Consider the following 72089-nt stretch of genomic DNA (forward strand, 5'->3'; position numbering starts at 1 on the left):
TGCTGTGTTTTGAAAAAAAGCTACTTCTGTTGTGCTGTGAGAATAAGCAGCTGTGAAATAAAGCAGCAGAGTGTTTGGTAAACTTTTTTGTAAAAGTGCTTTTGAAAAAAAAAAGCAGTATTAGAGTGTTTGGTAAACTTTTATGTAAAACAGATGTGAAAAAAAGCCGGTTTTTCAAAGCTAGGTTTTGTAGCTTCTTGTTTTTGGCTTTTTTTCATCCAAAACTGTGAAAAAAAGCTGAAGCTGAGTGTTTACCAAACACAAAAACAGCTCCCAGCTTTTTTTGATAGCAGCTTTTTTCAGAATCACCTCAGTACCAAACCAGGTCTTCATCTTCTGGTGGCAGATTTGCTATTATTAATGGTGAAAATTTGAAATTTTGGATTGGTGGTGGGCCCAACTACTCCTAACCAACTTTCAGCAAATTGCCTCGGTTTTTTCTTATATGGGAGATAAATTTTTGTTTGTTTTTCATTTCAATGCTTCAATTCTTGGCTATGATTTTTTATGCATTGGACATGGACATGTGAAGAGGAGAAGTTTGTCTACACAGTATGAATACATCATCACGCTTATGTTTGCAACAAAATGGTAAATATATGTATATATTTTTATAAATATTGTCGTTAAATTTCATAAACAATGTATAAAGTTTCATAAACAATGTTGTAAGTTTTCATAAACAGTGTAGTAAGTTCATAAACAGTGTCTTAAGTTTTATAAATAGTGGAGAAAGTTTCATAAATAGTTTGTGTGAGGATTTGCATAGCTCCGCACGTCAGATTTATTTTTTATTTTTTTTTTTAATATCATAATTATGTCATTTTCATTAAAATTTAAGTTCTTTTGTCCTTTTTATTAAACTTTAAGGGTTTTTCATTAAAATTTAAGTCTTTTTAATTAAATAAAGTTATATCATGGTGTTTTTGTGACATCCCACATCACCCAGGGGAGTGGATTATGTAAGCCTTATATGTATATTCTTATCTCTACCTAGCATGAGGCCTTTTGGGAGCTCACTGGCTTCGGGTTCCATCGGAACACCGAAGTTAAGCGGGTTCGCGCGAGAGCAATCCCATTATGGGTGACCCACTGGGAAGTTCTCGTGTGAGTTCCCAAAAACAAAACCGTGAGAGCGTGGTCAGGGCCCAAAGGGAACAATATCGTGTTATAGTGGAGTCGAGTCTGGGATGTGGTGGGGCCCCAAGCCAGGATGTGACAATTTTTATTGAAATAAACTTAGTTCAAGCCCTTTTCATGAATGTTCCCTAATATCTAACCCTAGAGAATCTTCTAAAGATATCCCAAATATACTAGGATTTACACAATCACAATCCTAATCTAATGGGACTGCAACATTATTGTATTATTATTCTATATAAATTTAAAAAAAAAATTAATTTTGAGTTATTTTTATAGTATACTATAGGCAAAGAGTGAGATTAAAAAATTATAAAACATCAAAAATAAAAATATCAAGTAATTTAAAAATACTAGACACGTTAAAAAGAATATAATAATTAATTTACAAGTGCAAAAACTATGAAAAAAAATGCAAACGCTCATGACCGCATCCTCTACGCTTTGAGGATGGGTACATTGTCGTTTGAATTTTTAAAGCCATACAAACCCTCATGAATAGTATTTTTAAGGGAGTTCAAAATAAACCAATATCATTTTCCTTTGTGATTAATGAAAATTGAAGGGTTTTATTGTCAAAAACATGCAAGGTTTCCTCAACCTTGAAACCCAACACCTTTGTGTACACCCACACAAACCCTATCTTCCTCTTTCTTTTGCAAATGGCAATTTTTCTTTGAGAAATTCCTAATTTGTTGTGCCAGTGTACGGTTTGAAAATGGGAATCCAAGTTCAAATGGAATTTAATTTGAACTTTTAAGTTTTGTGAAATGGGATTTGTGATTGTGGAATTGTACGATTGCAAGTGGTCTAATATCCTAATTGATAAGGTGTTGAATTTCCACACATACGTTCGAAAATTTCATTTTTCTAAATTATTATAGTAACTCACACCCTTTCTTTAATAATCATAATTTAAAAATAAATAAATAAATAAATTGCACAACTTGCATGCTCTGTGCCTTAATGGTGGTGATGCAAACGGTTGTATGACTTGAATGCTCTGCCTTAATGGCAGTTAAAGAATTTGTACTAGTTCAAAGTTACCATTTGATGAAAGTGGTTGGTCCTCCACCTTAATGGCGGTGAGATTTATACGGTACATCTTAATATTTGTGAATTGGCTAAGGGATTGGTTTAGGCTCTGTTAGGGGTAATTATGGAAAAAACAATTTTATTGCGGTTGGGCTTCACTTCGGCCCATGTTTTTAATGTTTGTAGGGCTATTTTATGAATAGTTTTGTTTTATGATTAAATATCAAGTCCTTTTGATTAAATAAAACTTTATGATGGTTTTTGGTTAAAAAAAAGTTGGTTCAAACTTTTTTTATTAAAGCTCCCTATTAATTAACTAGGATAGTTGATATTCAAACATACAACAAAAAAAGTGATAGGAGCATTTTTATGCGACTTAATTGGCTTGTTCTCATGCATTTATGTTGTTTTTCCTTAGTTAGTTTAGTGTTTAAAGTCATTTTCGTGCAATTTCAGGTTTTAGTGTCAAAGTATGCAAAAAGAAGCAATTTGGAGCATTCTAGAGCATTTTTGGGCCAAGATTGGATAGTGCAAGCATGGAGGCATGAGGATGGACGAATTTGAAGGCTTGAATTCAGTTAGGGAGCTGCAAGGGGGCCTAAAAACCTTATTTCTAGAAGGCTTTATCTATTCACACATGGTGCCTAATTTCTGTATTGGAAGAACAAGCCGTCCTAGCTTGTCTCCTAGCCGTCCTAGTTTGTCTCCTAACCGTCCTAGCTTGTCACTAGCCGTCCTAGCTTGTCTCCTAGCCGTCCTAGCTTGTCACTAGCCGTCCTAGCTTGTCTCCTAGCCGTCCTAGCTTGTCACTAGCCGTTCTAGCTTGTCTCCTAGCCGTCCTATCTTGTCTCCTACCTTGTCCAAGCTACACACATATATCCTTTAAGTGTTTCATGTATAGAATTTCTGGTACGAAAAACCTTTTGGTTTCAACTAAGTTCAAAACCTTTCCTAGCCCTATAAATAAGGCTTTGCAGCAAGGCACTTGGGGGATCACTCATTCACCCAATTTTCGTCCATTCATCTAGCCACACCACTCTACACATCCTAAAATCCTAGAAACACAATTCCAGCCAAACACTACACCTTGCCGTGCCTATCCTCCATCCAATTCCATAATCCCTTATCCTAAAACACATCCCAACCATCCCATCCACCTTTGTGCCGTAGCAAGGAGAAAGAAGGAAAGACTCTTGGATGCTCAAGCTTCGTCGTTGGTGCATTCTAGGTGTAATTCGTTTTATGATTTCAATGTTTAATTTATTTTCCTTTCATTTTGCTATGAACATGAGTGGCTAAACCCCTATTCGTTAGGGGTGATTTCGAAGCCATAACTATGTGTGCAAGTTGATTTGATAAATTCCAGTTATGAGTTCTTGAATCGTGAATGCAATTGGCTTAACTGTGCGAGTAATAACGTATTTGTGTTTGTTAATTAGGGGTCGACACTTAATTGGCTTGCATGAATATGATGCTAGAATATAAGTTTGTTTCACATAATTGTCACACACTTATATTCACAAGTAGTGAAGGTTGCTAGTCACAATCGCGTTAAGTTCAATTCCTAGCATAAGTGTCATGATGTCATAGTCACAAGTGCTTTGTCAATGCTTATAGTTTTCATTGAACGTAATGATCTTTGATTGTATCTTTATTATGATGTCATGTAAGGAACTTTTGAAGAATACTTTGGGTTGTCGTATGATGTCATCCAATTCAATAACACAAGGAAAACTTGAGAATTAACTAAGTGATGTCACGGTTAATTTGGGGCATTGTCATTCATAATTCTATGAAGGAATAACTGGAAATCGAGTCATTTGCATACTTGTCATGTGTGCAGAAAGAACCCCTAACTAGTCCATCATCCATTAAAAACCCCAAAAACGTTTCAAAATCAGTTTTACTTTGCAATCTGTTTTCTCAACTTTAATTTCGTCCAAATCAAATCCCCCTTTACTTTGAAGTCTCAATTTAGTTAGAAATTGTTTTGGTTCATGTTTTTAAGTGTTTTGAGTCAAGTTTTCAACCAATTTCGTCCAAATTAGTGTAGGTGCTCAAAACTGCCCAGAAAGTGGTTTTTAGGCAGTTTTGAGTCTTCTAGTTGCTGTTTTGAGTTTTTGTTTTGTTTTAGTGTTTTAACTTTGGTTTTTCATTCTTTGAGTCCAAATTAGTGTTTTTAACTTTGTTTTGGAGTTCTTAGGTCAGTTTTCAAGAGTTTAGCAATCCCTCCTAATCCCCGGTTTTGAACGATCCCTACTTACATACTTTGCTACAATTGTCAGAAGAGGGTTTAATTTGTGTGCTTAATATATATTGCATCAAATTTTTGGCGCCGTTGCCGGGGATTAGCAACTTTGCTAATCCCTTGGTTCTTTTCTTTTTGGTTTAGTTGTTTTCGTTTTAGTTTCTAACTTAGTGTTGTTTTCTTTGTTTGTTGTTACTTTTGATATTTGATTTAGTTCTCTTTCTTTGATTTTAGTTACTAGAGAAGTAAGATATGGATTTTGTTAGCATTCAAGCTCAATTGGCAAATCTTACTTCTCAATTGTCGCCGTATGCCGAAACGACCACAATGCAGAGTGTCCCTACATTTGGTGCTTCATATAGGCAAGGATTTCAAGCCAATCAATGTCCACAAAGAGATTGGAGGGATCATTCAAACTCTATGTGGTGGGAAGCTCAACAAGTTCAACGTGAAGCATATTGGCAGCCATATGAGGAGTTCTATTCAAGACCTATGCAGCCACCACAACTTCATATGCAATATGCTCAATTAAATTCAAGTTCGTCAATAGATTATAATCAAATTCTTAATGAATTAAATTCTTTGGTGCAGGGGTCACAAAATCAAGCCAAGGAGGCTCAACAAGAAGCATATTGGCAACCATATGAGGAGTTCTATACAACACCTATGCAGCCACCACAACCTCCCCCACAACAATTCCAATCAAGTTCAAGTATGTCCATGGATAATGATAAAAAATTTCAATTACTAACCTCTTTGACGCAGGACGAACAAAATCAAGACAAGAAGTTGGGTAAATTGGAGGAGCAAATTGGGCAGATTATGGAGTTCATGAAACAAATTCAAGAGCAAAGTGAACTCTCCAACTCAACTATTGAAAACTCGAAGGAAGATTTTGAAATCCATAATGCTATCACTTTGGGAAGTGCTATGGAGATTGGAGCTGACCTAAAAATGCCCAAACATAGCCTAGAAGTGGATGAGGAGCTGCTAATTGAGGAGGAGGAAGAAGACATGCACACGGCAAGGGTAGAACAACCCTTGCCACAGCCCCCTAAAACCTCTAAACCACCCACCACAAGTAAGGACGTCCCAATTCCATGTTATTCTGATGTTATTCCACCCAATGTCCCTTTTCCTAGCAGGTTTTTGATTCCCAACCAAGAAGAGAGTAAAAAGGACATCGTGGAAGCCTTCCCAAAGGAGCAAAATGCTATTCCAATTCTTGGTGCAACACAGCAAGTTTTAGATGGTGTTGAATTCTTCAAAGGACTTTGTACACCAAGAAGAATGATTCAAGAGAAGGTAGTGGCTGGAGAAGATGTAGAAGGCATCAAAGAGGACATATTTGAAACCACAAAACCCAAAGAAGTTGAATTTGATGACATTGGACAAGTCATAACCATCACATGCAATCTGGCCAAGTCCAATATCCCTGAAACTTTCAAAGGAGTGGTGTTTGTCATTGAGTTCTTGTCGGACAAAACAAGTAAGTCATCTTCTCCAAATTCCATTACATTTTATACTAACTTGCTGATTTTGATGAATCAGGCACCTACACTAGAATTCAAACCAATGCCGGTTCACTTCAAGTATCACCTTCCATTCAAGGATCAATTCCATGCCGTGGGACCTAGGGAAGTTTGAATGGAAGCATCGTCCGGCTGCAAGACGTTAAAGCAAGCGCTTCGTGGGAGGCAACCCAAGCATTCAAATAAGGAAATCTAGGAATTGCTCTAACAACCAGATTTGAGTTTCTAAACCCTTCTCTTTGCTGCACTTATTTTTACCATCTTTGCCATGTTTAGTTCATTGTTATTTGATTGTTTTCTGTGAGTTTATGCTTGAAACATTGAGGACAATGTTTGATTTAAGTGTAAGGGGGGTAACTAAGTGTTTTTTATGCAAATTCGTGGGATTTTATCACCCTTAACTTAGAGACTTGTTCCTTGCTGTTTTTAAGTGTTTTTAAGCAGTTTTGGTGTATTTTAGTGTGTTTTGAAGTAAAAATCCGAAAATCACATAAAAATTTGAAAAATGGCTTTGAAAAACCCAAAAAGAGTCGTTTTTTTGTGTGTTTGTTTGTGTTTTAGGTACCTTCCAACACAATGTTGAGGATTTGGTTTGTAATTTCATGGCTGTTAAAGAGAGTTATTAAAATGGATGAATTTGATTTACTCTTTGTTTATGCTTGGTTATGGTTATAACTTATGAATTCACGTGTAATCAAAAGAAAAATTAGTTTTTGTAACATGCTTGAAGGAAGAAACTCACACTAACGCTACAACCCTGAGAGACTTGAGCTTATAATGTTCTTTGGAGAGTTAATAATCTGTGCATTTGTTGTCTTCTAAAGTCGTTGCATGATCTCATTATTCTTTGCTTGGTTACTACTTAGAAGGCATTTCATCATTTAGTTCCAAATACTAGAACTCATGCCCATTTCGTTCAAAGCATAAAATTGATTAGCATAACACATAACAAGATGAAGTTGTTAGTGAACCAAGAGCCAAATAGCCGTACCCCACGTTCATTTGTTTTGTAGGTTTAAGCCCCGTTGAGCCTTGTTTAGCCTATGTTCTTTGTTAACCCACGTTATCCTTACCTAGCCTAGAATAGGACCATCTATGCCTTTGTTCTTAAAGCATAGTGAACATGACTTAGAATGAATTCCTTTTGATTATTCTTGTGCAGAAAAACAAGTGTGGGGGAAGGGATTTATGTGTGGGAATTTGTGCCAAGAACAAGAATTGGGCACGAGAAAAGAGAAAAGAATGAAAAAGAGGTCAAAATAAGTGAGAAAGAACTCACAAGTGTTGGTTGTTGAAGAAAGGGTCCAAAGAGTTAAATTAGACCCTAAGTATTGTGTATTTCATCCCCTTGTGTGTCTAAGTGATTTTCTGCACGCAAAAGTGAATTCTAAGTGTCAAGTTCATTACTTGTTTGCTATCGCTTTAAGAACTTTTGTTTATCCTTAACCTTTCTTTGTTAGCCAATACCCCTTAGCCCCGTTACAATCCTTAACTTCTATCTTGAGTGTTATGTATTTCAATATGTGGAGTTTGGGATTGGTTTGAGCATATGGTGTCCCTGGTTCTCGCATCTAAGTAGTAGCATTCCATTCATGAGATCATATCTATAAATGCTTAATTATTCCAGAAAAATGCTTCTTTTGTTATAACATGTGTGAGTGTTCGTTTTCATGTTTACATCAATCTTCTCACATATAACTAGTATAGGGTGTGTAGTTAGAAAATCTGAGTGAAAATAGAGTGCAAATCTATTAAGGATTGAGGGAATTCTCTAAGGCATGTTACTACATTCAAAACATTGTTTTAATTGGTTAATTGTGAACTAGTAAGTAGTGACTATGATTAAGCATGTGCTTAAGTGTTAAATTGACTCAAATCTGTGGGAATGATAATCTTTAACATGTCATGTGCATTGGAAATCCCTGAGGCAAACGTTGGAAGGTTTAGATTATGTTTGTTTGTTTTGTCTTGTTTTATTTCTTTGTTTTGCTCGAGGACTAGCAAAAGCTAAGTGTGGGGGAATTTGATAGGAGCATTTTTATGCGACTTAATTGGCTTGTTCTCATGCATTTATGTTGTTTTTCCTTAGTTAGTTTAGTGTTTAAAGTCATTTTCGTGCAATTTCAGGTTTTAGTGTCAAAGTATGCAAAAAGAAGCAATTTGGAGCATTCTAGAGCATTTTTGGGCCAAGATTGGATAGTGCAAGCATGGAGGCATGAGGATGGACGAATTTGAAGGCTTGAATTCAGTTAGGGAGCTGCAAGGGGGCCTAAAAACCTTATTTCTAGAAGGCTTTATCTATTCACACATGGTGCCTAATTTCTGTATTGGAAGAACAAGCCGTCCTAGCTTGTCTCCTAGCCGTCCTAGCTTGTCACTAGCCGTCCTAGCTTGTCTCCTAGCCGTCCTAGCTTGTCACTAGCCGTCCTACCTTGTCTCCTAGCCGTCCTAGCTTGTCACTAGCCGTCCTAGCTTGTCACTAGCCGTCCTAGCTTGTCTCCTAGCCGTCCTAGCTTGTCACTAGCCGTCCTAGCTTGTCTCCTAGCCGTCCTATCTTGTCTCCTACCTTGTCCAAGCTACACACATATATCCTTTAAGTGTTTCATGTATAGAATTTCTGGTACGAAAAACCTTTTGGTTTCAACTAAGTTCAAAACCTTTCCTAGCCCTATAAATAAGGCTTTGCAGCAAGGCACTTGGGGGATCACTCATTCACCCAATTTTCGTCCATTCATCTAGCCACACCACTCTACACATCCTAAAATCCTAGAAACACAATTCCAGCCAAACACTACACCTTGCCGTGCCTATCCTCCATCCAATTCCATAATCCCTTATCCTAAAACACATCCCAACCATCCCATCCACCTTTGTGCCGTAGCAAGGAGAAAGAAGGAAAGACTCTTGGATGCTCAAGCTTCGTCGTTGGTGCATTCTAGGTGTAATTCGTTTTATGATTTCAATGTTTAATTTATTTTCCTTTCATTTTGCTATGAACATGAGTGGCTAAACCCCTATTCGTTAGGGGTGATTTCGAAGCCATAACTATGTGTGCAAGTTGATTTGATAAATTCCAGTTATGAGTTCTTGAATCGTGAATGCAATTGGCTTAACTGTGCGAGTAATAACGTATTTGTGTTTGTTAATTAGGGGTCGACACTTAATTGGCTTGCATGAATATGATGCTAGAATATAAGTTTGTTTCACATAATTGTCACACACTTATATTCACAAGTAGTGAAGGTTGCTAGTCACAATCGCGTTAAGTTCAATTCCTAGCATAAGTGTCATGATGTCATAGTCACAAGTGCTTTGTCAATGCTTATAGTTTTCATTGAACGTAATGATCTTTGATTGTATCTTTATTATGATGTCATGTAAGGAACTTTTGAAGAATACTTTGGGTTGTCGTATGATGTCATCCAATTCAATAACACAAGGAAAACTTGAGAATTAACTAAGTGATGTCACGGTTAATTTGGGGCATTGTCATTCATAATTCTATGAAGGAATAACTGGAAATCGAGTCATTTGCATACTTGTCATGTGTGCAGAAAGAACCCCTAACTAGTCCATCATCCATTAAAAACCCCAAAAACGTTTCAAAATCAGTTTTACTTTGCAATCTGTTTTCTCAACTTTAATTTCGTCCAAATCAAATCCCCCTTTACTTTGAAGTCTCAATTTAGTTAGAAATTGTTTTGGTTCATGTTTTTAAGTGTTTTGAGTCAAGTTTTCAACCAATTTCGTCCAAATTAGTGTAGGTGCTCAAAACTGCCCAGAAAGTGGTTTTTAGGCAGTTTTGAGTCTTCTAGTTGCTGTTTTGAGTTTTTGTTTTGTTTTAGTGTTTTAACTTTGGTTTTTCATTCTTTGAGTCCAAATTAGTGTTTTTAACTTTGTTTTGGAGTTCTTAGGTCAGTTTTCAAGAGTTTAGCAATCCCTCCTAATCCCCGGTTTTGAACGATCCCTACTTACATACTTTGCTACAATTGTCAGAAGAGGGTTTAATTTGTGTGCTTAATATATATCGCATCAAAAAGGTAAGATACCTAAATCACTAATTCACTATGCATGCTTTGTTTTAGAACGCAATATAATTTAAACTGTAAGATGAACGATGAACATATACTTGAATCAACGTATAAGAGCCTAAAGATGCAATGATGTTGATTCAACAGGCTTAGATATAAAACGAACTCTAGTTGAAGAATCTAAATGAAAAATGATGTGATATCCAAGTGGTAAATGCAATAATGTTTATATATATCTCAACAGATCTTTTTTGTAGGTTAAATGACTTGCTGAGTATCCTCCTTTGGACTTTCTTAACTAGGGAAATTGTGTAGCTAGTGTTGCTTGGATGATTAGTCCTTAAACGTCTACTTTTCGGCTTAACTACATAAAAGGAAAGTACGTAAAAATCTTAATTAGGGAAATTGTGAAGCTATAGTTGCTTGGATGATTAGTTATTAACTTGTTACAAGTACTTTGTTACATAATGCACACCATTACATGTGCTGCCAAAGACGTGATTTTTTCAAATCAAAACTAAAGCTTTTTATTGATGATTAAGCAATACAATACAAAACAGCCCAGATGATATCCGGTAGCTGACCAAACAAGAAGAAAATAAGAACTGAAATAAACTAACAACTTGGTCAACTGATGTGCCACGACCTTATTGCATCGTATGTCTTATTGTAAACACTAGCAGATATATATGCCTTGTAGTAAGGCAGCATATACATGCCTCAATCATGGGTAGAAGACAACCTTGTAGTTAGTTCCACCAGGACATGTAAATGTACTGGTTTGGTCATCCTTAGGATAACTATAAGCATCCGGGCATCGAATCTTAAAAAACTTAGAAAACTCTGTAGGGCCACAATTTCCAGAATTGCAACAATATTGATCAGTCTTGAACACAGTGCAAGGATTGTTGCACCCTCCTGGAGCCTTTAGTTGGCTAGGGCACTGCCCATTAATATCATCTGTGCACCTAATCCCCTTAGTGCACCCACCAGACGTGGGACTAAAGTCCATAGGTACATTAAACCCATCAACAAGAGAGATGTCAAAGAAATCCAAGTTGTTAAATTGATTAAGGGCATATTCAGCTAGGGTGTTTGGTGGTTGACCATAGCCTTGGCATTGGAGGACACCCCCACAATCACCAGTTTGGCATTTGCCACGTCCTGCTCCATCGAAGTTGCATCCTGTCCGGCCTCAAATGCGAGCCCCTTTGGTACTGGCACTCACATCTAAAGCCCAGGATTGGCCTTTGCCGAGCTGGCGGCCACCACCTGGCACAGCAGCTGCCCATACAGTGTAGGCACAGTTGTTTTGGATGTCAAATCGAGCTGCATTGGTTGATGCAAAGAAGAGAATGGCACATAGGATGGAGAAAACTGAGAGGCTTTTATGAAGGCTCATTGTGAGAGCTAAGCGATACCAAAATTTGTAGATTGGTTTTTTGTATGGTTGTGTTTTGAATTCTAAGGTGGGTCATGAAGTTATATAGAGTGCATTAGTAGTACTTATGTTCGACATTAAATGATGTCAGTTTATTAGCTCAACATTTCCGCCTAGGCCCACTGCTCCAAGTTTCCACAAGAAAAAAGTGAGAGACTTTTCCAATAAATGATAAATATCTCCAATTTCCTCCTTCCATACTATATCTTTTCAGCATTACTTTTTATTGAATAAATAAAGAAGAAGTTACGTATAAAAATTTATAAAAATGTGTACAAAAAAAAAGGGTGAATTTGTGCTCACTATTTCACAAGTGGTGGTAATCATTTCTATCATACTTATTGTTATTGGATGAGTTTTAATATTTAGACCTATATCTATTTATTACATAAATTTCGAAATTTATATTCATGTAATGGTAAAATTGTGACCATAACCATCACTTAAGGGTGGTGCGAAAAATAATTCCTTCGTTTTGGTAAACAAAATCAGTGAAACACGAGTACTTAAGTGTGCAATAGTTGCTTAGATGAAAATGCTTCTACAGTAATGAGGAATGACTAGAAACAGATTTTTCCAAAATCAAAGCGTAAAATGTAGACAAACCTACCCAGTTTGTAAACAGTTGGAATATTTACGCCTATTCTTTACATATTACAGAGAATTTAATTAAATTATTAATTATAGGGTTGTAAGTTCAAAGTATTAGTTTGAATTACAATATTTTTATATGAAGGTGTTTGGGAATCAGGTTTTCCTAGTTGTTGAAGACGGTACCGATTAGAACTGGTAGTTTCTTAACTTTCAGCCATCGCTGAGAATCCAGTCACCCTCTTCTTAGTTAGTTCTAGACTTGGAGTAATGGGATTTAGTTATACATATACAATATTGAGTGGTGCGGATCTCTCAATTGGTGAGCTCCGGCCACAAAGGTCTGGAGTGGATCTCCTTCCACCTAGGCAGACAACATTGGTGATGGTTACTACGGGAAAAGGATCCTCGCCAAATCTTTTTCTTAAGGATCCAGTAATCGTGTTCATTTATCGTACATAGTACGGTCAGAAATCATTTAAAATTTAAAATTTAAAATTTAAATTTAAATAATACATAACGAAAGCTGACCACATGATATACGAACACGATTACTAGATCCCTAAGATCCCTAGAAAAAAAATCTGACGAGAATCATTTTCCCTACCACCGTACCACGATGGATAGCCACAGAAAAGTCTCAACGACCAGAAATTAACTCTAAGCATCAAACTAGCCACACAATATTATTTCACTTCACATGGATACAGATTTGATCTACTCCACCAGTATTGCTAGGCCTTATAATACTACCCAGTCAAAGCCTAATTTGGTCCAAAGTGATCTATCAATGCCATAGGAAAAAGTCTGTCGGTAGAACTTTGGCATATAGCGTAATCAAATGGTATAATTCTGTGGTAGATGCTTTGGCATATAGCCTATTTAAATGGTATAATTCTATGGTAGAAGAAGATGATTGGTAATGTTTTTGGTTTTTAGCAAAGATTAAGGTTTGTGTGGGTGTAGATATTTCCTTTTTTGTTTTTTCACATAATTCAAAATTAAAATGGAAGAGGAAGATAGGGTTTGTGTGGGTGTACACATACCCCTCTTTAGTTCTTACCAAAATTACGGTTTGAGCAGGTGTAGATAATTTTAATTAGAGAAATTTTTTGAAATGTCATATGAACTTGTACGAATTTTTTAATTTATCATATAAACTAAAATTTTAAGTAATTTGTCATACCAACATTTTGAAATCATTAATTTGTCATCTCTCTCTAACTCTGTTAAGTTTTCCATCTAATATAAGTCATGTGCCTCACACATGACTTGTGTTTAGAGTTATTTCGGTCATTTTAAAACCTTACTTCCATTTTATTAAGTTTCTTCTAGATATTCCAAATATGTAATGATACACAAGTGAAAGTTTGCATTTTAGCATGTCCCGAACACATAATTTCATACGAGCTCTTTAAATGAGAAATAAGTTGACGGTTTGTGCCATAAATTAAGTTGTAGATGCATATGCGCTAAAGAAAAGTAAAAAGTTTAAGTGCTTGTACTAAAGAAAAGAAACAAACTTGTAAAAATATGTTAAAATGACCTAAATAGCTCCGAACACAAGTCATGTGAGAGACACAACTACTTCCCTTTATTTATCCTCCATCTTCTTCATCTTCTGGTGGCATATTTGCTATTATTAATGGTGAAAAATTGAAATTTTGGATTGGTGGTGGGCCCAACTACTCCTAACCAACTATTAGCAAATTGCCTCTGTTTTTTATTATATGGGAGACAAATTTTTGTTTGTTTTTCATTTCAGTGCTTCAATTCTTGGCCATGATTTTTTATGCATTGGACATGGACATGTGGAGAGGAGAAATTTGTCTACACAGTACGAATACATCATCACGCTTATGTTTGCGACAAAATGATAAATATATGTGTATATTTTTATAAACAGTGTCGTTAAATTTCATAAACAATGTATAAAGTTTCATAAATAGTGTTGTAAGTTTTCATAAATAGTGTCTTAAGTTTCATAAATAGTGGAGAAAGTTTCATAAGCAGTTTAAGGATTTGCATGGATCCGCACGTTAGATTTATTTTTTAATTTTTTTTAATATTATAATTTTGTCATTTTCATTAAAATTTAAGTTCTTTTGTCCTTTTTATTAAAATTTAAGTCTTTTTAATTAAATAAAGTTATAGCATGGTTTTTTTGTGACATCCCACATCACCCAGGAGAGTGGATCCTGTAAGCCTTATATGTATATTCTCATTTTTACCTAGCACGAGGCCTTTTGGGAGCTCACTGGCTTAGGGTTCCATCGGAACTCCGAAGTTAAGCGGGTTCGAGCGAGAGCAATCCTATGATGGGTGACCCACTGGGAAATTCTCGTGTGAGTTCCCAAAAACAAGACCGTGAAGGTGTGGTCGGGGCCCAAAGCGAGCAATATCGTGCTACAGTGGAGTCGAGCTCTGGATGTGGTGAGGCCCCAAGCCAGGATGTGACAATTTTTATTAAAATAAACTTAGTTCAAGCCTTTTTCATGAATGTTCCCAAATATCTAACCCTAGAGAATCTTCTAATATACTAGGATTTATACAATCATAATCTTAATCTAATAGGACTACAACATTATTGTATTATTATTCTATATAAATTTAAAAAAAATTAATTTTGAGTTATTTTTATAGTATACTATAGGCAAAGAGTGAGATTAAAAAATTATAAAACATCAAAAATAAAAATATCAAGTAATTTAAAAATACTAGACACGTTAAAAAGAATATAATAATTAATTTACAAGTGCAAAAACTGTGAAAAAAAAATGCACAACGCTCGTGATCGCATCCTCTACGCTTTGAGGATGGGTACATCGTCGTTTGAATTTTTAAAGCCATACAAACCCTCATGAATAGTATTTTAAGGGAGTTCAAAATAAACCAATATCATTTTCCTTAGTGATTAATGAAAATTGAAGGGTTTTATTGTCAAAAACATGCAAGGTTTCCTCAACCTTGAAACCCAACACCTTTGATTTTGCATATCTTTAAACATTTGGTATTTTGTAGTAATGTACTAATGTTTTTTCATTAGACTCTTATTTTGGGGTATGTAATACTTAAAAGACAAATGTTGTTTTATGTTTTAAAGTAATATTTATGTGACAAATTATTATGTTTTCAAATTTTTGGGGGTCAAATTATGTTTTTCATTTTTATTATTTATTGATTTACTTAACGGATAATGGGTCGGGTCATCTTACCTGATAATATTAACGGGTCAATTTCGAGTCGGGTCAAATTATCCGTTTACTTTAACGGGTGTTACACGACATGACCCATTTTGATATTGGGTATGTCAAACGACACGAACATTAAAAACATGACACGAATGCCAGGTCTAAGTTTTCCTTACAATTAGAGTCAAGGTCGATTGAGGTTTTATCAGGACTTAGAACTTGCAAACCACTATATTACAGCTTGAACTTGCCGATTCTAGCAACAGCTAATTAAAAGGACACACTTGCAATGCAATATTAATTAGGGAAAACTAATGATAAGGGCTTGAAAACTTTGAATGTTAACCAAAAACTATGTAATAACTTTATTTAATGGTTAGGACAAATCCCAATATTGAATCAGTCCAATTAAAATGGCCCAAACATTGAATTTCCAATTTTACATTTAAATCTTTCAACACTTGGCGCGCCCAATCCCATTTAACAATTCTCTTTGCTTTTAGATCTCTCTGCTATTCTCTGCCTCCATAACCTCAAATCCTTTTATACTCGACGTGCCCACACTCATTCATACGCATGCAGAGTTAAAGAGATGGTATGCTTCTGAAATTTTTCCTCACTTGCTATCAATGGTACGCTTCTGAAATTTTTTCTTGTAAATTTCAATTCTTTCTGGGAATTTGACTTAGGCTTTTTCTTTTGGGTCACTTGGGTTGAGTGGCATGAGTAATTTTGTACCCTTAATTGCTTCTTTCCCTGATTTGGGGGCTTTGTTTATGATTCATACTTTTGTAGAGCTTTAAGAGGAAGTGAGTGAGTGACTAAGTGAGGAGAGGGATAGCTTTGTTATTGGAGAAGGAAGATTACTACTGCTACTAGTTGATGATTTTGCTTGATTTGGTGATGAGAAAATGATGGGTTTTGTGGTGGTGGTGGTGGAGGAGAAGAAGGAAGGTGGGGCTTCTCAATTTTGACTTTTGACCATAGAAAAAAGAGATGAAATGAAGTAGGAAAATTAGGGGAGGAGGAAGGAAAAAGAGATCCCCTTTGGATCTTTATCAATTAATTCCAAATCAGAAAAGGGCTTAACAAGCATGACAGTAACAAAATAATTCATACTATTTCTGAACTGAACCAAAATAATTTACATTATTTCTGAATTGAAAAATAAACACTATTTATGAATCTACAACAAAAATTACACATTATTTGGGAAAATGAATCAAACTCAACACGTTATTTCTAGAACTACAGAGAATAACCCACACTATTTCTGAAATTGAACTAAAATATCACACACTATTTATGGAACTACAACAAAATAACCATAGACTATTTCTGAAGCTATAGCAAAATAACTCACACTATTTTTGAAACTTAACCAAAATAATCCACATTATTTCTGGAACTACAACAAAATAATCCACACTATTTATGAAACTATAACAAAATAACCACACTATTTCTGAAACTTAACCAAAATAATCCACACTAATTCTGGAACTACAGCAAAATAACAACACTATTTCTGAAACTTAACCAAAATAATCCACATTATTTCTGGAACTTAACCAAAATAACTTAGACTATGTCTGGAACTACGGCAAAATAACCACACTATTTTTTAAACTTAACCAAAATAATCCACATTATTTCTGGAACTACAGCAAAATAACCCACACTATTTTTGGAAAAACAACAAAATAACCGCCCTATTTCTGAAACTTAAGCAAAATCACCCACATTATTTCTAAAACTAAACCAAAATAATTCAGACTATTTCTGAAACTACAGTAAAATAACTCACAATACTTATGATCGGTCACTAAAATGATTTGGGGATCAAATTCCATCTTCCTTGTAAAATCGGGCCCAATTATCTCAAATTCCATCTTCCTTAATGGTGGTGATGAAAACGGTTGTATGACTTGAATGCTCTGCCTTAATGGCAGTTAAAGAATTTGTACTAGTTCAAAGTTACTGTTTGATGAAAGCAGTTGGTGCTCCGCCTTAATGGCGGTGAGATTTATATGGTACATCTTAATATTTGTGAATTGGCTAAGGATTGGTTTAGGCTCTATTAGGGGTAATTATAGAAAAAAATAATTTTATTGCGGGTTGGGCTTCACTTCAGCCCATGTTTTTAATGTTTGTATGGCTATTTTATGAATAGTTTTGTTTTTATGATTAAATATCAAGTCCTTTTGATTAAATAAAAGTTTATGATGGTTTTTGGTTAAAAAAAAGTTGGTCCAAACTTTTTTTATTAAAGCTCCCTATTAATTAACTAGGATAGTTGGCATTCAAACATACAACAAAAAAGGTAAAATACCTAAATCACTAATTCACTATGCATGCTTTATTTTAGAACGCAGTATAATTTAAACTGTAAGATGAACGATGAACATATACTTGAATCAACGTATAAGAGCCTAAAGATGAAATGATGTTGAGGCTTAGAGATAAAACAAACTCTAGTTGAAGAATCTAAATGAAAACTGATGTGATATCCAAGTGGTAAATGCGATAATGTTTATATATATCTCAACAGATCTTTTTTGTAGGTTAAATGACTTGCTGAGTATCCTCCTTTGGACTTTCTTAACTAGGGAAATTGTGTAGCTAGTGTTGCTTGGATGATTAGTCCTTAAACGTCTACTTTTCGGCTTAACTACATAAAAGGAAAGTACGTAAAAATATAACTTTCTTAATTAGGGAAATTGTGAAGCTATAGTTGCTTGGATGATTAGTTATTAACTTGTTACAAGTACTTTGGTACATAATGCACACCATTACATGTGCTGCCAAAGTCGTAATTTTATTTAAAGCAAAACGATAGCTTTATATCAATGATTAAGCAATACAATATAAAACAGCCCGGATGATATCCGGTAGCTGGCCAACGGATGTGCCACGACATTATTGCATCACAAACCTATTGTTCGTATACTTTATTGTAAAAACTAGTAGCGAAGGAAACATATATATGCTTCAATCAAGGGCAGAAGACAACCTTGTAGTTAGTTCCAGTAGGACATGTAAATGTACTGGTTGGGTCATCCTTAGGGTAACTATAAGCATCCGGGCACCGACTCTTAAAAAACCTAGAGAAGTCTGTAGGGCCACAAGTTCCAGAATTGCAACAATATTGATCAGTCTTGAACACGGTGCAAGGATTGTTGCACCCTCCTGGAGCCTTCAGTTGGTCAGGGCACTGCCCGTTAATATCAGCCGTGCACCTAATCCCCTTAGTGCACCCACCAGACGTGGGACTAAAGTCCATAGGTACATTAAACCCATCAACAAGAGAAATGTCAAAGAAATCCAAGTTGTTATATTGATTAAGGGCATATTCAGCTAGGGTGTTTGGTGGTTGACCATAGCCTTGGCATTCGAGGACACCCCCACAATCACCTGTTTGGCATTGGCCACGTCCTGCTCCATCGAAGTTGCATCCCGTCCGAGCCCAAATGCGAGCCCCTGTGGTACCGGCACTCACATCTATGGCCCAGGATTGGCCTCCGTCAAGCTGGCGGCCACCACCTGGCACAGCAGCTGCCCATACAGTGTAGGGACAGTTGTTTTGAATGTCAAATCGAGCTGCATTAGCTGATGCAAAGAAAAGAATGGCACATAGGATGGAGAAAAGTAAGAGGCTTTTAAGGGGGCTCATTGTGGGAGCTAAGCGATACCAAAATTTGTAGATTGGTTTTTGTGTTGGTATGTTTTAAATTCTAAGGTGGGTCATGAAGTTAAATAGAGCATTGGTAGCACTTACGTTCCTCACCAAATTCAACATTTCCGCCTAAATTATAGGCGGCCCGATTCTTCTAGTTTCCACAAGGAAAAAAAGTAAGAGAGACTTTTCAAAGAAATGATAAAATATCTCCACTTTTGTCTTCTACGCAATATCGTTTTAGTATTACTTACTTTTTTATTGAATAAATCAAGGAAGAAGTTATGCATAAAAATTAAAAGGAATGAGTAGAAAAAGAGTGCATTTTTGCTCATCATTCATTGAGTGTTGGTAATGGTTCATGTCCTATTTATTACTATTGAATGAGTTCAAATTTTTAGATTTATGCTATCTACTATAAATTTTTAAATTTAAATTCATTCAGTAGTAATAAATAGGTTGATGAACATCACCGTCACTTGATTGTTATAAGCAAAAATATTTCCTTTGTTTTGGTAAAATAAATCAATCGCATACGAGCACTTGATTGTGCAATAGTTTCTTCAATGAAAATGCTACTACATTAATGAGTAATGACGAGAAAAAGATATGTTCAAAATTAACGCATAAAATGTAGCTAAACCTATCCAGTTCATAACAGTTTGAATAAGATAATACTAGGTAGATCAAATTTTTAAACTAAATTTACAAATTAAATGATGTGCCACCAATAGGAAATAAACATGTTAACAAACACTTGATTAATAATCCAATCATCAACAACTAAAACGTTCAGTTTACTAAGTTTGGTTTAAAAATTTGGTCTACCTAGCATTACATGTTGAAATATATACACCTTTTCCTTACAGATTAAAGAGAATTTAGTTAAATTTTAATTACAGGGTTCTAAGTTCACACTATTAGTTTCAGTTACAGTATTCTTATTCGGATATGCTATCCACACACCATTTTTTACTTCTCACACACCTCTTGTTAATTTTTGTCCGTTGATTTTCTTCAATTCATCTTATCCGACGGCCAAAAACAAAATATGTGTGGGAGAAGTAAAAAAGAGTGTGTGAATATCACATCCCTTCTTATTTGATGGTGTTTGGGATCAACTATTGCTAGTTTTAGGAAACTTTTGACGCTCTCACGAAAATCTTAGATTGAAATCTTATTAATTTGAATACTTTGATTAAAAGATAAATATTAAATTTCAGTATTAATTAATAATTTTTAACTTAAAATAATTTCATAGATTGTCACAAAATAACTAATTATTTCATAAAGAAATACACAAACAACTTTGTTTTAGAGGGACAAAATTTGTCCACATATTCACACAGGAGACCCATCAGCTAAATGAATTCACAAAATTTCTGGAAACGCACGCGCCCCATAACCTCTAGAAGGACCACGTGCAGGCCCACGATATTTTAAAAAATAATAATAAAATGCAGTGTACAACATTAAGAAATTTCGGAAGTGAGAGATCTATTGTAACGACCCAAAATTATAGAAAAAATATTCTCGAAGCAAGATTCAGTGGTAGACCAAAAACAATGTCATGGTTAATTAATATTCTATAAATTATAATAAATTTAATTCGATCATTTTATGGATGCATCTAACCTTCTTGTTAGATTACTTACATACTCTCAAATGAGATCAAGCTATTCGTAGTTCACCGTCAATTAAACAATTTTCTAAAATCTTCAGATGGCGATCATTTACGATATTAAACTCAAACAATTGAATCACATCAAACAAATATCAAATATAATTTCAAAACGTCAAAATTAACTTAAAAAGGCAACGTTGAGTTTCTACCTTTCGCAAAAAAAAAAAGAAAAAAAAAGGCAATGTTGGCCTACTGGCCACGAGCCATCTCAGGCGGCGAATTCCGACCAACTTCAAAAATTATCAAATTTTACAAACATGTAGAGCTCAATGAGGGAAACATTTTGCATACCTTGGCCGAAGTCCAATTCGGCTTGGAAACACCTGAAATGGCCATCAATTTGTCAACCATCAAATTGAGTGAGCTTCGATTCATCTAACCCGTCACTCCACCGCCCCCAAACTGGTTTGGGTTTTGTTCCTGGGCCCAAGAGGAGCCTTTTGGTGGTGGTGATTGAAGGGAACACTTCAGAAATGGTGGATCATCAACGAAGGACCATCGCACCCACCGGTGCGGTTCTTTATGAAACTGAGGCCAAATTGACTCGGGTTTTGGATGAAAATGGTAAAGGAAGGGATGCTAGGTCTACTCTAGGTGGTGAGTGGGTTCAATTCGTCAGAAACCCATCATGAAAGGCGTCGTAAATCATGGATGTTGTTGGGTCGGGTAGCGAGTTAAAGGGAAGGAACTCAGTCAGCCAGTTCTTCATTTCTCCCATTTCCCTCCTTTTTCTCCTCTCCCATTGGGCAGCCACTCCCTTCTTCCCTCATTTCTCCTCTCATCTCTCCATCCTAGCCATAGACATGGAACCGAGATCACCACTCCAGCAAATCTAGAGCCTTCCAAATTAATGGTCAAATCACCATTTTACCCTTACCTTTGTCCATTTATATCTCCTTCATTATAACTCCGTTTCACAAACGGTTTTCCCCTACGTGCTCGTGGGATCGAGCTCTATCCAAATATGCCAAGAAATACAATGAAGCATATAAGGATAAAATATGTCCTCGTATAATTATGTTTACCCAACTATGGGCATTTTTGCCTTTTTAACTTATCAAACAAGTATACTCCGTAACATAAATGTGTCATAACCACAAATACGACTACAAAATACTTAATTTAATAATAAAATCCAGGAATAAGATTTCACCTTTCCCCACTTGAATTTCATAACCATAAATCGATTTATTTCCCAATTTCCTCCCCATATTCCTAAACATGAATATCTAATTCATCTATCTAAAATTTTTCAAGGTATTACATTCAACCCCCATTAAAATAAATCTCGTCCCCGAGATTTAAACCACTAAATAATGGAAAGGGATTTATGAAGGCTCATTGTGAGAGCTAAGCGATACCACAATTTGTAGATTGGTTTTTTGTATGGTTGTGTTTTGAATTCTAAGGTGGCTCATGAAGTTATATAGAGTGCATTAGTAATACTTATGTTCGACATCAAATGACGTCAGTTTATTAGCTCAACATTTCCGCCTAGGCCCACTGCTCCAAGTTTCCACAAGAAAAAAGTGAGAGACCTTTCCAATAAATGATAAATATCTCCAATTTCCTCCTTCCATACTATATCTTTTCAGTATTACTTTTTATTGAATAAATCAAAGAAGTTACGTATAAAAATTTATAAAAATGTGTACAAAAAAAAAAAGGGTGAATTTTTGCAAACTATTTCACAAGTGGTGGTAATCATTTCCATCATACTTATTGTTATTGGATGAGTTTTAATATTTAGACCTATATCTATTTATTACATAAATTTCGAAATTTATATTCATGTAATGGTAAAATTGTGACCATAACCATCACTTAAGGGTACGTGGTGCGAAAAATAATTCTTTTGTTTTGGTAAACAAAATCAGTGAAACACGAGTACTTAAGTGTGCAATAGTTGCTTAGATGAAAATGCTTCTACAGTAATGAGGAATGACTAGAAACAGATTTTTCCAAAATCAAAGCGTAAAATGTAGCCAAACTTACCCAGTTTGTAAACAGTTGGAATATATACGCCTATTCTTTACATATTACAGAGAATTTAATTAAATTATTAATTATAGGGTTGTATGTCACAACCCGTCCCAGAATTTTAATTCCGAGGACGTGAAGTTATGAAAATGCCCTTAAACGGGACTAAGGGGCGTAAAATATATTGTAACTTGATGATTTGGGGATTGGGTAGGATCACACCTCCCTCAAATCTCTCTCCTATTTGTGCATCTTGTCTCTCTCTCTCCTCCCTCACAAACCTCTCATTCTCTCTGTAAGTTCTCTCTCTCCTTCGAACTCACACGGACCACCCACAAAACCACCCTAAAACTATACCAACGAAGGATCTAAGACCACCATCGTACTCCTGAGGACCACACGAACACGATGGTACCAATTTCAGGTGAGTTTCACTTCGGAAAACATGGATTTCAATTTCACTGTGCGTGTGCACTGTTCATGCACACGCAAAACTTGATGTTTTCTGGGATTTTGAAGCTTGTAGGAAGCTTGGTGAGGTCTTAAGGAAGCTCGGAGTGCTTCGTTTGAAGGATTTGGACGTCGGGATCACGAACTGTAAGTTTGGCCGAATTTTCGTATTTTTGGAAAAGTTTGATTCCGTTGTTTTTAGGCCCTAAAACTAGTCCAACGTGGTAGATTATGATTAGGGCTTCATTTTGGTATAGATTACGTGAAAAATGGACGTAAGAACAAGGAGAATGACAAGTTCAAAGTTTGGCCGGAGCTTTCGGGGCTTTTTCCGGCGAATCCACGGCGAGTTAGGGGTCAAGGAAGGTATGGATCTGTTCATCTCGTCAATACCTTCATTTTGATATATAGTACGTCGAAAATGGTTAAGAAATGAAGAAGTTATGACACTTTGAAATTTACCCAGAAATTCCGGCAAAACACCCACCGCCGGCGAAACCAGTCTGGCGACGCGAGGAAGAAGACGCGCGCGTGGGCAGCGCGTGAACAGGGCGCGTGGGGGCGCGTGAGAGCTCCAAATTGAGTTCGGAAAATTGTCACGCGTTCGTGACGTCGTGTAGATCACCGTGGTATATTCATACACCCAAATTGAGCAATGTATGAGAAAGTTATGGACGAATGTTTGGTGTATGTGCGTTAAATAACGTCAATTTGGTTACTTTTTGTATAGGTGAAAATTATACAGAGGAAGAATGTAACCAAGCTAGGGGAGGTTCAGGAACCTATGAGACGTCGATGTGATCAGTGAGTGGGCAGTTATTTTTCAGTATATATATATATACGTATGCTTGACGTATTTTAAAAGAAATACGAATTAAATATCCTGTCATATATGCATCATATTTTAATATGTGCATTACCATAATTATGCATACTGTTGCATGGTGCTGAGGAGGCCCAAGTAAGCTACATTTCAAATACATTTGATATACGTATGAAATACGTTTGGGATACGATTGAAATACTATCATCACATGCATTGGTAGTGGCATACATTTATATATGTGTATTTGGTGCTGTGGACGCACAGGTAAGTGCCAGGTAAGTGGTATTCATGTTTGTATTTCAGTAGTAGTTTGAGATGCTTAGAGAGCTCATAATCTGCACCCCCGGTGTTAGTGCTCCCGCCCGGAGAGGGGCAGAGTCCTTCACGTGATGTTCACCCGCACCACACGCTCGCCTTGGATCCAAGTTAGGTGCAAGCCTTGTCGTGCAGACCACATTAGGTGGTTCCGACTCGTAGGTGACCCGCGATTATTCGCACAGTCTTCACGTGATCGTAGCACTAGAGCGTATATATTACACCCAGTCCTGTCGTACAGACCACGTTAGGTGGTTCCGACTCGTGTGCAGATTCAGATATTGAGTTGAGATTGGAGCTCTATCTGCAGCCGTACAGGTCACGTTAGGTGACTCCCGACTGCCAGATTATATGTTATTGATGTGAATTATGCTTGAGCATTTACATTTCATTATGAGTGTCCGACATGGCATATTCTTGAGCATGAATGATATACCCTTGAGCATGTTGGCATATTTATACATACGTATATATGTTTATTTCTCTGGGAAACTATACTTGTTTTACAGCGAGGGGTTAGTATATTTAAAGAGAAAAGAAAGTTCTGAATAAGTTTGTTTTGCTGACCCACTCAACCTTGTTTTGCGCCCCTCCAGGTTCAAGAATTGCAAAGGTGTGGTGACTACGAGGAAATTCAACGGAGTTCTGACAGAATGGACCAAATGAGGACTCACCTTCGGGTGTTTCATCTTAGAAGTTGTATATTTTAAAGCTTCCGAACTGTGTAAATGGTTACGTCACTCTCACGTGACGGCCAGCATGCCCTCCTTCGGGACGGGGTGTGTCAGTTGGTATCAGAGCCTAAGTTTCAATCTTGGACATCTTGAGAAGTTCTAGTGAATTCTGTCAGAACTACACCGCCTCGTAGCAAACCACGTAGTTAGAGGAACTTAGTCTCCCTGATTTAGCTGTTGGGGGAAATTATCATTTTGGTGATTCAATATATTATCTAAAAGGGACATTTTAAGATGGGTTATGAGTTGAATTTGAATCACCTTATGGAAAAATGATGGACCTAAGGGAGCAAAGCGATGGCTTAATCATTTGGAAAAGACGTTTTGGATTATGCAAGTCAAAGGAATCTTCCTTTTGACAGAAGGGTTGAGACGATTACCTGGTTTGAGTTATGAACTTGTATCCTGGTGGAAACAGGAGTATAATTCGTTGTCACCGGAGGAAACAGCCGATTGAGAATTGTTTAAGGACTTGTTTAAAGAAAAGAATTATTCCTTCGGCATCTTATGATGGTAGAAAGCAAGAATTTGCAAATGTGAGACAAGGAAAGCTGACGATCAATGAGTATTATAGAAAGTTCTCAGACTTGCCTCGTCCCATTCAAATATTGCTGCTATTTTGATTGAAGTGTTATATTGTGTTAGGATGGGTGGCATAAGGCAGTGGTATTTTGGGTGACCACTATCCATTGTAATTCTTACCAGGAGTATACAAGATGTTGTTGAGTCTTGAGGACTCTGAGAACATGTTTAGCGAGAGTGAAGAAGAATAAAGGAATGGGAATCAGAGGAATGATGACAAGGATAAAGACCAGTCATCTCGAGAACCTCGAAAGATTCGGAACTTCAAAAGAAGTGAAGCTAATTCTAGTTCTTTTGGCAAAGGTTTTAATGCCATTGACCAGAGGCTAAGTGATAGATGTATTGGTAATCTCAGATCTCAGAGACAAGGTGATTTTGGTAAAGGAAATGTACCTTTGTGCTGTAGGTACAATAATGGACACCTTTGAGAATGTAGGCAAGAAAGCATTGGATGCTTTACAAGTGGATAGATGGGACATAGAACTGCAAATTATGTCCAAAGCCAACAGAAGCCCTAGCAGTCTTCTTTACCACAACTAGCGCCGATCCAGCAAGTTCCTGGATCTATTAATTATGGTCAGTTAGGCCGTGGTGTACATGAGCGAAGTATTTACACTAATAGAGGTTGTGGGAGACGACAACAAGCCAAGGGATGTGTTAACCACACATCACTGCAAGATACTCAGAATTATTCGGATTTGATTAGGAGTACGATAGTTATTCTTAATGACTTAGCTAGAGTCTATTTGGTAATAATGTAGAAATTTTACGTTATTATTGTTATTGCCTAGAAAGTAGTATTTAAACGCGGTTGAGACGTGTGTATGTATTTCCTAATGAGTGGCAAAATAGTAATATTACACCCTCGAGAGTTGTTGCTTACTTATCGAGACAACGATGATTTATCAGTATTGCGGGCTGCAGACCGTAATATTAATAACTTATTCGTGGATTCGTTAAGCAAGTAAACCGGTAGGTTATCCTATGTTAGTATCGTACTTATTTAGAGTGCTCAGTAATAGTAGAGTATGTATTGTTGCCAGCTACTTTTGTTTCATTAGATTGTGGATTTCGATGTTATTCTAAAGCATATTATGTTATATACAGTGATGAGTTGCAGACTACGCGAGGTGGTACTGAATGTGTGCAAGATATACATGATACGATGAATTAATTATGAGCTATATATGCAGCCGAGGGCTGAGTTGATTAGAATGAAAGAGTATGAGCTATGTTTATAGACGAATGTTGAATTGATTATATGTTATTTTCCATCGGTCAGGATGACTAGAGATTACTTTTGTAAGTATGCAAAGTGGAGTGAGGCAGACCGTTATTTATGCTGTGAGAGCAAAGAGATTATTATCAAAAGGCTGCCAAGGATACTTATCTCATGTGGTGCTAAATAATGTCACTTCTAGTAGTGTGGAAGAAGTAGGAGTAGTCAAACATTTACCTGACATTTTCCCTGAGAATTTACCTGGATTGCCACCAGTTAAAGATGTAGAGTTCACTATTGATTTGTCTCCAGGTACAAACCTTATATTATGGAATGTTGCCTTTTGAACTAAGAGAATTGGAAATTGGTTGATAAAGGTTTTTATTCAACCTAGTACATTACGTTGGGGGAACCCCAGTTTATTGGTGAGAAAGAAAATGGACTTTAAAGACTATCCATTGATTATAGACCATGGAATCGGGTAACGATTGAGAACCGTGATCCATGATGGTGTACTGATGTTTAATGAATCAGCTCAGAGGTATTTGTATATTTTCTAAGATTGACTTGAGGTCTGGATATTATTAGTTGAAGATTATCGGTGAGGATGCCCTTATGATAACTTTCAGGATTCGTTAAGGTCATTTCAAGTTTGGTGATGCCATTCGGAGTGACGAATGCATCTACTACTTTATGAATTTGATGAATGAAGTATTCCAATGATATCTAGACCGATTGTTGTTGTTGCTATTGAAATGATTGATAAGACTAGAGCAAAGTATGCTAAACATCTTAAATTGGTATTGCAAAGATCGAGGGAACGTTGGTTGTATGCTAAGTTTAGCAAATGCTAAAGTTAAATGAATCAAGTGGCATTCTAAGATTTGCTATATCTGCTGAAGGTATTCAAGTGAATCCTTAAAAAGCAGCAGGAATTGAGAAATTGGAATAACCACGAGCCGTAATTGGGATTCGGAGTTATCCTAGCTTAACAAGCTATCATGGACGGTTCGTGAAAGATTTTTCAGTCATTGCTTTGTCATTGACGAGATTGTTGAGAAAGAGGTTATGTATGAGTGGGAAGGAAATTGTGAGCAAAGAATTTAACAACTGAAGTATTTCCTCACTCATGCACGTATTTTAGTATTCCCAGAGAATAGTGGTAATCATAAGTTTTTAGTGATGTTTCTTGAATGGTATTGGATGCATGTTGATGCAAATGTTAGGGTGATTACATACGTTTCACGACAAAAGGAACCTCATGAAATGAATTACCCTACTGGTGATTTGGAAGTCATGATTACCATTTTTGCTGTGAAGTTATGAAGACATTATATTTGGTAAGAATGCAAGATTTTTACGAATCCAAAAAGTCTCCAATATCCATTACTTGGAAGGATTTTGATATAAGGCAGCGAAGGTGGATTGAATTGTTTAATGAACATGATTGTACGACCAGGGTGATCGTAAAATTGTTCTAGCTGATGCACTTGGTGAAAAGACGGTGGTAAGAATTAATGTCTGGCACGCTTGCCAAGATTGTCTTCTTGTGGATTGGAAATCAACTGAAGTAAAGTTGAGAATGGAAGTTTGAGAAGAAGTTGTAATTGCTAATTTTCAAGTTAAGTCTTTTTAGTAAGGTCGTACTCAAGACTCAAATGGTTAACGACGAAAATTATGAATTAACCAAGGTAAAGAAAGAAGGGAAAAAGAAAGATTGCTGAGTTCGAGAATAGGATGGTTATGATTGAACTTGAAGTGATAGTTGATCAATGTACTAAGTTAGTACATTTACTCCAGTGTTGAGTAACGATCATAGTGCAACAGTACTTATATGTTTTATGGAGAAGAGATTTGGGTTACGGAACTGCCGAGTTTCTTAAGTATGTTGGTTGCACAGTTTCCAAAGTAACGCCATAAGGACCATGAAATGTGTCGATTTTTGTTGATTTGTGGAATAAATACTTCTGGATAGAGAAGATTCGATCACGAAAGAGTTTTGGTAGGCCCTGAAACTATGGATGAGTCTTCTCAAAGTATTCAGGTGATTAAGTTTAACCTGAGAGTAGCCAGGAATGGCAAAAGAGATTAATAGTTGAACATGTCACTAATCGAGTGTTTAACGTAGATGATCTTATAATTTTGAAGTTTTCACTTTAGAAAAGTATGATTCGGCTGGGAAAGGAAAGCAAATTAAGTCCTAAGTACATCGGACTTTATGTGATCATCGAAGAGTAAGTGAAGTTGTTTGAATTACTTCCAGAGTTATTGTAAGAGCATGATGTGTTTCATGATTCAACATTTTTAGAAATTTCATCACGAAAAGAAATAGTGAGATTTGGAAAGGAGACAAAATAAGTCTTAAACACATCAGACCGTTTTTGACCACTAAAGGAATCGATGAAGTTGCATACAAGTGGTGATGTCTTCAGAATTGGCTAAGGTGCATAATGTATTATATTTCGATGCGTTGTCACTAGGTGGCAGATTCGTCACATGGAGTTCCGGTGCAACTATTGAGGATTAATCCGGATTAGACTGGTTGAGGAACCAAGGACGACTTTGGATTGGAAAAAGAATGTATTGAGAATTAAGACAGTGTAATTGGTAAAGAATTTGTGAAGAAAGCATTCAGTGGAAGAAATTATGTGGGAGAATCGGATGAGAGAGATTTATCCGAAGCTATTGTATGAGTTTAGATGATTAAGTTGGTTGTTGGAATTTCGGGGACGAAATTCTATAAGGAGGGAAGGTTGTCACAACCCGTCCCAGAATTTTAATTCCGAGGACGTGAAGTTATGAAAATGCCCTTAAACGGGACTAAGGGGCGTAAAATATGTTGTAACTTGATGATTTGGGGATTGGGTAGGATCCCACCTCCCTCAAATCTCTCCCCTATTTGTGCATCTTGTCTCTCTCTCTCCTCCCTCACAAACCTCTCATTCTCTCTGTAAGTTCTCTCTCTCTCCTTCGAACTCACACGGACCACCCACAAAACCACCCTAAAACTATACCAACGAAGGATCTAAGACCACCATCGTACTCCTGAGGACCACACGAACACGATGGTACCAATTTCAGGTGAGTTTCACTTCGGAAAACATGGATTTCAATTTCACTGTGCGTGTGCACTGTTCATGCACACGCAAAACTTGATGTTTTCTGGGATTTTGAAGCTTGTAGGAAGCTTGGTGAGGTCTTAAGGAAGCTCGGAGTGCTTCGTTTGAAGGATTTGGACGTCGGGATCACGAACTGTAAGTTTGGCCGAATTTTCGTATTTTTGGAAAAGTTTGATTCCGTTGTTTTTAGGCCCTAAAACTAGTCCAACGTGGTAGATTATGATTAGGGCTTCATTTTGGTATAGATTACGTGAAAAATGGACGTAAGAACAAGGAGAATGACAAGTTCAAAGTTTGGCCGGAGCTTTCGGGGCTTTTCCGGCGAATCCACGGCGAGTTAGGGGTCAAGGAAGGTATGGATCTGTTCATCTCGTCAATACCTTCATTTTGATATATAGTACGTCGAAAATGGTTAAGAAATGAAGAAGTTATGACACTTTGAAATTTACCCAGAAATTCCGGCAAAACACCCACCGCCGGCGAAACCAGTCTGGCGACGCGAGGAAGAAGACGCGCGCGTGGGCAGCGCGTGAACAGGGCGCGTGGGGGCGCGTGAGAGCTCCAAATTGAGTTCGGAAAATTGTCACGCGTTCGTGACGTCGTGTAGATCACCGTGGTATATTCATACACCCAAATTGAGCAATGTATGAGAAAGTTATGGACGAATGTTTGGTGTATGTGCGTTAAATAACGTCAATTTGGTTACTTTTTGTATAGGTGAAAATTATACAGAGGAAGAATGTAACCAAGCTAGGGGAGGTTCAGGAACCTATGAGACGTCGATGTGATCAGTGAGTGGGCAGTTATTTTTCAGTATATATATATATACGTATGCTTGACGTATTTTAAAAGAAATACGAATTAAATATCCTGTCATATATGCATCATATTTTAATATGTGCATTACCATAATTATGCATACTGTTGCATGGTGCTGAGGAGGCCCAAGTAAGCTACATTTCAAATACATTTGATATACGTATGAAATACGTTTGGGATACGATTGAAATACTATCATCACATGCATTGGTAGTGGCATACATTTATATATGTGTATTTGGTGCTGTGGACGCACAGGTAAGTGCCAGGTAAGTGGTATTCATGTTTGTATTTCAGTAGTAGTTTGAGATGCTTAGAGAGCTCATAATCTGCACCCCCGGTGTTAGTGCTCCCGCCCAGAGAGGGGCAGAGTCCTTCACGTGATGTTCACCCGCACCACACGCTCGCCTTGGATCCAAGTTAGGTGCAAGCCTTGTCGTGCAGACCACATTAGGTGGTTCCGACTCGTAGGTGACCCGCGATTATTCGCACAGTCTTCACGTGATCGTAGCACTAGAGCGTATATATTACACCCAGTCCTGTCGTACAGACCACGTTAGGTGGTTCCGACTCGTGTGCAGATTCAGATATTGAGTTGAGATTGGAGCTCTATCTGCAGCCGTACAGGTCACGTTAGGTGACTCCCGACTGCCAGATTATATGTTATTGATGTGAATTATGCTTGAGCATTTACATTTCATTATGAGTTTCCGACATGGCATATTCTTGAGCATGAATGATATACCCTTGAGCATGTTGGCATATTTATACATACGTATATATGTTTATTTCTCTGGGAAACTATACTTGTTTTACAGCGAGGGGTTAGTATATTTAAAGAGAAAAGAAAGTTCTGAATAAGTTTGTTTTGCTGACCCACTCAACCTTGTTTTGCGCCCCTCCAGGTTCAAGAATTGCAAAGGTGTGGTGACTACGAGGAAATTCAACGGAGTTCTGACAGAATGGACCAAATGAGGACTCACCTTCGGGTGTTTCATCTTAGAAGTTGTATATTTTAAAGCTTCCGAACTGTGTAAATGGTTACGTCACTCTCACGTGACTGCCAGCATGCCCTCCTTCGGGACGGGGTGTGTCATTGTAAGTTCAAAGTATTAGTTTGAATTACAATATTTTTATATGAAGGTGTTTGGGAATCAGGTTTTCCTAGTTGTTGAAGACGGTACTGATTAGAACTGGTAGTTTCTTAACTTTCAGCCATCGCTGAGAATCCAGTCACCCTCGTCTTAGTTAGTTCTAGACTTGGAGTAATGGGATTTAGTTATACATACACAATATTGAGTGGTGCGGATTGGCGAGCTCCGGCCACAAAGGTCTGGAGTGGATCTCCTTCCACCTAGGCAGACAACATTGGTGATGGTTACTACCACCGGGAAAAGGATCCTCGCCATATCTTTTTCCTAAGGATCCAGTAATCGTGTTCATTTATCGTACATAGTACGGTCAGAAATCATTTAAAATTTAAAATTTAAAATTCAAATATAAATAATACTTAACGAAAACTGATCACACGATATACGAACACGATTACTAGATCCCTAAGATCCCTAGAAAAAAATCTGACGAGAATCCTTTTCCCTACCACCGTACCACGATGGATAGCCACAGAAAAGTCTCAACGAGCAGAAATTATATTATATATATATACTAAACGCCTAACTTATCAATTAATTCCTTTTGTGTCCTTTTTACTGTTCATTCGCCAGTGTTCTTCCAATGTTACCCTTCAGTTGCTCTTCAAATCTTGCTTTTTTGGTCTTTTACACAGTAAAATGACGGTTTTGGCCCTCTCCGTCCAATAGATGTCTCTCGACTCCTGCCTCAGAAACACAAGTGGCTCTTCACAAGACTTCTTTCTACAGTAATGATTCTATCACCTGGCATGCTTAGCATAGTGACGCGTGTTGAGCGGGACGCGTGTCACTTTACTCATCTCCTCTTTCTCTGCTTTTGCTTCCGCCTTATCGTTGAAAACCAATGCATCTGGTGTCGGTTCGAATATAATTTCAAGCCCAGAAAATGTATGCTTTTCTTGTCTCCAACCGATCTTGAGGAAATGGTATGCTATCGAATCTAATTGACGATTTTTTTGTATGATTGTTTGTTTTTGAGATTGGGATTTGGGATTTGGAATGTTCGGGTTTTGGGATTAATTTGTTTGGTTTTTGTGTGGATACAACTCAGCAACGACAGGTTGATCACATCCTGAGTTTTCCGACTGATTTATTCAATCCTATCGGTTCTGATTTTTTTCCCTCCATAGTTTCTCCAGCACCATCTGCCTTGCTCTCATCACAACTTCTTTCAGTTCCTCAGGTAAAGTTTCCACCTTTTTTTCTTCAGCAAAATAACAAAGGATTCCAAATTTATTGAACAAATTAGTGATTTTCTTGAAAATTTTAATTTTAATTTTTTTAATGGGAATAGGTGGAATGGTAAATGTGAGTTTCTCTTACCGTTCTTCAGAGGGAAGAGCTTGAGAGACAGTGGACTCTTCTGCTATTCCTCCCCAATCACTTTTACCAATCTGCACAACCCAAATTGAGAGACGGTGCTCTTCCCTGAGGTATGAAAAAGCTTCGAATTAATTTGAGTTGTGCAGAGGAAGCGAATAATTATTTGAATTCATTAATTTTGCTGGGGTTGTGCATATTTCCTTTGAATTAATTTAGGTTGTGTTTGAGCATTGTACAGGCATGAACGCGGGTAGAGAGTATGAGGATAAAGGAAAGAGAAGATGCTGTGATCATCCAGCTTTATCGATTTGTTAAGGCACTTTTCGTACTTTTTTTCTGTTTAAAATTATATGCTTTTCGTCTTTTGGAAGTATTTCATTAAGGATTTTCCATGAATTTTTGAGAATTCCATTTTATCCAAGCTATGGGCGTTGAAATGTCAATACCTTTTTATTCAAAATTTTCTTTATTTGAATATTATGTGTTTAGAAGTGTAAATTTGCACAATTGAATTTTAGTAAATTTTTCATACTCTAATTAAAACAAACCAAATTAATTCCCCATTGTGATTTAATATAATTGAATGTTAATAATTTTTCATGCTTTTGTAAAAAATTTCGTCTAAATTTCAGATTTTTGGAGGATCCGTCATTAAACTTATGGGTTTTTTTGATATTTTTATCTGAGATTTAGTATTTTTTTTCTTCTAGATTTTGTAGAGTACTTCGATTAAATTTGTGAGTTTGGTAGTTGTATTTTTTCTGTGCATTTTTAGTGAACTTGGTTGTGGGTTTTGATGTTTGTCTGCAGCAGGGAAAGGGAAGAAGATCGTTGCATGCCCTCCACCAGTTCCAGATTCTCATTGTGCCTGGCCACCTAGCGAACCAAGTGGTATTTCAGAACCTGCAGGAGATGATCAAAGCGAGATGGTATAGTTTTTTGTATTTTTTGCTATTGCTGTATGTAAATGACCAAATCGAATGCCTTTGAGCTCCTTACAAATTCACTTTCCTGACTTATTTTTCTTATGAAACTCTGTCCAACCATATTTTCTTATATGGTTAAAGTTGGTGGCAGAATTCTTAAGGAGATCTTCCACAAGCAGTAAGCTTAACATTAAAGGATCAATCTTCTTCATTATCTTTATCGGAGCAATACATCTTTAATGCATGTGTACATTAAAGGATCATTCTTTTAATTTTCTCTTTTTTCTTTACTGAAAAAATCCCCAATTTGGTTGTTTTTTGTTTGAAAAGAGTAACGGCGTCCAAGGATGATTTGGAGCTCGGAAAAAATCCCTAATTTTCTCTGCTTCTTGAGATCGACATGGCTTCCTCGACTATTTTCACCGAGGTTTCTTGCTTCAAATTGGTATGTTCTATAGCTCCGTTCAAATTCGTATGAAAAAGTAGTGAATTATTTTGTTTGTAGGTTTTTTCAAATGGATTTTTTTGTGTGGGATTTATTTGAATATTTTGGGTTTGTTGGGTTTTGCTGCCTTGACCTTGCTCATGAGTGGTCATGTAAGGTTATTAAAACTTTCTAGATTTTTGGGTTTTGCTGTAATGAATTAAAGATTTGATAAAGACATTATTTATTTTGTGGAATTCCTTTTAAACATTAGAATTTGTTTTGTCTCACATTTGATGATTTGGGTGTTGAGCAGCAATGCTTTGATGATAATCTCTTTATAAAAAGGAGCCATTAGAATATTTGAGGCTAAGCTTAATACTAATCAATGTAGCTTCAAAGTATTTTATTTTCAGTCTTCAAATTAAGACTAAAGATTTAACATCATGCAATATAGTTTCAATTGTTAAAGATAGTAGATTGAGGTTCTTTGAATCATGGTGGTATTGGTTTTTGGCATTGAATTTTAGTTTTGAATGTGACTTTTATGAAAGAGAATAAAACTATCCATTTCCTCATTAATAATTTGTATCAAACTTGCCATTTCATAAGACTCAAACCTCAGAATTGTATGAAAAAGGATAAAACTGTAGCATACCATTTTATTTATGTTTGATTACATTGGTTATTATTACTAATAGTTACGTTTTGTGCATATTGTAGCTTTCATTTTAACTTCCCTAAACTTTCTTCGACTTTCCCTTTCTTACAGGGTTTTATTTAAGACAAAGTTATACATCCTAACGCAAAGGGAGAGAGTAGGCAAATGCTGGCATTGTTGATATTGTAAGTGAGTTTGAAAATAGGATTTCTAATAGTTTGCTAGCCGTAAAGTTATTTCTTCGTCTCCCATAAGGTTCAACTTTTTATATACACATTCACGCTTTCTCCATTTCTCTTTTCAACTACTGAAGCAAAGAGATATTGTATGTCTACTAAATTCAGAAAATCAATAATGTTTTACACAATTCTTTCAAACGGTTAATTGTTGTGCTATATCAAATTAGTCGCAGAGTTGAAGATAGAAAATTTAATCGTGTCAGTAATTCATGGTGTTCAATTTTCATGCTTTGCCATACTTATCCACTTTATTACTTCTTTTGATGTAATCTGAATTATATATTTTTTCATCTTCATTAGGCACTTCTCTTTGGAAAGAAGCATGTTTGGTATTCAATCCACCATTTAAATGGGAAAGAGGAAGTTCCCCGTCACATGGTTAGAGCCGTAGAGGTAAATGATTCTTTTTCTTGGATCAAGTTTTTGGAACTTTACCTTATGTCTAATGGCTTTTGTTGCTGTTTGTTTGCGTTAACTAATATTTTTGAATCCCTGGTAGTATTTTTATATTCTTTTGAAAAGAGAATGTTATTTCATCCTGTGTTTTTTTCTCAAATAAATCCATGCTTTGTTAATTGTTAGCTATTCTTTGCTCACTAAAATAAGCCACCTTAATTAATTAAGGTCTCTTGCTGCTGTTTTTGTGATAATATTACCATCTTTATTTCCTCTTCTGTTTTTTTTTTCATTACAATTTGACTTCATGTTACTTTTTACAATTGGTCCTTACTTGACTGAGCCATAGTAAATTGTCCATAATTCACCTATATACACTCTCGATTTTGATGATTACTCAAATGAAATTTGTGATTAGTTTTATTGAATTGTTTTTATTTAATTTAATCTGTATTTTTTTTTTTTTAAATATGCAGGGGGAGTTGAAAGTCAAGAGGAGGGGGTAAGCACGTATTAAGTTTTTGTATCTCAATCTGATCGTTTGATTTCAAATGCTGATTGTCTTTCTCTTTTCCTTTTCCTTTTGTTTATAAAGAATCAAACTGTTTCAGTTGCAAACAGTGTGGATCAAGTTGTGGTAAAAAGGTCCTCCGCTTATATGATGATTTAATATATGAACAATTTAGATCATCCGTTAATTGACATTTCAATTGAATTTTACTTTCATATAATTTGCTTCACATAATGTAAAAACTATTTTAATGGTTTCAATAGGATGATATAGAACAACTATATTCATTTTCTTGACTTTTTTTTTTGGCAGCTCATGAAATACTTTTCTCGAGCCTTGGACCAATAAGAAAGTAAAGCACAGAAGTTCTATATTACATGTTAGTTTTAATCCATTACTAAATTTTTTTTGTTTTTTTTTTGTTTTTTTTTTTTTTTTCGTTGTTGGAAATATTGGTATTTCTGTTAGTTGTTGATGGGTAGCTTGAATTTTGTTCAAGTCGTAGTAATTTCCGTACAAGTTTACATTTTTGTGTGGAATTTGTGCAACTTTTGGTGTTTGTGTGGTGTTATTTTGATTGGTTGTTGGCCTTTGATTTTGTTATGGTGAAAATGTTTCCCTCTCTTTGCTTGATAAAATCATGTGTTTTGGATTATGGTGCTGATTTTGGTTCTTATCTATGACTGTTGGTGATGTAACATTATAGGCTTTAGGTAGTAGGTTACGTATTCTTAAAAGATAACCGAGTACATCCTAATAGCTGCATCCCTTGGTTTGTGATTATGTTGCTCGATTACTGAGGTTTATTTTTCGGTGCTCTCTGCTTGGTTCTCACATTTGAGTCATCTCATCAAATCATTATATAGATTTCCACTTGAAATTTTAGCTTTGGAATAGTTAGGTGGCGATCTCTGCTTGACTTTGTCGATTGAGTCACATCACCTAATCATTGGAGACTTCTTTTCCTTTGATTGGAAAAATCATTGGAGAGTAGTATTTCCTATTGAAATTAACTTTGGAATGTAGTGCTGCTCTGCATTTGTAAAGGTGAAAACTGACGAGTGCCAAGTATGATTGTGTAAACTTCGATAAGTTTTAGAGTTTTATCATACCACATATCAAATGAGCAATATGTGCCGGCGAATTTATTATGTTAGAAGCTTAAAATTTTCCATTCCAGCCTAATTGAATTTTCTTCTATTTTGAATTCGATATAAATGCATTAAGGCCACTCCAGTTTCATTTGTGTCGTCTAAATTATTATTATTATTGTTACGACTTTCTACATGATTTAGCTATATTCTAATTTCTAGCTTTTAAATTTAATATACTATCGTAACTAAATTTATGTTACGTGTTGGTAGCCCCATTGACATATATAACTCCATTTTGCCTTCTCCATAACAGGCCTTGGACATTGGTAAAGAACAAATGGTTGATTTGCTGAGGAAGTATGAATCACTAGAACTAAATACATGAGCCTTAGAGTGTTGTAATATATTGTACAAACATGTATCATAAAGATGTAAATATGTTTTGATATAGAAGTAAATATATTTTAATATATTTTATATGTTTAACATTGTTTTAGACCCGCAGCATTGCGCGGGCTAAGTTTCTTGTTAACTCTAAGCATCAAACTAGCCACACAATATTATTTCACTTCACGTGGATACAGATTTGGTCTACTCTACCATTATTGCTAGGCCTTATAATACTACCAAGTCAAAGCCTAATTTGGTCCAAAGTGATATATCAATGCCATAGGAAAAAGTTCGTCGGTAGAAATTTGGCATATATCCTAATCAAATGGTATAATTCTATGGTAGATGCTTTGGCATATAGCCTATTCAAATGGTATAATTCTATGGTAGATGCTTTGGCATATAATTCTATGGTAGAAGAAGTTGATTGATAGTGTTTTTAGTTTTTAGCAAAGATTAAGGTTTGTGTGGGTGTAGATATTTCCTTTTTTGTTTTTTCACATAATTCAAAATTAAAATGGAAGAGGAAGATAGGGATTGTGTGGGTGTACACATACCCCTCTTTAGTTCTTACCAAAATTACGGTTTGAGCAATTGTAGATAATTTTAATTAGGGAATTTTTTTGAAATGTCATATGAACCTGTACACATTTTTTAATTTGTCATATAAACTAAAATTTTAAGTAATTTGTCATACCAACATTTTTAAATAATTAATTTGTTATCTCTCTCTCACTCTGTTAAGTTTTCCCTCCAATATAAGTCATGAGTCTCACACATGACTTGTGTTTAGGGTTATTTCGATCATCTTAAAACCTTACTTCCCTTTTATTAAGTTACTTCTGGATATTCCAAATATGTAATGATACACAAGTGGGAGTTCGCATTTTAGCATGTCACGAAGACATAATTTCATACGAGCTCTATAAATGAGAAATAAGTTGATGTTTTGTGTCATAAATTGAGTTATAGATGCATATGCCCTAAAGAAAAGTAAAAAATTTAAGTGCTTGTACTAAAGAAAAGAAAAAAACTTGTGAAAATATTTTAAAATGACCTAAATAGCCCCGAACACAAGTCATGTGAGAGGCACATGACTTTTATTGGATGGAAAACTTAACAGAGTGAGAGTTAGATGACAAATTAATGATTTTGTAAAGTTGGTGCGACAAATTGCTTAAAATTTTAGTTTATATGATAAATTGAAAAATATGAACAAGTTCATATGACATTTCAAAAAAGTTCCCTTTTAATTAGCATCGAACTCGTCGTTCATGAAATTCGAATTTAAAACTTTTTACTTATGAAAAAAAAATCATTAAACTGTAATATTAAATTACAACATTCTTTTTCTTTAGTGCCTTATATATACACAAACTCATTTCGTGGATATACTAGGGTAATATTGCTCTTTGCCCCATGAACTTTCCACAATTAGTCATCAAGTCATTTCATCATATGGAAAACTAAAATGAAAAAAAAGAACAACTACCAACATAAAGACCAAACTCACACAACATACGCACGACGCTGCATTGTACACAAAGCCCTCATATTTTCATTACAGTCAAAACTATTGCGTACATAAAACCTTTAATTAGTACTTATTAACCAATTCCATGTCTCATGAGATCGAGGAAAGAAATAATTTCAAGGGTAGAACACAACGTTGTAGTCAGTCCCACTAGGACAAGTAAACGTACTTGTTGGATCATCCTTAAGGTAACTATAAACATCCCTACACCGATATTTTCAAAATATTGTGAAAATTGTAAATTAAACTTTGTATTTGCAATATACAAGGAACCAGTACATATAGCAGCTTAAGGGAAGGTAAACACACACGCCACCCTTGACCTTTGAATTAAGACTGAACCAAAGGAGATTACTTTAGCCAATAACACTCTTTCTAACCACTTAGTCTAAGATCTAGTGGTATTCCTTTTCATTTATAAGTGAGAGGTTTTAGGTTTGATTCTCGCCAAATACGAATTTGAACCACATTATTGCTAGCTCATTATGAAGTTTAGCTCACCTTCCACCCTTTAGTGTAGATAATGTTGTTTATTCAAAAAAAAAAAAAAAAAAAAAAAAAAAACACTCTTTCTGAAATCAAGGAAGATTATAGCAGAAACAAGGAAAACAAAAAGCTCTAACTTCTAGGGCTAAACAAAAAAGGTTAAGCTGGAATTAAGGGGATGACTTTCAAGATGATTTTACTTCCCTAGATTCATGTCGACTTGGCTGGAATTAAAGGGTTGACTTTCACGCTGATTTTACTTCCCTTGACATTGACTTGTTACTTCCAATACTCCCCTTCAAGCATCAAGGAGATTGATTGATACAAACTTGCTTTGTAAATGCTGAAACTAAGCAGAGGCCAATGCCTTGGTAAAAAGGTCCTCCAGTTAATCATGGTTGCCTGTCCAATGCCTTGGTAAAAAGGTCCTCCAGTTAATCATGGTTGCCTGTAAACACCATTTAAATAACTTTGGACTAAACTTGGGCTCGTACATAATGACAATCCACCTTGATATATTTGGTGCTTTCATGGAAAACTAGGTTGGAGGCAATATGCATCGTGGCTTGGTTATTGCAGATGAGTGACATTGGTGTGCTGTTGGAGATACCCAAATCACAGAGAAGTCCTTTGGGCCATATGAGTTCACATGTTGTTGATGTCATGGCCATTTATTTTGCCTCGGCACTTGATCGAGCAATGATGATGTTTTTTGCTCTTCTAACCGACGAGGTTTCCTCCCACAAACGTGCAGTAGCTTGTGGCTGATTTGTGATTAAAGGGATTGCTTGCCCAATCAACATTCATATAGCATTGAACTTGTGTGGAACCATTATTTTGCATGAAAACTCGACGCCCTATAGAAGCCTTGAGATACTGTAGTATCGTTTAACAACATAGAGATCTTGAGAGCAGGAGAATCCATAAATTGGCTGGCTAAACTCAATATAAGTGATATCGGGCCTGGTAATAGTGAGTTAAATAAGTTTGCTTACTAACCTTTGGTAATAGCTAACATTGGTGAGCAATTCACCTTCCATGTCCATCTTTAATTTGCAATCCAAGGGAGTAGGGGCTAGTTTACAGTTAAGCATCTCTGGTTCTTTCGTTGATTAAAAAAAAAAATCCCTTGTGAGACATTGTCATCTCAATGCAAGAAAATATTTCAAACTTACCAAGGTCTTTTATAGCAAACTGTCGATGAAAACCTTTTTAAGTGAAGCAATCTCATCCATATTATCACTAGTGGTAATAAGATCATCAACATAAATCAAAATCATAAGTTTGCGTGCTGACCCAATTCAAACAAATAGTGAGTAGTGGACATTACTTCTTGTGAAAACCACATTTTCTAAGACGGAAATCAAATTTGCGTACCAAGCATGAGGGGACTGTTTTAAGCCATAAATGCCTTATGCTGTTTACAGCCTACGCCCTTAGTAGAGGCTTGAGGGTCACCTAGAGGTACTTGCACGTAAACCTCTTCTTCAAGCTCTCCTAAAGAAACACATTTTTTTACGCCCATTTGGAACAATGACCAACCATATTAACAGCTGCGGTGAGGAGAACACTCACAATATTCATCTTGACCACTAGAGCAAAGGTTTCTTTATAGTCCATCACAAAAGTTTGAGTAAAACCTTGAGCCACCAATCTGACCTTGTATCTCTCGATAGAGCAATCTAAATTGAACTATTTTTGTAGATCCAATGACTGCATATAGCCTTCTTGCCTTGTGGAAGTGTGACAATACTCCAAGTACTATTTTCATTCAGTGCACATAAATCCTCTGCCACAGCTTGTCGCCATTATTGGTGAAGACTACTTTCTGGAAAGTAGTTCGCTCATAGTGCATTGAGATCGCGCCAAGGAATGCAGCATGAGAGGGAGAGCATTTGTAATAAGCTAGGACATCTCTAAGTGGATGACGAGCTGCAAACGTGACATGGTCGATAAATTTGGCAGCTGGTTGTCGAGTTTGAGGAGGATTGCATCTAATATATGACTGTGGCTGAGGAATTACAGCAATTTCTTGTGGCACATGAGCATGACAATGATAGGCTAAGGAGTATTGTGAGGGTTCCTAGTCGGAGTGGCTGAGTCACAGGATAAGCAAGTTCTACTGGATGTGTGAGGAGCGGTAAGTCACGATTGGAAGCATGACCCTCAAAGTTAGGGTTTTAGCAGTAAAAAGAGATCAACAGGTTTCCCCTGGCATGAATTTGTATCCTACTTGCAGTAAGGAGTGTCTTCCTCAAACTTTACATCTATTGACACAACAATTTTGTTAGTGATCGGATTAAAACACTTGTAACCTCTTTGAGTTGAAGAATAACCCACAAAAAAGCACTTTAAAGCCCCAGGGTCTAACTTATCATGATCTGGAGTTGTATGTGAACAAAAAAACCTACACCCAAACACCTTAAGTGTGACAAGTCAATCGGTCGACCCTTGAAAGTTTAACAAGGGGATTTGAATTCTAACACTCGACTAGGAAGTTGATTAATGAGACATGCCGTGGTCTGAACACCTTGAGACCAAAAACATTTGGGAATGTTTTGCGAATCGTAAGTGCACAAGGTTTCTCGTAAATAAATCTATTTTTAATCTTAGCCATTTAATTTTATTGAGGTGTGCTAACATAACTAGTTTGGTAAAGGATGCCATCTGTGCTCGAGTTTGTGACATGGTGCTAGACATGTATTTGGTGCCATTATCCGATCTTAGTATTTGAATTTTGGAATCAAATTGAGTGATGACATGAGTGTGAAAGTATTTTAACATGTTAACAACTTCACTTTTAAACTTCAATAGATATAACCAAGTGGTTCTCATGAGATCGTCAACAAATGTCGCAAAATATTTATAACCATCAAAAGATTCAAGGATAGGACTCCAAGCATCCAAGTGTACAATTTCAAAAGACTTTCTAGATCTAGAAAAGGAGGGATTAAAAGGTAATCTAGCAAATTTGAAAAATGACACGTCTTGCACTTAACATGTGTTTGACACAAACTAGCTAGGAACCAACTTAGGCTCGGATGGGTGAGCTAAACGTTGATGCCACAAGTGTGGGTCTTGAGGTTGACTTGAACTAACTTGTTGTCCTCATGAGGGTGGGAAATCCTTTGACAAGTAGAGAGGCCATTTAGAAAGAAAGAAAGAAAGAAAAAAAAAAAAAAAAAAAAAAAGACCCCTTGACCAATCGTCCTCTTGGTGTCTATGTCCCGAAAAATCACATTATGAGGTGAGAAAATTGCAAGACAATTTAATGTCTTGGTGATTTTTCCTAGGGATGTGAGTTAAAATGGGAATGAAGCTACAGAAAGTGCTGTGGACTCAACTTGTTTGGTGATTATATGAATTTTCCCACTACCCATGACCGAGACTCCTTTTGTGCATTGGCAAAGGACACTTTGGATGACATGTTTTTAAAATCGCTCTAGTTTTGAATTTGATTTGTCATGTGATCGGTGGCACAAGAATCTATGATCCAACAATCATGTATAAGGCTAGTACTCATAGCAGTTGCGAAGGCTTTGAGAATACCTGGAGTATCTTCATGTGTAACTCCCTTAGCTAGGAATCCAGCAAATTTGCCAAGTAAGGCAGTGCTTCTCAACTCCAACTCTTGTTGCTCCTTCACATTCACCATTCCCTTTTTTCCTTGAAAGGTATGCATCGAATTCAATTAACAACATAGCCGGATTTGAAGTGAAATCCAACAAACTGTCAGTTGAAGTGGAGGCTACATTTTCTGCATAGTTGACCCTATATGGTGAGTTTTGAACAGTCATGAATGCTCCCTTACCATCCTATGCAAGACCCTTTGGTGCCTGGACGCACATCTAAGACCCAAGTTTGGCCTCTGATGAGCTCGCGGCTAGACGGTGTAAGAACAGTTGTTTTAGATGTTGAACCGAGATGCATTGGTTGACAAAAAGAAGAGAGCGCCGGCATATAGGATGGAGAAAACTAAGAGCCTTTTAAGGAGTCTCATTGTGGGAGCTAAGCAACACTAGATTTAATATATTGGTTTTTGGTGTGGTGGTGAATTTTCATGAGGTTATATTTTGTTGTACATTGAACTTACACATGGTCACCAAATGACACCATTTTCTAAGCTTGTTAATTTCCACCTATGGCAATAGAGGACCGATATTTCTTAGAGCCAGTATTTTCCACAAGATAAAGTGAGACAGACTTTTCGACTAAATGGTAAAACTTTGAGGGTTGAATTATTGCCCGCACTGATTTAGAAAACCTAAATGTTGACTGAGAGGGCAGAAGAGAAGTTCTAAGCATCAGACTTGTAACATCTGTCATTGGATTTTTGTGTGGAAAACTTTAAATTAGTGATAATAATTAAGGTTCTTATTCCGCCTTCACAACCAAACAAGGATAGGTAATTTCTTTTTTCTTTTTTTATTCATTGAAGTAGTTTTTTGTTTCGATTTAATTAATAGGAACAAGGCATAACTGAAATTTTGTCAAATGACATGACCAAGTAAGTTTTCTTAAACAACAGTGTGGATTCAACAAAATTGATGTCAAATTGCTTGTTTTCAAAATTATCAGTTGAATACAAAAGTTAAGTTATTAGACTGCATGATAGGGTATACAAATTTAAAAAAAAGAGTTTTAACAAAAAGTCTATGGTACTGTTTACTTTAACGAAAAACCACATTTTTACACTAAAAAGTCAATCCTGGTACTATTCACTTTACCTTTTATTTTGTCCTTATCGTTAAAACTCAAAGTTTTCAAGCCATTTTCATTAGTTTTCCTTTTAAAAAAATGATACAAATAAAAGAAAAACTATGCTCTAACGTGCCTGCAGGCTGTAGGCAATGACTTAGAATCGAATGAAAATGTTGAAAACATTGAAACCTAAACTAGATTGCTTATATATGGTTCATTTTGAAACCTTAGACTTTCATCGTTTGTCAAACCACATTCCAACCTTTTCTTCTCCTACTTCTTGTTTAAGTTTATGTTATGCTTTTTTCGCTTAAAAGATTTCGTAACCAACTCTCCACAAATTTCATTGAGTCATTAGTTAGGATGAGTCTGAAGCGTGTTTTCTTAAGTAATTTTTAATTTAGGTTGTCAATTTTCATATTAACTAAGAATATTAATTTGTCGGAAGGACTTGAACTTGCAAGAACTTGCCGATTCTAGCAACAACTAATTAAGTATACATACACTTGCAATTAATCAAAAAGATAGCATACCTGGCTAATCACTGATTCGCTATGCATGATTTGTTCTAGAACGCATGCAGTTGATTCAAACTATAGGATGAATGATGATCATATACTTGAATCAACATATATAAAAAGAGCCTGAAGATGAATTTATACGATATTGATTGGAAAGTCATATTCATCATGAATGAAAAACGATGTGATATCCAAGTGTTTACTGTGATGATGATCTAGAAGATAAAGATTGTTTATATAAACACATTTGCTTTTTTTTTATTTATATATATATATATATATATATTTTCAAGATGAGTAGTAGGTCAAATCATGACTTGCTGAGATATATATCCTCCATTGGAGTTTCTTAGTTAGAAAAATTATGTAACTATAGTCGCTTAGATGATAGTTATTAAACGTCTACTTTTCCACTTAACTATATATAAAAGGAAAGTATGTAAAAATATAATTAACAATATTTTATGAAGCTATCGTTGCTTATTAACCTGTTACGAGTGCTTTTTGTGACATAATGCATACCATTACATGTCCTGACAAGGCCGTAATTTTTTAAAGCAAAACGATAGCTTTATATTGATGATTAAGCAACACAATATAAATTGCCCGGATGATATCCGGCAGCTGGCCAACCGATGTGCCACGACATTATTGCATCACAAACATATTGTTCGTATACTTTATGGTAAAAACCAGTAGCAAAGGAAACATATATATGCTTCAATCACGGGCCGAAGACTGTTGGAGTTTTGAGCCTCCTTTTGTCCCACATTGGGGAACTCAAAGTTCTCTAGATGTCTTTATATTAGGTTAGTTACCTTTATTAGTGATTGGATATTGAATCATTTGGAATGAGAATTGAGGTGGTCACTAATTGTGTGGATTAAGTTTGTGATGATTGTACCATAATATTAATATAATATTAGTATTAATTAATCAAGACAAGGGCGGCCCTTGGGCCCTAGGAAGTTAAAATTACTCAGAGTTCACTAATTTTCGTACATAGAGTAAACACACAAAACAATTCGCCAAAATTCTATAATCCAGTGCGGATTGTAGGATTAGATAGTTGTATTCTAGTCGGGCAGACGTCATCAAACCATATGCATAAGAGTGTGAGACGGAAATACTGTTTGAAGGACATAGCTTTTGTACTAGTCTCTATCTGTGACTCAATCAAGTTAATATCATTTTAATTCCTGTAATTATTTCTTTTATTTCATTTTGTATTGCAAGTATTTTTTATTAATAAATAATCAATATTTCTGTTATTTTATTTATTTTTTGAATTGTTCTCCAAAAAGGACAACCTTTTAGATCATGGAATATTGATTATTAGGGACAGTAGCTTAGGGGCGAAAATATGGATTCGTCTCTATTAATTTGCATTAGGGGCGGATATATAAATTTGCCTCTAATTAAAGCGATAGGGGCGGAATAAAAATTGTTGCTATTAATTTTAGATATTAGAGGTGAATAAATGGGCCTCTAATATATTTAATGAAATTTAATAATTTTAGTTAGGTATTTACATATTTTTTCCGTTTATTTTGGATGTGTTTAATGGATAAATCAAAAGATATTAACTCCCAAAACCCTAATTCTCCAATACCTATGGACCCACATCCCTTATTTCTCTCATTTCCAACCTTCCACGCGCACAGACCCTCCATCGACTCCTTCCTTTTGAACTCGTGTTCTCTCTCATTTCTTCTCTATTTCTTCTTTATCTTTCTTCATTGTGATTCCAGATATCAAGAAAACTGAGCAACAAAATTTAAGAATGGGGTGAGTGCCCGGATTTGAAGAATTCGAAGTAGAACTGATTGAAAATTTTCAAGAAATTTTAAGGTAAAGGCCTTGTGCTAATCTTCACTTATGGATTTTCTTATACTTTCAACTTGGTGTAAGATTTCTAGGTTGTATTTTTAGAAGATTACCTTATGAACCGGCTCGATTTGGGGTTGGGCTTTCTTTGTTATTTTTTTTTTGTTTTGCTTTTGCAGATTTAATGTACAATTCTTTTGAGAAGGGTGACAATACAGGTTTCTTCTTATTTTTGTGAGTTATGTTTATATTTAAACATTACTTTATCTTATATTGCACTTTTATCTAGGATTTTCAATTGAAGTTTTATTTTGTAGAAATCCATTAACTTTACTTTCATCTCCCTCTACTGTATATGCAGGGATGAAGGAACGATAAAAGACGTATGCATTTGGAGGCTGAAGATTGAGTCTTTTATTATATATATGTTTTGTTATAATTTTATATGTACTACATTCTGGGCGAGATTTGTACTTCTTCCTGTTTCATGTATTCCTTATAAACATTGTAAATCAAAGATTTAACATTAGTAAAGAAATTTATTTCTTTAACTGGTACTAAAATTTTGATTTGAGTAGAACATTGTTTCAATGCATTCAACAAGAATACCTAGAATATGTGTGTGTGTGTACACACACACATAGGGAATTGTTCTTGGCACTCAAAATTTCTCATTTTACACTTCAAACTTTCTATTTGGAAAGAAAAATACAGTTGTGATGAGTATAGAATGAGATTTTTAGAGTGACAATAACACTTCTTATATATATATATATGTGTGTGTGTGTGTGTGTTTGACCAAAAATGTGAGTATATATTAATCAAATTTAGGAGGAAAGTAAAATTAAATAAATTCTACAATAGGGACAGAATTGTCTGCCTAAATTGCTTTAACTGTCAGCATGGCAGGAAAAGTAATAGGGGAGGTAAGTGACGTTATTAGGTGCCGATGGAGCAATAGCAATAGCAGTTTTAGGAGCAAATCTTTTATCCGCCGCTCCTTGATTTTAGGGGCAAAAATTAACAATAATTGCACCTAATAATAGTTACTAGATGCAAATTAAACTGCCTCCAACAATTGCAAATTTTGTAGGGTAGTTATTCGGGCTTGTAGGGTAGTTATTCGGGCAGAAGACAACCTTGTAGTTAGTTCCACTGGGACATGTAAATGTACTGGTTTGGTCATCCTTAGGGTAACTATAAGCATCCGGGCACCGATTCTTAAAAAACCTAGAGAAGTTTGTAGGGCCACAATTTCCAGAATTGCAACAATATTGATTAGTCTTGAACACGGTGCAAGGGTTGTTGCACCCTCCTGGAGCCCTCAGTTGGTCAGGGCACTGCCCGTTAATATCAGCCATGCACCTAATCCCCTTAGTGCACCCACCAGACGTCGGACTAAAATCCATAGGTACATTAAACCCATCAACAAGGGAGATGTCAAAGAAATCCAAGTTGTTAAATTGATTAAGGGCATATTCAGCTTGGGTCTTTGGTGGTTGACCATTGCCTTCGCATTGGAGGACACCCCCACAATCACCCGTTTGGCATTTGCCACGTCCTGCTCCATCGAAGATGCATCCTGTCCGGCCCCAAATGCAAGCCCCTTTGGTACCAGCACTCACATCTAAGGTCCAGGATTGGCCTTTGATGAGCTGGCGGCCACCGCCTGGTAGAGCAGCTGCCCATACAGTGTGGGTACAGTTATTTTGAATGTCAAATCGAACTGCATTGGTTGATGCAAAGAAGAGAATGGCACATAGAATGGAGAAAACTGAGAGGCTTTTAAGGAAGCTCATTGTGGGAGCTATAAGGGATACCAAAATTTGTAGATTGGTTTTAGTGTTGTGTTTTAAATTCTAAGGTGGGTCATGAAGTTATATAGAGCATTGGTAGTACTATGTTCGTCACCAAATTCAACATTTCCGCCTAAATTATAGGCGGCCCAATGCTCCTAGTTTCCACAAGAAAAAAAGTAAGAGAGACTTTTCAGAGAGATGACAAAATATCTCCAGTTTTCTTTTCTACACAATATCTTTTTAATATTACTTACTTTTTTTTATTGATTAAATCAAACAAGAAGTTTTGTACAAGAATTAAGAGAAATGTGCAGAAAAAAAGAGTGTATTTTTACTAACCACTCCTTATTACTATTGGACGAGTTTAAATTTTTAAATTTGTCATATCCATTACACAGATCTGGAAATTTAAATTCATCCAAAGATAATATATAGATTGGTGAACATCACAATCACTTAATGGTTCTGAGCAAAAATATTTCATTTGTTTTGGTAAAATAAATCAATGATATACAAGTACTAAATTGCGCACTAGTTTCTTAAATGAAAATGCTACTAAATTAATGAGTATTGACTAGAAACAGATATTTCCAAAATTAACACGTAAAATGTTGCTAAACCTATCCAGTTCATAAACACTTGGAATAAGGTAATAAGGTAGATCAAATTTGCAAATTAAATAAAATGTCCAAAATTTGTGTAAAACGCACGCTCAGCTCAAAACCTCTAGAAGGACCACATGTAGGCCCACGATGTTTGAAATAATAATAATAAAATGCAGTGTAAAGCAAGAAGAAGTTTTGAAAGTGAAAGGTCTTAGGTTCAGTTGTTGCCAAAGCGAATTTGAATCACATTATTACTAGCCTATTGTGTAGCTAAGCACACCTCCTCTCTCCTTAATGTAGATAATATCGTTGTTCCAAAAAAAAAAAAAAAAAAAAAAAAAAAAACGTTTTGGAACCATACACTCTGACAGTAGCCTAGGAAGCAAACCAACTCTAGGAGATATCCAGATGGGCTATGGATACCGTATAAATTATTTAGGATAGTGCTATTGATCTGCTTTGAATAATTTGATCTGACATCCGAAAATTAAGAGAGGTGTGTGAGAAGTAAATATAAGTGTGTAGATATCACCACTCATTATTTATTATTTGTAGATATAGTTCAGTTCAATACTTTTTGTGAAGCTATTCAATACTTTTTGCATAAATTGTTTGCTACAAATAAAGACTTCATTCAAATTAAAAAACCACTAGTACATCGCGTTCGCTATAGTCCAATAACAAAGCAAAATAAGCTCTTCCCGGAATACAAGAATCCAAAATATGTAAATTTTCTAAATTTTGACCAATCACGTGGCTAAAGCATCAGCTATGAGTTCACTTCCCTGTAAACACAGGAACCATCGGATTTCGGGAAATGAAGCAACGAGCCATTTAATCTCCTCCAATGTGTATCTAATATTCTAAGGAGTATCACACAATTTTTGCATAATCAGTTTAGTACTTCTTGCATAAGCGGTTTACTATTTTTTGTGAAATTATTTAATACTTTTTGCAGAATCAGTTTAGTACTCTATGGATAACCAGTTTAGTACTTTTTGCATAAGCAATTCAATATTTTTTTTGTGAAACTATTTAGTACTTTTTGCATAAATTTTTCAATACTAGTTTAGTACTTTTTGTGAAACAGATTAGTATTATTTGCAAAACTATTTGTTACTTATTGTAGAAATAGTATAGCACTTTTTGCAAAGCCAGTATAGTACTTTTTGCATAACAAATTTAGTACATTTTGCATAACCAATTTAGCATTTTTTGCGAAATTATTTAGTACTTTCTGCAGAAATAGTTCGGACCTTTTGCTGAACCAGTTTAGTACTTTTTGCATAACCAGTTCAGTCCTTTTTGTGAAACTATTTAGAGCTTTTTACATAAATAGTTCAGTATTTTTTGCAGAACCAGCTCAGTATTTTTTGCATAACCAATTCAGTACTTTTTTGCAAAAGTAGTTTAATATTTTTGTATAGGGAATTGTTATTCGTATTCCAAAAATCTCATTTTCCACTTCAAACTTTCTATAATTAGAAAGAAAATTACATTTATGAGGACTGTAGAATAAGATTTTTGGAGTGCAAATAAAAGTTCCCATTGTATAAACAATTAATATATTGTTGCAGTCCTATTAGATTAGGAATCTGATTGTGTAAATCCTAGTTTATCTAGAGATATTTGGAATATTCCCTAGGGTTAGATATTATCGTATTAGAATTGTAATCTTATTAGGGTAATGATGTAACCTTCCCTACTACTATAAATAAAGGCACAATAGGGTGAGATAACACACATCTCACAAATACACATCTCTTTCTCTACTATTGACGCAACCACTCTCTCTCTGTCTTTTATATGATTCAATAAATTAGGCCTACAATAGGTTATCAACACACTCTTGATGCTGCACTAAAGAGAGTTTGATTTTCAATCAAGGAGTATTATGTTTTAATCATTCTTTTTATGATTAATTTATTATTTTATTGAATTGATCTACATGTTATTGATTCAATTTAATTTTTCTGTGTTGAACGTGATATAACGCATTGGAGATGCAATTCCGGTTTTCTGAGAATGATCTTCTACAAATTCAAAGGCTCAGTTGTTTTTTGCCGATCAGGTTCTTTTAAAATAAATTAAGATATTTGAAATGATCGTAAAGCATGAAAACATTCATCATGATGCATGAACCCCCTATAATTATATTTTCCTTTCAATTATATATATTACACATGTGTCCACATATTTTGTTAATATATATATATATATATATATATATATATATATATATATTTGTTCATGCAATATGCAATTATGCTATATGAAATTTGTGAGTCAAAGCATCGAAATTAATTTAGAAGCAAGTAGGGTTCTTAACCCTAGAATTTGAAAAAAAAAAGGGAGAAATTTGGGAATTAATACGGCATAAGCCACGGCTCATTGTCACGCCACCGATGGCATCACCGCCGTCAAGCCCCGTCGCAGGCCTGCAGCCCAGCCACATGGAGCACCTTGGGACGATGTTGTTGGACGTCTGGACCACACGACAATAGCCATTTGGGCTTTGCAGCACATGCATGACACCTAGGCCCTTGGCCTTGGTAGGGTTTTGAAGCGGGCATGTAGCCCTAGCCCACTTCAGCAAGCTTACAGCTCTGCTGGGCTCGCTTCTATGACCTGGGCCCATCACCAGTAAGCCTAATGCTTGCTGGGCTCGTCCCTCTCACCACCTGCAGTAAGCTTGCTTGCTTGCTGACCCATCACCAGCGATCCAAAGCCAACCTTTTGGCTGGGCTTCTCACACCCAAGCCTAAACCGAAGCCAGCTTTTGCTAGGCTTTGCGCGCACCCACACCCAGTCTAGCCCCCGTGCTGAGCCTATGCTTTCTACGCCAATTTTGAGGCCCAAAATCAGCAACTTAGCTGTTGGGCCTTTCAAATACCCCAACTCGTGGCCCATTAAGCCCTTTTAGGGCCTTGCCCTATTGACGGCACCTTAGCCCACCGAGATTGGGCTATAATTTTTTGAACCCAATGCTATTTTTTGGCATTCTTGCTAATGTTAATCTGAATATTATTATTATTATTATTTTTGCTTCTACGATCAAACCTGAATGGTTACAATCTATTGAATTAATTAAAGTGACCATCAGTCTATTATTTTGACAATTAATCCAAAATTATTGGCCTGAAGTCCACTTTTTGGCAATTAATGATTCAATAAATTATTTATTTTCTTTGAACTGTTGACTCCCTTTCGTAGTCTTGAAGCACTCACACTTGAGTTCCTGAAGCAACCCAAATCCACTACACTTAGTTGTATATTGTATTTTGTGTTCTTATAGTTACCTTCTTTTAAGAACTAGATGTTCATAACTAAACTCGAACCTGTAGTTTCGAATTTAGTGCCTTTGAAACCCAAAGTTTTCATAAAACAATACACCCATGAAAAACTGATTTTGTTTTTTCATGTAAACCATGTCTTAGAACCCGAATGTTCTAACTTTGATGCTTATAGATATTTTATTTTCTATAGCACCAATCACAATTTTCTTCCTTCGTTTAATGGATAGTCATAATGTAACAAGTTCGATTTCACTGATTTGGACGTTTCTAACATAAACTACTTTATGTGGGTACAAGACGTGAATCTTCACTTGACTATCAAGAAGCTGAGAAACCATTGTAGCTAACAATAGCATAGAATAGCTGAATAAGCCTCCACCATGATCTTCATTCGAAAACTTATGCTCGAATCATTACCTATGGAAGTACCTCCCAAACGAGGATTCTATGGCTCTTTGGCCCCCTCCAATGAACCGTATAAGATCCCACATTGCCCAGGGGAGTGGATCATGTAAGCCTTATATGTATATTCCCATCTCTACCTAGCACGAGGCCTTTTGGTAGCTCACTGGCTTCGGGTTCCGTAGGAACTCTGAAGTTAAATGAGTAGCACGCGAGAACAATCTCATGATGGGTGACCTACTGGTAAGTTCTCGTGTGAGTTCCTAGAAACAAAACCGTGAAGGTGTGGTCGGGGCCCAAAGAGGACAATATTGTGCTACGGTGGAGTCGAGCCCAAGATGTGGTGGGGGCCCGGGCCAGGATATGACAATTTGGTATCAGAGCCAATCCCTGGTCGGATGTGTGCCGGCACAGACGTCGGGCCTCTAAGGGGGATGGATTGTAAGATCCCACATCACCCAAGGAAGTGGATCCTATAAGCTTTATATGTATATTCTCATCTCTACCTAGCGTGAGGCCTTTTGGGAGCTCACTGGTTTCGAGTTCCGTAGGAACTCCGAAGTTAAGCTAGTAGCGCGCGAAAGCAATCCCATAATGAGTGACCCACTGGGAAGTTCTCGTTTGAGTTCCCAGAAAGAAAACCATGAGGGTGTGGTTGAGGCCCAAAGCGGACAATATTGTGCTACGATGGAGTCAAGCCCGGGTTGTGGTGGGGGCTCAAAGTAGACAATATCGTGCTACGGTGGAGTCAAGCCCGGGATGTGACAGATCGTCTAATCATGAAAATATTGCCTGAAACACACCACGATTACGTCCATGAATATGTACTATTCTGAAGTTTATAAATCCGACTGGAGAATATTTTTCTCATCCTTCCATGTTGCTAACTTGCTACTGAAGCAACAGTGTAGAGAACAGAAGTTTACCAAATTATCGAATTTGATTACTACCATAAATGTGAGAAAACGATATAGACTCAGCTTCGGCTGGAGTCTACCGAATAGTGGTTCCCTGATTCGATATAAACGCACCAAAAGGCATGCTCTGCTTTAGTAGAGATGCACCGACTAGTATTGCTTTGCTTTGGCAGAGGCCCACCGAACAGACCCCTCTAGCTTCAGATGGAGCCTACTAAACCCAAGTCTGGGTCTGTCTCTCTCACAATTCAATTTTGAGTCTGTTTTTTAAAAACATATGGTAGAATCAAGGCCTGCCAAGGTGTGGCATCACACCCAAAGTGTGATCCTTGACACCTAAGACCTAAAACTTCAAGAATAAGGGATAATATTCTCGAACCTCAACCCTGCAAAATCTATTTCCGTCTCAATGGAATAGATCATTGGTTATGCACATGTTCGTGCCTTTACCAATGTTGTTGAGGAGTACCATTCTCATAATCAATATGTGAAACTAATTTGGCTCCACCAAACATCGTTGAAAGAGTTGAATTTTTGACATGGATGGCCTTGTTAGCCGAATCCCCTTAGTAAACCATTTACTTTGTGAACATTTCTTTATGTTCTTGGATTCACATTTGGTGTTTGTTTTAGTTACAAATAATCTTATTGATATCGTCCTTGAATGTGAGTTAATTGAATCATGTTTATTGTATACATGTGACCGAATTCAATTAAATACGTGATTAGGTACAAATGTGGGAAAGTTAGTTGTCATGATAAATGCGATACTACGCACACTAAGTTTATACCTAAATCACATCTCTAGCAATGACTTCAAGTCTATCCAATTTGATTAAGAGTATTGGCACACTCCTCGTTGTATGAATGGTACTAAATTACCATGTAAGAAACCTTATATTATCCCCGTTCCGAAAGAACATTGTTGAATTTTAAGGATATTCGAGATGACAATAATCATGAATGAAACCACTGATGGAAAATAGAATGGAATATCTTTGCACCACCTCCAAAAATAAGCCTGAAGCTTTGCTTTGGAGCCAATGGGCTGCCTCCCAACTGGAACACGACATATGTGGTCGGCCTAAAGCCTGGTGATTGAGCAGTTTACTTGCTTTGGCACGACCGTTTGGGACACTTAGGTCAAACAATGGTGCCACGATGCACCCTCTTACCGTTTGATTTTCTAAATCATCCTTAGCAAAGATATGAAACGACCATCTTTTTCACAGTGGATTCAAGGGAATATATGTGGACTAATCCAAACAAAATGCGGACCATATAAATATTTATAGTTTTGGTTGATGAATTGACAAACTGGTCCCATGTTTGTCCACACACATTGCTACTAAACCTCTAGGCTAATTTTAAAAATTCACCACCCTACTTATCCCAAAAAGTCTGCAAGGCTGGATAATGCCTGAGAGTTTATATTGACGATTTTCGATAAGTATTGCATTTCTTTTGGGTTTCTAATTGAATACCAAATTCCCATGCTCACCCCAAATAGCCTCATAGAGTGATTGTAAAGCGCAATTTCAATGTTAGATGGTTTAACATCCCCAAAGGATGTGCTGCCCCTGTTGGATGGTTTGGCGGCCCATGTTAGACAGTCCAGTACACTGACGGATAGCCAATCAATCTGTCTTAGCCTGAAGCATGACATATCACTCGATTCATAGGATTCATAGGATTCACTTCCCTAGAAGAGGAAGACATCTATACTCGATCGTAGTCTCAAATCATTTCCATCTCATAAGATTAATCCAGATTACTCCCAAGACATGAAGTTTTTGGTCCAGTATACTAGTTTGGATGAGATAATGGAATTGGAATGAGATTATCATCGATGATGTTTTCATTTATATCGTAGCTACTGACATAAATGAAAAGCAAGGATATTGAACTGTGTTATATTGATTAGTGACAACGTAGAATTGATTGGACAACCAAAATTACAATCCAGGTTAAATTCCTTACCAAAGTGTGTTTGGACATATCATTCCTACACTACCCAAGGTAACCCTGTTGTGTTACAAGTGGGAAAGGAAGCGTAATGAGATGAATGAAATACTGCGATATGATCCATGCCTTATGGCACAAGGTTTCTCTCAAACGCCCTATGATTGACTGCAGCATTACGAATATGGTTGGTGTTTCTCCATGAGGATATTGATACGAATATTTATATGTAATTTATCGAAGAATTACATGGATTGACTCAAATAGTTCTAAACCACGGAACACCCTCTCAACTCGTTTGAGGTGTTCACTTACAGATTGAAGTAATCTGACGAATGTGGTATGCTCATCTAAGTGATTATTTGATTAGTTAGGGATATGAATTATGCCCTTGCATGTTAAATTATGAAGTATTATTCTGAATTGCTAGAGTTGTAGTTTATGTCGGTGACATGAATCTCAATAAAACTCTGGAAGAGGTTGAGAAAACTCCCTCGCACATGAAGACGGAATTTGAGATGAAGGATCTTAGGAAACTCGTTTACGCCTTAACCTAAAGTTCAAGCGTTGTTCTAACGGTGTTTTGGTCTACCAGTCAAACTACACCCCGAAGGTGTTACCTTTGAGTATACCTATGATCTTCCATACGCTATATGCAAATGAAACCCTTGAAAAGGTTATGAAACCCAAAGTTCTATATCTAAGTTCAACTTTGCACTTTGTTGTACTTAGCTCATTACGTTAGATAAAACATCTCATTCGCTATTGATCTATTGGTAAAGATGTAGCACTACGCATACATGCAACCATTGAATTGGTATTAAAGACGTTTTTTTTCCGCTACCCTGAAAAGTACTACGGATTTGGGCTAATCCCAATGCTTCCCGAGTAGATCCAACCCCCCTTATCCTCGAAATGATGCTTGCCTTATTTGTTATGTTGACGTTGGTTACTTATCAAAACCGTACAAGGCAAATCCCTAAATGGTTACGTCTTTATCGTGAGGGATATCGCAATATCTTGGAAGTCCATGATATAACCTTTGTTGCGAAATCTTCGAATCGTTCCAAGATTCACCTCACATCACTACGCCACACGTGAGACATGGTTATGAGCTCTTGTTGAGCATATTCAAAGTACTTGTTGTTTTCATCAATCATTGAGTCCCAATGACGATCCATGAAGATTATGCCGCATGTATCAACCGGACCAAGACATGATATATCAACGAAGTCAACACCAAGACATATTGCATCTACAACATATTAGCAAAGCATCAGAAAATTGAAGTCATGCAAGCCGATCCCAAACAACCTTGCCGACCTCTACACGACGTCACTACCGAAGTCAACCTTCCAGAAGCTTGTCCGAGGAATTGGTATGCCTAACTATTCATATGCAATGCTTATAGTTCTCATTTGGAAGTTCTGTCAAACTCAGGGGGAGTATCCAGAAGTATACTCGCTTTATCTTAATGTACTATTTTTCCCTACGATTAGGAGCATTTTTCACACTAGGTTTTTGCTACCTAACTAGGTTTTGACGAAGCACCCATCTTAGGCTGATCATACCCATATGAGCTCTTCCACTTTCATCCAGAAGACGTGTAGTTTTGACTTAATGTAACTTGTAACATCCCACATCGACCAACGGAGAAGGGGTGATGTGTCTTGTATGTACATACTCCTTTCCCTATAGCACAAGGCCTTATGGGGACTTACTAGCTTCGGGTTCTATCAGAACCCTGAAGTTAAGTGAGTTCGGGCGAGAGCAATCCTAGGATGGATGACCCATTGGGAAGTTCTCGTGTGAGTTCCCAGAAACAAAATCGTGAGGGCATGGCCGGGGCCCAAAGCAGACAATATCGTGCTATGGCAAATTCGAAACTGGGATGTGATAGAATGGTATCAGAGCCACTTTGCCATGTGGTGCGAGTGTGCCGACGAAGACGCCAGACCCTTAAGAATGATGGATTGTAGCATCTCACATCGACCAATAGAGAGGGGGTGATGTGCCTTATATGTACATACTCCGCTCTCTATAGCACGAGGCCTTTTAAGGACTCACTGGCTTCGGGTTCCATCGGAACTCCGAAGTTAAGCGAGTTCAGACGAAAGCAATCCCTAGATGGGTGACCCACTAGGAAATTCTTGTGTGAGTTCCCATAAACAAAACCGTGAGGGCGTAGCCAGGGCCCAAAGCGGACAATATCATGCTACGGCAGAGTCGAGACTGAGATGTGGCACAACTTCTCACTTTTCTCCTTAGTCTATGGGTTTTTATCCTATCTTGCGTTTTATCATAGCGAGATTTTATGAGTTTTACCTTTTATGTATTCTTCCATTGATTTGAGACTTGCATTCACTCATTATGCCAACGACTTCCTCAACTATCCTTGCTTCATCGCTAAAGACCTGATGCGTCATTTAGTTGAGTATTTGCACACTCAAATGAGAGTGTTGCAATCCTATTAGACTGGGAATGTGATTGTGTAAATCCTAGTGTATCTAGAGATATCTTGGAATATTCCCCAGGGTTAGATATTATCCTATTAAAGTTGTAATCCTATTAGGCTAAGGATTTAACCTTCCCTATTACTATAAATAGAGGTACAATGGGGTGAGATAACATACACCTCACAATTACTCATCTTTCTCTTTCTCTCTACTATTAGCACAACCCCTATTTCTCTGTCCTTTATATGATTCAGTAAATTAGAAATACAACATATATGTTTTAGAAATAATTAAGTACTTTTTACACAAATAATTTGTTGTTTTTTCACATTTATTTATTCAAATTTTTACTCAAGTGATTTTTCAATTTTAATACGAAGTTTTTTCCACAACTATGTAAATCTTTCTTTACATGTTTGTTCAAATGTTGATGTAAATTAGTTATTTCAAAAGTGTTTTTTTTTTTTCAAACCACTGTAGGCGATTGACTTATATAAATTGTTTTCTATAATATTTAAGAAATTAGTTATTTAAGCCCAATTTAGAGAAAAAAAAAATTGTAAAAAAATAATATAAGAACCAAGATTTTACAAAGTATATTGTTGTGGCTTATTTTAACTGACAATGAGAGAGGGGGCCCGGCGTCACAGAGAGAAAATAGAGAGAGAGATGTGTTTGTAAGGTTGTATAGAGGATGTGTTATTCCCCCTACGCAGTGCCTTTATTTATAGTAATAAGGGAGGGAAAAATCATTCTCCTCCAAGGAATACAAGTCTTAATGGGGAAGAATAACTAGTACCAAATCTAATATAGGATTTACACAATCACACTTAAAAATAAATTGTATAACATTCCTCATTGAGTGTGTAAATACTCACGTGGATTCGGCATCCTGTAGAGTTGAGGAAGTCGACTCGTCGACACTGATTCTGGGAACACTCTAGTCTCAAATAAGGTGGGAACTTGCCTATGAAACTAAGTCTCACAAAAAACCATATGACTATGGTAAAAACCTGAGTAAGGACAAAATCCATAGTCTAAGTAAAAATGCGTGAGAAATGCTAAGTCAAATGAAATGTCTACATGATGTCATCAAGGATATGATCAACCTAAGGTGGGTGCCTCGTTAAAACCTCGTTAGGTAGAAAAAAACCCCAGTGGAAAAAATGCTCCTAATCGTAGGGAAAATAGTACATTAAGATCAAGCAAGTATACTTCAGGATACTCCCCTGCGTTCAACATAATTCCAAAAAGAACTGTTACAACTCAGAAAGTTTACGCATACCTATTCCTTAAACAAGCTTATAAAACGTCGCATTCGGTAGTGATTTGGTGAAAAGGTCGGCCATGTTGTCTTGGGAACGGATTTGAGTGACTTCATTCTTCTGATGCTCTTGCTGTTGATGTGAGAAGAAAAACCTCGACGTAATGTGCTTGGTGTTGTCTCCTTTGATGTAACCCTTCTTGAGCTATTTGATGCATGTTGCGTTGTCTTCATAGATCGTTGTCAGGACGTCAACAACGGGGTAAAGATTGCAGGAGTTTCAAATATGGCCCACAACTGTTCTCAACCAGAAGCATTCCCGAGTTGCTTCATGTGGGGCGAGAATTTCAACATGGTTAAATGAAATGGCAACTAAGGTCTGTTTAGTTGACCTTTGAGATTACGGTGCCTTCAACAGTAAAGACATAACCCGTTTGAGAGCGCACCTTGTGCGGATCAGATAAGTATCCTGCATTGGCATAACCAATAAGGTGAGAATCAACTCGAGATAAGAAGAGTGCGGCATCACTCGAGGATCCGTAAGGATATAACAAGCCCAGATCTGTAGTACCCTTAATGTAATGGAAGATGTCTTTAACACCAGTCCAGTGTTTGCGTGTTGGTGCATTATTGTATCTTGGCAAAAGGTTAACAACGAATGAGATGTCGGGTCTAGTGCATTGAGCTAATTACAATAAGTGCCTATCACACTTAGATAAGGAACTTCAACCTCCAAAATCACTTCATCATCCTCCTTTGGACGAAAGGGATCTCGTTTTGCATCTAACGATCGAACGACCATAGGAGTACTCAAAGGCTTCGCTTTATCCTTGTTAAAGCGGCGCAACACCTTCTAAGTGTAGTTCAATTGATGTAATAAAATTCTATCCGAACGGTGCTTTATCTTGAGACCAAGACAGTATCGAGTCTTTCCTAGATCTTTCATCTCAAATTCCTACCTTAGGTTCAAGGTAGTTCTCGCAAGCTCTTCAGGAGTTTTGATGAGGTTCATGTCATTAGCATAAACTGCAATAATCGCAAAACCGAAATGTGACTTCTTAATGAACACGCAAAAGCATAGTTCGTTGTTCAAATATCCCTGACTTGTTAAATACTCACTCAAACAGTTATACCACATTCTTCCAGATTGCTTTAAATCGTAGAATGAATGCCTCAGCCAAATTGAGAGTGTGTTCCGGGGTTTGGAAATATTTGATCTAGTTAATGTAAGTCTTTTGGGAACTTTCATATAAATTTCTATATCAAGATCCCTATAAAGATACACAGTTACTACGTTTATTAGCTGCATACTCAGTTTTTCAGAAACTACCATACTGATAAGGTAGCGAACAGTAACCACTTCCATAATGTGTGAATAAGTTTCATCATAGTCAATCTTAAGGTGTTGTGAGAAGCCTTGCACAACAAGAAGAACTTTGTAATACACAATTTCGAAACGAAAACGAAAACCCATTTGTAGGTAACAGGCTTCACATGTGGAGGAGCATAAGCAACAAGTCCAAACACCTTACGTTTTGCAAGCGAATCAAGTTCGACTTGGATTGCTTGTTTCTAGTTTAACCAATTAGTTCTACGTCGACATTCATCAACGGAACAGGGTTCAATGTCATCACTCAACATGATCTCAGTAGCTACTGCATATGCTAATGCATAGTCAATAATCATCTCATTTCTACACTAAACATCATTCAAGCTAGCATAATGAACCAAAAATCTCTCGATTCTTGAGAGCTGGATTCGTCTCTTCAAGGATGCTTCTGTAATCTAGAATTTCCTCAGGAGTTGGATAGAATAAGTAGGCGATAATCAGATTCATGGTAGGCTTAGCATGAACCTGTACCATGGGTTTCCTCTTCTGGGGGTGTGAATCCTTTAAACCAAGAGGTTTGCCACACTTTTATGTAGGGGCAGATGAATGGCTAACCGCTAATGTACATGGATCTGCCAAAGTGGCATCCCTAGCCTCCAAGAGGGAAGTCTGTCGTACATTTGGTACATCCATCTTTACAGGCACATTCGCAGCTGGAATATGTGATCTTGTCATGCATGTTAGATCTGTGAAAGTATCTGGCATGCTCTGAGCTACGCTTTAAAAATCTAATATGCGTTGCACTTCGATTTTAGAGTGAGCAGTGCAGAAATCTAAATAAGAAAAAGTGGTAATCGTCCACAATAGTTTGCGTCGTTTTTTAGGAACATTGACGTTCTTATCTCTCCCTAACAACGGGAAAACTGTCTCATAGAATTGACAATCCACAAAATGAGCAATAAACATATCACTTGTCAAAAGTTCTAACTAACGAATGATTGAAGGAGAATCATATCCAACATAAATTCTCATCCTTTGCTAAGGCCCTATTTTTGTACACAAGGACGGCAAAATTTGCACATAGACTGCACAACCAAAAATGCCAGATGAGATAACCCGGGGTTCATATTCGGTAACCAACTGAAGGGCGCTATATGGTTAGGTCACAACAAGCCTCAGGCAAACCAACATAGTTGCGTGCAATATTGCATGGCCTCAAGCAGCGATCGGGAGCTTGGTACGTATGACCAACGATCGAGTAATAATTTGTAAACGCTTAATGAATCCCTCTACCAGGCCATTTTGGGTGTGAACATGGGGTATTAGATGTTCAACTTCAACCCCAACCAACATGCAGTAGTCATCAAAAGTTTTAGATGTGAATTCTCCACCATTATCCAATCGAATAAATTTGATCAGATAATCAAGGTGGTGAGCCCTGAGCCAACAATTTGGAGATTGCAGCGTTTCTTGTGGACAACAAGCACACGTGTCACCAACGTGTGGAAGCGTCAATCAAAACCATAAAATATCTAAATGGTCAGTATGGAGGGTGAATCGGTCCATAAATGTCCCCCTAAATCCTTTGTAGAAAAATAGGAGGATTCGAACAAACTTGTCATAAGAGGCTTAATAATAAGTTGTCCCATGAAACAAGTTTGCCATGCAATTCCTTGAATTGAACCTAAACTTCAGGTTAGTGGATACGCGTGTGATGATTTGAGGATACGGTGCATCCCTATTCATCCAGGTCTCCTAAACGATCATGCCAAAGTGTAATTTCATACATGGTCCTAAAGGTAAGGCTGGCCACATAGTGGCTCTCTATAGGGCGTATGGTTGTAATATATAGACCACTCGAGATACTCTCCATCTTCTCTAGAATACACTTCTGGCCATATTCGTAGGAAGTTATACACAAAAATTCAACTCCATTTTCTACATAGGTTTCAGCGTGATAATTATTATCTCTAATGTCCTTGAAACTCAAAAATGTTCTTCCGAAATGTCGAGAATAAAGTGCCTCAACAATGGTCAAGATTATACCATTAGACAACATTATATATGCCTTACCATATCCTTTGATCAAGTTGGATGGGCCTGAGAGGGTTGTCAAAGGTGCATTCTTTGTAATGAAGTTAGTGAAATAGATGTGTTCCCGCAAAACGGTATGCGTGGTTGCACTATCTACCAGACAACTAACTTTCACACAAGCCATACTTAGAAATAAAAATTAATTTGAATCTCACATGGATAAAAGTTCTAATAACAAATATCCATTCAAAAAAAATTTAAGTATTCAAGGATCGTAATTAAAAACTTCATATCCAAAGATAAATCACCAACAAATAATCCAAACATAAAGGGAAATTGTTCAAACTTAAACCAAAAAACAAGAGAGGGGGTTCAGCCACTAGGTGGAATTCGGCCCCAATGCAACTAAAATAGTTTATGTCTAAGATTCTAATCTTACATATGGGTAATAGCCTCCTGAAATTAGCAACCTCCATCTTGGTACTCTTCAGTTCATCCACTTGCATAAAGTTTGATTCAAACTTCTTATGACAAGAATGATGTGCAGCTACAACCTTCTGAGGATCATGACAAACACAGGATCAATGGTCATTTGAACCACATAGATAGCACATGTCCGCAGCCACGGTTTCAAATGCTTTGCCTTTATTCTTAAAGTGTAGGGCCTTGGTTTCCTCCCTTAGATGGGCCTTGGCTCTGTTGACCTTAACGGGGTGGTTCCTAGCCCCTGCCATGCTTATTTTGGCATTTTGGGCGTTGATTTGTGCTATAATGTGCTTCGAGCACAGCAGTCGCCCCAGTAAGTCGAGTTTGATGATTTTTCATAAACAACTTATTTTGCTTTTCAGCGAGAAGTAAAACATAGGTCAAATCTGAAAAATTAGTGAACTTCTGAGCTTTATATTGTTGCTACATGACAATATTAGTAGCAGAGAATGTGAAATAGATCTTCTCTAGGAGATCCTCTTTGGTTAAGTTCTCGTTACAAAACTTAAGAAGTGCTCAGATTCAACAAACTTCAGAATTATATTCATTTGTAGACTTAAAGTCTTAAAATTGTAAATGTTGCCAGTTATGTCTTACTTCAGGCAAGAAGATGTCTTTTGGGTGATTAAAGCGATTAACCAAAGCGACCCAAAGTGCTCGTGGATCTTCCTCAACAAGGTACTCAGTTTGTAGTGCATCATGAATGTGTCTTCGGATGAAGATCATGGAAGTGGCTTTCTCAGCTTCACCAACTGGGTTGTCCGTCTCATCTTCAATGGCGGGACGCAAATTCTTTGCGGTAAGGTGGATCTTCATAACTTGGACCCACTTGAGGTAATTCCTTCCAAAGACCTCTAAAGCGGTGAAGTCGAGTTTGTTCAAATTCGACAAGTCCTTATCACAAAATAAATGGATAAGAATGTGGTTAGTGTAATGGAGAAAAAATCAATCCATTCACATAGGAGTAGAACTTTCAAGTTCTAATAGACATTTATTGGTTCAAATTTACATGAAAAAACTTCGGGTTTTCATGGGTGATGTTTTTAAGGAAAACTTCAGGTTTTCAATCAAGGCATGTTTCTTAGAAACTTTAGGTTTAGAAAGAAATAAGAACTTCTGGTTCATATGTTCCTGCAGATGAACACAAATATATATATATATATATAGAAATATGCAATAAGAAAATATGCAAATAGATCTTCAGGTCTAGAATTATAATTGAATTAATTATTTAGACTTCGAGCCAAAATTAAAGTGCAGATGGAAAATTATAAACCCATAAAGCCTAAAAAAATTGGCATTTAAACTTGAGGCCCAAAATAATAGGCCAAAGCCCATAAGTGGGCTAAGAAAGTTTTAGTCATGAGGTTTAAGCCCAAAAATAGGCTGGGATAGGCTCAGGTAGCAGGCCTGGGGCTACAGGCCTAAGGATAAAAGATGAGATGCAGAAGCATACCAAAAAATAGAGGCCCATATGGGTTCTGATCTGGTGCTACGTGATGCGGTACACCAATACTCCAGTTACGAGCTCGGATTGGGTGCAGTCAAAGACACAGATGCACCAACGCATGGGCTGAGATCTTGTGTAATGTGGGTGCAGGGACACCATAGCTCCACGGGTTGGGGTCGTTCTTGCGCCGAGAGTCCAGTTCAGCCCAATGGGCTGTTTGAGTTTAGGTCGTGGCAGTAATTGCAACCAGCAAGCCCAAAAGGGTGTTGTGCAATGTAGGCCAAAAGGTCCAAGACCCATTAGGGCTCAGGTCGAGAAACCTAGAACACCCCAACAACACTAGGTGTGGGATTCAAACCGAAAAAAATCTCTGCCATTGCTTCAGGCGACTTCCCTCGGTCGGTCACGGCACGACAATGCACGAGGGTTCGACTGGAGCCTTAATTTTGGACAGAAAACTAAGTTTCAAAGTTTGGGGGTCTAAGGAACCATGATGATTCGAAGAATCATTCGAAAATTCTACGATGTTCATCGAATTTTTCGAGACACCCATCGCCACCGACGATGGTTGGGTCCCAAAAACACAATTGCAGGTCATGATTTCCCAGGAAAATGGCGGTGAGACCGTGGCAGATTGCAAGAGGCGCTGCGTCGTGGGTTCAATGCCAAAAACGGTGTCATCTTCTCAGATGGAGCATGGGGAGTTTTGCTCTAGTGCATTACGGCTCAAAAGGCTCGTGTAAGCTCGAGTTTGGGTTTGACAAACCCTAGAAAAGTTTCAATTTTTTCTCTTTATTTCCATATTATAATTCAATGTAATTTCATGTATATTCAATATATAATTCAATGCATGGATAGACATATGATGCAATTCATGGCAATATCAAATTCATATAATTCAACAATTATGGATATAATGCATACACAATTTATGTAGAATCTAAAATTTGAAAAAACGTAAAGTTTGGTCGTACATTATGGTGAATATTCAGGCTATCAAGGTTGCAAAAATATCGAGATAAAACCATTGTTTTGAAAGAAATTGATTGCGGGATGATATTGATGAACTGGTTTGATGTAGAATACACATGTCAAACTCCTAAGTGCAACAGTAGGAGCGTGCTGATAACATATTGTGGCTTATTTTAACTGATAGGGAGAGAGAGGGCCGGTGGCACAGAGAGAAATGAGAGAGAGAAAGAGAGAGAGATGTGTTTGTAGGGTTGTGTAGAGGATGTGTTATTCCCCCTACGCAATGCCTTTATTTATAGTAATTAGGGAGGGAAGAATCCTTCTCCTTCAAGGAATACAATTCCTAATAGGGAAGAATAACTAGTATCAAATCTAATCTAGGATTTACACAATCACACTTAAATACAAAGTTTATAACATATATGATTTACTTTGGTTACTAAGAGGTTGTTGTGGAGCCATACAACTTTGTTTCGATCCTTGGCGTGGTGGTGTGGCCTTTATCTTTTGTGTTAGTTAGGGTTATTTATTGTGTTAAAAATTTGTGTGAGGTCTGCTACTTAGTACTACAGTTTAGTAGTCACTTTTAAGTAAGAGGTTTTAGGTTCGACTCTCGCCAAAGGCGAATTTGAATCACATTATTATGGCTAGCCTATTATGAGCTTAGCCCACTCTCTCACCCCCCCCCCTCCCCAAAGTGTAGATTAGATCGTTTGTGAGGTCTATATATTGTCTTTCAATGTAAGAGTTGAAAATTTATGGATTTTAAGGAAATACAAGTTTTGTTTTTGTCCCTCCATCTCCATGTTTTCATTAAAAAAATTAATAATCGTTGCCAAATTTATGCCAAGATTAAATAGGGAAATTTGTCACTTAGTACTACGGTCTAGTGGTATTCCTCTTCACTTGTAAGTGAGAAGTCTTAGGTTCAATTTTTGCTAAAGACAAATTTCAACCACGTTATTGCAAACCCATTGTGAAGTTAAGCCCAACCCCCTCCCCCTTAGTGTAGATAATATCGTTTGTTAAAAAAAATTAAGAATATTTTATTTTTCCTCAAATTTAAATTTTGTGAAATCTAATTAGAAATTTTATTTTTAGATATGGTACATTATAGATAAAAGGGGTGAATAAATTGTACATAAATGGGTACATTTTACAAAAAAAAAAAAATAAATAAAACATATTACATATAACGAAATGGTACATTTATGGGTACACATTACAAATAAAAAGAAGATTGATACATATTAAAAAAATGATTGCAAATTAAAAAAGTGGATACAAATTGAAAGTAGAAATATATGACACAATATTTAGGCATAAGTATATATACTAAATATTACATTTATAACATTAAATAGATATATTTAAATTATTTTGAATTATATAATTTAATATACTGACATGTAAATATTTTAATATTGAAACAATGATGTCGATAAAAATGAAAGGACTTGGATTAAAAATTAAAAAAAGAATAAAGTTCAATGAAATAGAAAAATGAGGAATTGAAACCTAGTTTATCTTTATACAAATTATAATATTAAAATATATTGAACCATAATTAATGGGATGGTACCGTGAACAAAGGCACCCAAGAAAACGCCTCAACCATTAATTCTAGGTCTCGTAAGACTACCAAGTCAAGTCTTCCCTTATTGCTAGGTCTTATGGGATTACTAAGTCAAGTCTTCCCGGTAGGTCCAAACTAACATATAAATGCCATAGAAAATAGTTTGTCGGTTGAACTTTGGCATATAGCCTAACCAAGTGGTATAATTCCATGAGACAAATTCAAATATGTTGTAGCCCATTTTATCTAATAAGGCGAAGGGGGGCTGGCGGCAAGGAGAGATTGGGAGAGAGATGTGTTTGTAGAATTGTTTGGAGGCAAGAAGAAGAACTTCAGCGCAATGTGCTTGGTGTTGTGTCCTTTGATTAACCCTTCTTGAGCTGCTTAATGCATGCTGCATTTTCTTCGTAGATCGTCGTCGGGACATCCGCGATGGGGTAAAGATCGTAGGAACTCCGAATATGGCCCATAACTGCTCTCAACCAAAAGCATTCCCGAGTTGCTTCATGTAAGGCAATAATTTTAGCATGGTTAGACGAAGTGGCAACTAAGGTCTGTTTAGTTGACCTCCAAGAGATTGTGGTGCCTCCAACGATAAAGACATAAGCCGTTTGAGAACACACCTTATGCGAATCAGATAAGTATCCTGCATCGGCATAACCAACAAGGCGAGATTCGACTCGAGAAGCCTGGGGTGCGGCATTACTAGAGGATTCGTAAGGATAAAACAAGCCCAAATCCGTAGCACCTTTAAGGTAACAGAATATGTCTTTAATGCCAGTCCAATGTCTATGTGTTGGTGCATTATTGTATCTTGCCAAACGATTAACAGTGAAAGAGATGTCGGGTCTAATGCATTGAGCTAAGTACAATAAAGCGCCTATCGCATTTAGATAAGGAACTTCAGGCTCCAAAATTTCCTCATCATCCTCCTTTGAACAGAAGGGATCTCGTTTGGCATCTAGCGATCGAACGACCATAGGAGTACTCAAAGGCTTCGCTTTATAACACCTTCTGGGTATAGTTCATTTAATGTATTAAGATTTCATCCGAACAGTGCTATATCTCGAGACCGAGACAGTATCAAGTCTTTCCTAGATCTTTCATCTCAAATTTCGACTTTAGGTACGCAATAGTTCTCATGATCTCTTCAGGTGTTCCGATGAGATTCATTTCATCAACATACACTGCAACTATCACAAAATCAAAATGTGACTTCTTAATGAACACAAAAAGGCATAGTTCGTTGTTCACATGTCCCTGACTAGTCAAATACTCACTCAGACGATTATACCACATTCTTCCGGATTGCTTCAAACCATAGAGTGAACGCCTCAGCCGAATTGAAAGCATGTTCTAGGGTTTGGAAATATTTGATCCGGTCAATGTAAGTCCTTCGGGAACTTTCATATAAATTTTCGTATCAAGATCCCCTTAAAGATGGGCAGTTACTACGTCTATCAGTTCGATACTCAGTTTTTCGAAAACTACCAAACTGATAAGGTAGCGAAAAATAATCACATTTATAACAGGTGAATAAGTTTCGTCATAATCAATCCCGAGGCGTTGAGAGAAGCCTTGCCCAACAAAATGAGCTTTGTAATGCAAAATTTTGTTATTCTCATTACACTTCTGAACGAAAACCCACTTGTAGCCAATGTGCTTCACATGTGGAGGAGTATAACCTACAAGTCCAAAAACCTTATGTTTCTCAAGTGAATCGAGTTCGACTTGGATTGCTTGTTTCCAGTTTGACCAATCGGTTCTACATCAACATTCATCAACAGAACGGGGTTCAATGTCATCGCTTAACATGACCTTAGTAGCTACTGCATATGATAATGCATCATCAACGATCATCTCATTTCTACACCATACATCATCTAAGCTAGCATAATAGACCAAAATCTTATGATTCTCGGGAGGTGGATTCGTCTCTTCAATGACAATCTAGAATTTCCTCATGAGTTAGATAGAATGAGTAAGTGACAGCCGGATTCACGATAGGCTCTTCAGGTGTATGTGCCATGGGTTTCCTCTTCCAAGGGTGTGAATCCTCTTAACCAAGAGGTCTACCATGCTTATGTGTAGGGGCAGCTGATTGTCTAGCCGCTAATGTATTCAATCACCAAAGTTGGCATCCCGGGCCTCTAATAGGGAAGTTCGTCGTACATTTGGTACATCTATCTTTGCAGGCACGTTCGTAGCTAGAATATGTGATCTTGTCACTCGCGCTAAATCAGTGAAAGCATCTGGCATGCTCTGAGCTATACTATAAAGATCTAATATGCACTACACTTCAGTTTCAGACTGAGTGGTGCAGGGATCTAAATGAGACAAAGTGGGAGTCATCCACGATAATTCTCGTCGTTCTTCAGGAACGTTGACGTTATTATCTCCCCCTAAAGATGAAAAAACTATCTTATAGAAGTGACAATCCGTGAAAAGAGCAGTAAACAGATCACTTGTCAAAGATTCTAAGTAACGAATAATCGAAGAAGAATCATATCCGACATAGATTCCTATCCTTTGCTGAAGCCCCATTTATGTATGTAAGGGCAGCAAAATCGACAAATAGACCACACAACCAAAAACACGCAGATGCGATATGTCAGGTCCATATCCAGTAACTAATTGAAGGGCGCTATATAGTTGGGTCACAACAGGCCTCAAGCGAACCGACATGGCTGCGTGCGATATTGCATAGCCCCAAGTAGCGATCATGAGCTTAGTACATAAGACAAACAATCAAGCAATCATTTGTAAGCGCTTAATGAATGCCTCTGCCAGGCCGTTATGGGGGTGAACATGGGGTACTGGATGTTCAACTTCAACCCCAACTAACATCCAATAGTCATCAAAAGTTTTAGATGTGAATTCTCCAGCATTATGTAATCAAATAGATTTGATCGAATAATCAGGGTGGTGAGCCTTGAGCTTGATAACCTGAGCCAACAGTTTGGAAAATGCAGCGTTTCTTGTGGACAACAAGCACACATGTGACCAATGTGTGGAAGCGTCAACCAAATCCATAAAATATCTAAATGGTCCACATGGAGGGTGAATCAGTCCACAAATGTCCCCCTGAATCCTTTGCAGAAAAATGGGAAGATTTGAGCGAATCTTGTCATAAGAAGGCTTAGTAATAAGCTTTCCCATAGAACATGTTTGACATGCAATTCCTTGAATCAAACGTAAACTTCGGGTTATTGGATGCGCGTGTGATGATTTAAGGATACAGTGCATCCCTGTTCGTCTAGGGTGTCCCAAACGATTATGCCAAAGTGTAATTTCGTGCGTGGTCCCAAAGATAGAGCCGGCCACATAGTGGCTTTCTATGAGGCGTATGGTCGTAGTATACAGACTACTCGGGATACGCTCTATCTTTTTTAGCTTCATCTTCTTTAGAATATGCTTTTGGCCATATTAATAGGAAGTTATGCACAGAAATTCAACTCCGTTTTCTACGTAGGTTTCAGCGTGGTAATTATTATCACTAATGTCCTTAAAACTTAACAACGTTTTCTGGAACGTGGAGAATAGAGTGTCTTGTCAATGGTCAAAATTGTACCATTGGACAACATTATACATGCCTTACCGTATCTTTCAATCAGGTTGGATGGGCATGAAAGGGTTGCCAGAGGTGCATTCTTAGGTATGAAGTTAGTGAAATAGATGCGTTTATGCAAAACGGTGTGCGTGGTTGCACTATCTGCCAGACAACTAACTTCCCCACTAGTCATACCTAGAATGAAAAATAATTTGAATGGGTTACATGCATAAAAGTTCTAAAAACAAATATCCATTCAAAATAACTTGAAGTATTCAAGGACGGAAATTAATTAAAAATTTAATATCCAAAAAAATAAATCACCAACAAATAATCCAAACCTAAAGGAAAATTGTTCAAAATTAAACAAAAAACATAAGGTGGGGTTCGGCCACTACTGTGGAATTTGGCCGCATTGTCTTATTTTAACTAGAAAAATAGTTTATGTCGAAGATTCTAATCTTCCATAAGGGTGATAGCTTCTTGAAAGTCAAAAACCTCCATCTTGGTAATCTCTAGTTCGTCCACTTGCACAAAGTTTGATTCAAACTTCTTACGACGAGAATGATATTCAGCTACAACCTTTTGGTGAGCTTAGCAAACACGGGACCAATGGTCATTGGAACCACAGCGATAACACATATCCGCATCCATGGTTTCAGGTGCTTTGCCCTCATTCTTGAAGTTTGGGGCCTTAAGAGCAAGGTTAGGCCACTTCTAGGCTTTGTTGCCTCCCTTAGATGGGCGTTGACTTTGTTGACCTTGACGGGGTGGCTTACCACGCCTCTTTTATTTTTTTGGGTGTTGGTTCATGCTATAGTGTGCTTCAGGCACAACAGTCACCCCAGTAGGTTAAGCTTGATGATTTTTCATCAACAGCTGATTTTGCTTTTCAGTGATAAGTAAAACAGAGATCGAGAACTTGGTGAACTTCTTAGCTCTATATTGTTGCTGCAAGACAATATTAGTAGCAAAGAAGGTCTAATAGGTATTCTCCAAGAGATCCTCTTCAGTCAAAGATTTGTTACAAAACTTAAGAAGTGATTGGATTCGAAAAACTTCAGAATTATATTCATTCATAGACTTAAAGTCTTGGAAGCGCAAATGCTATCAGTCATGTCTTGCTTTAGGCAAGAAGATGTCTTGCTTTAGGCAAGAAGATGTCTTGTTGGTGATCAAATCGATCAGCCAAA

General features: G+C 36.7%; 2 protein-coding genes, 3 long non-coding RNA genes and 2 pseudogenes across 5 annotated transcripts; 4 read left to right on the forward strand and 3 right to left on the reverse strand.

Annotated features, from left to right (window-relative positions):
• Positions 1–10382: 10382 nt before the first annotated feature.
• Positions 10383–11451, reverse strand: LOC137723795 (thaumatin-like protein pseudogene; annotated as a pseudogene).
• A 6574-nt stretch (positions 11452–18025) lies between these two features.
• LOC137722945 (protein P21) lies at positions 18026–18945 on the reverse strand. Its single transcript, XM_068462077.2, has one exon. It carries the CDS (start codon positions 18880–18882, stop codon positions 18205–18207), a length of 678 nt encoding a protein of 225 aa, XP_068318178.1. The 5' UTR covers positions 18883–18945; the 3' UTR covers positions 18026–18204.
• Positions 18946–22838: 3893 nt separating this feature from the next.
• LOC148697360 (uncharacterized) lies at positions 22839–23904 on the forward strand. Its single transcript, XM_088691983.1, has 4 exons — positions 22839–22973; positions 23069–23146; positions 23257–23365; positions 23466–23904. Exons 1-4 carry the CDS (start codon positions 22958–22960, stop codon positions 23566–23568), a joined length of 306 nt encoding a protein of 101 aa, XP_088548109.1. The 5' UTR covers positions 22839–22957; the 3' UTR covers positions 23569–23904.
• Positions 23905–32425: 8521 nt separating this feature from the next.
• Positions 32426–33454, forward strand: LOC148697361 (uncharacterized). The gene is made up of 4 exons (XR_015961211.1): positions 32426–32690; positions 32825–32947; positions 33059–33197; positions 33326–33454. It is a non-coding gene; the product is annotated as an uncharacterized LOC148697361 (long non-coding RNA).
• Positions 33455–35060: 1606 nt separating this feature from the next.
• LOC148697362 (uncharacterized) lies at positions 35061–37824 on the forward strand. Its single transcript, XR_015961521.1, has 4 exons — positions 35061–35283; positions 35638–35730; positions 36210–36235; positions 36557–37824. It is a non-coding gene; the product is annotated as an uncharacterized LOC148697362 (long non-coding RNA).
• An 8770-nt stretch (positions 37825–46594) lies between these two features.
• Positions 46595–47348, forward strand: LOC148697363 (uncharacterized). Its single transcript, XR_015961212.1, has 3 exons — positions 46595–46821; positions 46977–47031; positions 47159–47348. It is a non-coding gene; the product is annotated as an uncharacterized LOC148697363 (long non-coding RNA).
• A 262-nt stretch (positions 47349–47610) lies between these two features.
• Positions 47611–48628, reverse strand: LOC148697364 (thaumatin-like protein pseudogene; annotated as a pseudogene).
• Positions 48629–72089: the final 23461 nt, after the last annotated feature.

The sequence above is a fragment of the Pyrus communis genome, chromosome 4, assembly GCF_041283825.1.
Source record: "Pyrus communis isolate YQ-2024b chromosome 4, ASM4128382v1, whole genome shotgun sequence".
NCBI lineage: Eukaryota > Viridiplantae > Streptophyta > Magnoliopsida > Rosales > Rosaceae > Pyrus > Pyrus communis.

Excerpts from the sequence above, each read along its gene's own strand:
- LOC137722945 (XM_068462077.2), bottom strand. The coding sequence starts at position 18,882 with ATGAGCCCCCTTAAAAGCCTCTTACTTTTCTCCATCCTATGTGCCATT.
- LOC148697360 (XM_088691983.1), top strand. Across the intron at positions 23,147-23,256 it reads GGACGTCGGGATCACGAACT|ATTACGTGAAAAATGGACGT; the intron begins GTAAGTTTGGCC and ends ATTTTGGTATAG. Across the intron at positions 23,366-23,465 it reads CGAGTTAGGGGTCAAGGAAG|AAATTCCGGCAAAACACCCA; the intron begins GTATGGATCTGT and ends AAATTTACCCAG.